Genomic DNA, 72,089 nt, shown 5'->3' with positions numbered 1-72,089 from the left:
CCGTGACCTTTCCTCCAGTAGTCAGAACACAACAGTGTAATGATTGAATATCAGACCAGAGCTTACATCCCAGAATTACATCACATATAACAGCAAGTACACTACAGACCTCGTGGTACCACCTACCAGGTGCTGGAGGAGAAACTAGCGGGGGGGAAGAAGAAAGAGCAGAGAAAAGTGTGGTGCAGGGAGAGAAAGGGCAGTTAATATAAACCCTGCAGGAAGTAAAAAGTCGTGGTAGTTGGGGGCCAAAAGGTGAGGGTTTTTATGGACTTTGTAAAGAGATGGGAAATGTAGGACTAGATGTGTTCCTGGGGCTGGGATAGAGACATGTAGCTAGAGAGGATAGATGGGGTTTTGTCGGGGAGGGTGCCAATCCAGTGATGTGTCTTTAGGTCATGAGAGGAAACTTGACATAGGAAAGGTTAAGTAGTGAGAAACTTTTCAGAGGGATAGAGAGCGCTGGAGAGATTAGGATAGGGAGGGATCCCGATAGTAATGTGGTGTCTTGCCTAGAAAGGGAGGTTGGTCGTGAATGGCTGTCCAGAACCCAATTGCTATAAATTGTCAACTGGAAAAACATCGATACCAAATAATGGTTGGGCGTTGTTCATTGATAACTAGCAACGATTCTAAGCACTTTGACTACCTGTACAGTCGCAGCCAGTGCACTTGTCGTCTTTGAGGGGTAAAAGACGTTGTCTGCATCCCTCGACGTAAACTGTCACTCCAAAGTGTTTTGCCTTGATAGAGAGGTCAGGGTAAGTGGGAGTAAAAACAGCAGGTCTGGGAAGTAAAATTGGTTAGTCAGAACAAGAGATGCTCAGGACCAGGGAATGAAGTAGGTTTAAATGCTTATACTATACAAACAGTAGGAGCATTAGAAATAAAATAGACTTGCTGAGAGGTTGTATGTACAGAGAATGTAGACGTCATGTAATCACAAAACTTGGATGAACCTGGCTAGCAAATTTTTATCAGAGTACCACATAGAAAGGTGCAATACAGGACAGGAGGTAGGAAGGGAGGGTGCACTCTTCATCAAGGGATACGACTAAAATGTTGTGTGGCAAATTCATGTGGAGCTAGACTGACCTGCATATGAGGTAGAAATCGGAAGGAGAGAAAAAACTAGTGTGGTTGATTACAGGCCCCCCAAGTCTTTGGGAAAAAGCAGCTCAGCCAATATGGTGCAGGAAATAGGTAAGACAGCGAGAAATATAACAACCTGTGCATTATGGGGGATTTCAACTTCAGAAATATTGACTGGGACAACATTTGGTGACTATGTGAATCTGAAGACTTCCTGAATGCAGTACAGGACAATTTTTTGAAACAGCCTTTAATTGCAGAATAACCTACTAGAGGTGGGCAATATAAACTAGACCTGATGTTAACAAACTGAAAATATTATCAGAATATCACAGTAGGGAAAAGAACTGAATTGACAGCAGTCACTGGAAAATCAGGTTCACCCAAAATTGGGAAACAACTTGGCAGCAATAATATGAATTCAAGTCCCCCAACTTTTTGGTTACAGCGGTTGTCAGGGTTAAAAGGTACTAGGTGAGGTCACCTGGGAACAGTCACATCTGATCCCAGAGAGGAAGGGGTGAGGTCATAGATGACACAACAAGTGGTCAGCAGCTATAATATGTATTCACTGGTATACTACATAAGCAGAACAAAATATACCATACAGAAAAATTAGGGTCAAATAAGAATGAGCCAAGGTGGATAGCAAAGAAAACTAAAGCATGACATAGGAATGAAAAGAAGAATATATGGAGAAATTAAAGGGAGGGAGAGCAGCTCAGAAATAGGTATAATAGACTATCTAGAATCATTAAAAGAAAAAAAATATGAGGAAAGCAAAAAGAGACACTATTAAATCAAAATAGCAAGAGAAATCAAGAGCGAATCCCAGAAATTTTTAGGTATATAGGACAAGTCAAAAAAAAGGACAAAGTTGGGCCTTTAAAGTCAGGGGAGAGAAGTGATAATGTAGTGAAAGAAATAAGCAAACATTTGAACAGCTACTTCTTTTCAGTTTTCACAGAAAGAATTAAAATTTCCAGAGGTGGAACTTTGATAACTTGCAGGGAAAGGAAAGAAGAATTAAGAATATCACTATCAGAAAGAGGATGTTAAGGATAAATAGCACCAGAGAGACCAAGAAATCCCCCAGGGACGGATGAAATTTTCACAAGTCTTGAAAAGAAATTAGCTGGGAACAGATTCATGACCCCTCGTAAATACATGCAAAAATCATTGAACATGAGTTGTGCCAGACTTTGTGGAAACAGCAAATGTAGTACCCATGATAAAAAGGGGAGACCCCAAACATCAGCGCGTCAAATTACCACGACCGATCAGTTTGACGTCAGTGGTGGGAAATTTCTTGAGATCGGTGCCATAGCAGATAGCATCCATCGCATTTAGAGAAAACAAAATTAATCTAAGACTATCAACTGGGTTTACAAAGAAAATCTTAAATCTGCTGACGTATTTTAGGAAAGTCTTTCGAGGTAGTAGATGTGACAGAAATTACGATGTTATTTACTTAGAGTTCAACAAAAGGCTTATTTGAGCAAGTGCCGCATCAGAGGCTACAAGAAAAATTAGACATCATGGTGTCGAGGGAAAGAAGTTTTAGAATTGGATAAAATCAGAACTCACCGATAGGGCTGAGGGTCAGCGTAGATGGTGTTCACCGTCTTGAGTGGGGGCCAGCAACCCGGTGGGGTTACAGGTCAATGCCGGCCTCTTACGTTTATAATCTACATAAACGATCTAGATGCTGGGATCAGCAGTGGCCTGTTTGGATTTGAGACGCACAAAAATAGAGCAGATTAATTTGGGACAGGATCCCAAATGCATTAAGGAGGATCTAAATAAATTGAGGTGGGGTCGAAAAAATGGCAGAAATAATTTAACACCAAACGAATGTGTATATTGGAAGAACAAATGCAATAAATGTATGCAGCCTTAACAACATCAACTACAGTGAAGCTTATGAAAAGAAGGGCTAGGGGACTTGCTAGCCCAGACCTGCAGCCTGAAAACGAATGGTAATATTCAAAATATAAAGACAAATATTGGGTTTTATATGTCTAAAGTGTAGTAATAAGTGCAGAGGGTCTTATTGCAGCTATATGCACTATAGTCAGGCGTACCTTGATTATGCAGTTCCAGTTCTGGTGACCTTATTATAGAATGGACTCAGACTACTTGAGTCAGTGCAGCGAAGAATGACGAAAATGGTTCGAGACTTAGAAACCTTCCATATCAGGATGGGTTCAAGAAACTAAACATTCTAGAAAGACCTTGAAGGGTGCGGGGAGATATGATAGAAGTATTTAAATGGGTGAAAAGGATGTCAGGGTTCTAGATGATTCTTATAATAGGATGGGATTTCAATAACAGTTCAGTTGTCTAAGTTTAGGTTTAGGGGGGAGATAGGAAGGAACTGGTTCACAAATAGGGTGGTGGACGAGTGGAACAAGCTTAGCAACTTTGTAGTAAGTGCTGGAACGCTGGAAAGTTTCAAAAGGAGGCGAGATAGATTCATGGATGATAGAGAGTGGTAGTAACTCTCGACAGGAGTTGCCATGCACAGGCCAACTGGCCTATTGCAGACTCCTTATTTTCTTATGTTCTTATGTACCAGGTGGACACACCCCAAGACCCTAGGGACGTGACCTCGTCCGCTAATTACTTGAATTAGCGGGTGACCTCACCTGACCAAGACACCTGGGCATGACCACACCTGAACACGCTCTCCAGATCTAACCAGTTTAGTGATAATTGGTTAGAGATCAAAAGCCGGCTGGGCCGACCCCATATAAAGGCCCTACAGTCCCGTCCACGGTCATTCTTATTCTGGTCGGGATTCGTACCTTGTCATTCTGGCAGTCTGGTTACTGTCATCTCTCTCCTGTCCGGGCAGTCAGTCTGTCCACTCGCACAGTCACGCTCGTCTTCTCCCCAGGTCGGGGGGGGGGGGGGGGAGTCTCCCCGACGTCACCAGCTAAGCAGAAGCCTCCCATGGGAGGCAGCCCAGCCAAGCACCCACTGGGCCTCCGGCAGGGTACACGTGAGTCTTATCAGAACTATCCCTAGGGTGAGTTACCTACTGTGGGAAGTGTATTCATTCAGGTGTGTCCGAGAGTCAGTGTCGAGTAACGTAACATAATGTGTAGTACCCCGATACAATAATGATATTAATGTGTCCATGTCACTGAGTGAATTAATAAATAGTTGTATCGAAGAGGTGTTTAACAAGTTGTCCCTTTAAGAACGTAATATATGTGTATTGACATACGAGATAAGATAAGCGTATTGACGCTGAGAAAATAACACCCAAGCTGCCACGCTACCAAACAGTTCCCTTCTTTACATTACTACTCTCTATACTTCCTACTTATATGTAATCCTCTTCTCTTGTGAGTTTGCCTCATTATAACAGACAGACACAGCTGGCAGACATGCAGGCACAGCAGGCAGATGCAGTGCAAACAGTCAGACAAAGGTCGGCAGGCAGATATAAGTAGGCATGCACACAGACGCAGATAGGTCGGCAAAATGTGGCAGGCAGACGGTCAAGTATGCATGCACATACAGGAAAGCAAGCAGATAAACGCAAGCAGGCAGGCAGGCATGCATATGATGGAAGGCAGGCAGACCAATGCAAGCATGCAGGCAGGCAGGTAAACGTAGGAAGACGTAGGCAAACAGGCAGACACGCATGTCACATACATGAAGATTTAGGCAGTCAGGAAGACGTAGGCAGACAGACGCATGTATGCAGGCAGACAGGCAAACATGGATGGAGACGCAGGCCGGCAGACAGGCAGATGGACGCAGACAGTTACGCAGACGCAAGCAGCATGCAGACTGACGCAGTTACAAGACGGCAGACAGGCAGGCAGAAATTCGCAGGCAGGCAGACATAGGCAGATGCAAGCAGGCTCAGGCAAATTCAGTCAGGCAAATGTAGTCAGGCAAGCAGATGCAGGCAGACAGACGTAAGCAAACTCGGGCAGCCAGAAGTAGGCAGACGCAGGGAAGTAGGCAGGCAGACAGGCAGAGACAGTTCAGGAGTCAGACAGGCGCAGGCAGACTCAGGCAGATGCAGGCAGGCAGACGTAGGCAGATGCAGCCAGGCAGGCTGATGCAGGCAGTCAGTCTGCCTAGCAGATGGTAGGCAGACAAATTCAGGCAGATGCAGGCAAGCACAGCAGGCAGGCAGCCACAACAGGTAGACGTAGACAGGTACAGCAAGCAGGTGTAGACAAGCACAACAGGCAGACGCAGGCAGGCACAGCAGGCAGGCAGGTGCAAGCAGGTAGATAGACAAAGACCGGCAGGCAGATGTAAGCAGATAGGCAGAGACTGGCAGGCAGGCAGCCAGTTATACAGGCAGATGCAGGCAAGCAAGCAAGAAGGCAGAAGAATGCAGGCAGACGCAGAGCGATAGACGTAGGCAGGAAGACAGGCACGCAGGTAGACAGACGCATACAGACGCCGGCAGAAGCAGGCAGGAAGATAGGCAAGCAGAAAGTCAGATGAATGCAGACAGACAGAAAGGGGCAGGCAGTCAGAGAGACAAGCAAGCAAGAAGGCAGAAAAATGCAGGCAGACGTAGGCAGTCAGGAAGGCTGGAAAGCAGACGCAGCCAGCAGGAGGCAGGCAGGAAGACAGGCAAGCAAGAATGCAGGCAGACGCAAGCAGATAGGCAGTCGCAGGGAGACAGGTAGACGCAAGTAGGCATGTATGCAGGCAGGCAGGTAGTCGAAGGCAGGCATATAGACAGACAGACAAATGCAGGCAGGTAGGCAGACGCAAGAGGAGTCAGGCAGACAAGCAGGCAGACACAAGACGGCAGGGAGACGCAGGCAGGCAAGCAGGGGTAGGCAGGCGCAGGTAGGCAGGCAAACACAGGCAGACTGTCAGCTAGCCAAAGGAAGGCAAGCAGATGTAGGACAGACAAACTAGTAGATGCAAGCACAAAGACACTGGCAGACGCAGGCAAGCAGACGTAACAGGCAGACTCAGGCAGGCAGACAGGCAGACGCAGGCAGGCGGGCAGGCAGACAGAGAAGGGCTTCCATGCAGGCAGGCAGACGAAAGCAGGCAAGCATATGTAAGCAGGGAGGCATGTAAGCAAAAGGAGGCAGGCTGGCAAGCAGACAGAAACGCACACACAGATAGGCAGGCAAACGCAAGAAAGGTAGCCAAGTATACCGGCAGACACAGATAGACAGAGAGGAAAATGCAAGCAAGCAGAGAGGCAGATGCAGGCAGGCAGGCAGGCAGGCTCAGGCATGTAGCCAGGCCGGCAAGCAGGCAGGCTGGTAAACAAGCATGCAAGAAGACAGTCAGGCAGGCAGGCAGACGTAGGCAGGCAGGCAGACGTAGGCAGTTAGGCACGCGCAGGCAGACGTAGGCAGTTAGGCACTCGCAGGCAGGCAGACGTAGGCAATTAGGCACGCGCAGGCAGATGTAGGCAGACAAGCAGAGGGAGGGAGGGAGGGAGGTGAATGCAAGCAAGCAAGTAGGCAGACGGAGGCAGATGCAGAGGGATGCAGTCAGGCAGTTAGTCAAACGCAGGCAGGGGCAGGAGGCAGTCAGGCAGGCAGACAGACAGGCAGACAGAGCAGACAGGCAGGGCAAGCAGACAGGCAGACAGACAGGCAGACAGAGCAGATAGGCAGGGCAAGCAGACAGGCAAGCAGCCAGGCAGGTATATGTTGGAAGGAAGACACGCAGACGCAGAGAGGAGAGCAAACGCAGCAGTCAGACAGGTAAGCTAGCAGATGCAGACAGGCAAGCAGGTTGACGCAAACAGACAGACAGGCAGGCAGGAAAACAGGGAAGCTAGCAGATGCAGGCAGGCAGACGCAGGATGACGTAGGCAGGCAGATGCAGGAATACGTTGGCAAGCAGGAAGGCAAGTATGAAGGCGATTACTGACTGCATTGCGTCTCTTCGGGCAGTAGATAGTTCACCATCCCTGGACTGATGTACTTACTGTAGTGTGGGTGACGTGAACACCAAATGGATAAATTACACCAACACCACCACGGAAGCTCACCACCACTTCTTCCCCGAGAAGTCCGTCAGATCACACCCAGCTGACTTGCCCTGGATCACACCTCGGATCAGAGAACTTATGCAACAGAGAGACATCGCCTTTATATTTCAATGACCACAACCGCTACAGGTCCCTTCGCAACCAAGTCTTCCGCGAAATAAGCACTGCAAAGAAGTCTCACTACCCAACCAAGTTGCAACACCTGAAGCAGACCAACAACAGTCAGTGGTATGGTAAGCGTAAAGAACTCTATGGACTAAACAATAAGACACACCCCCTCCCCTTCCTTAGCCATCTCACTTATGTTGGCGCAGCTGAGCAATCAAACAACCATTTCGCAACTTTTATGCCAGACGCTCCCCCGGCTTGACACAACCAGTCTCCCTGTTTACCTACCATCCCCCTTCCCCACTGACTTAGTAGAAGAATTTGAAGAAGCAAAACGTCAGGACAAATTGAAGTTAAAGCGCTCCACTACCCACTTTGACATACCAATGAAACTCTACAAGGAGTTCTCCCCGGAACTAGCTAAATCCCTCTGCTCCATCATCAATGCCTCCCTCAGTCAAGCAAGATGCCCAGCTGACTGGAAGGCTGCATATGTGTCACCAGTGCCCAAGTCAACCAGTCCACAATCCTTAAATGAGCTACGACCCATTGCAATCACCCCAATACCCAGCTTAATCTGTGAAAGTTTCGTGTTTGACTGGGCTTATGCTGATACTGCAGGCGCCATAGATCGTCAGCAATTTGGTAATATGAAAACTTCCTCCATCACTCACTGTCTTGTCAGCTTTCTCGACTACATATACCACCATCTGGAAAAACGAGTGTGGCCGTCGCCTTCATTGAATTCAACGAAGCCTTTGACCAAGTCGACCCCAATTTAATCATCAACAAAGCTATCGACCTCGGGTTTCGATACCGTGGCTCACAGACTTCCTTAGTGACCGATGCCAAGCCGTACGCTTCCGAGGGGCTGTCTCCACTTTTCAGTCACTCACCTGTGGCGTCCCCCAAGGCACCAAGATGGGACCGCTCTGCTTCCTTATGCTTATCAATGACGCCTTAAGAGAAACCCCCGGCTCACTGGAAGTATGTCGACGACTCCACCATTGGGATCAGTGTCAACAACTCTGGTCCCAACTATACCGCCCACCAGGATTTATTAAACAGTCTCCAAAATTGGGCCACCATCAACCATACCAAGACCATGGTTATGCACATCAACCTCTCCTCCGACGTTGTCCCACTCCCTTCCATTACTTTAGGCCCCAACACACTACAGGTTGTAGACTCCACTAAGCTCCTCGGCGTCACCATAGACAACAAACTAAATTGGAAAACACACTTCAGTGAAGTTGTCAAATCCTCCAGTTTCCGTCTCCACATCCTCCGCCGACTCATGTCCCTCGGAGTTCCTGCGCCCAAGCTCCTCAGTGTTTACTCAACATTCATACTTCCCAAGCTCACCTATGCCTCCCCTACCTGGTCTTCCTCCCTAAATGCCACACAACGTAAACACCTAGAAAAAGTGCAAAAGAGGGCATGCAAGATTTTTCTCTCCCCTTCCTACTCCACATATCAAGAAGCGCTCGACACACTAACCCTCTCGGCTCTCTCTGACCATCACAACGACCTCATCTGCAAATTTGGTGAGAAACTTTTGCACCATCCTCGACACCGGCTTCTACTACCACCAGAGATCCCTCGTCCGAGAATTGCTGTTCGACACCACAACCGCATCCAGCCCATACGAGCACGTACTGATCGGTATAAGAACAGCCCAATCCCAACCAAAGTAAAAATTATCAATAACTTGTAATCAACCAGTGTATTCACTCCCAGTAAATCTTACCTTTTTGTACTGTCACTCTGTTGAAATGCCGTGGTATGACCTTCTCCCCACCTTGTCATTATATATCATATTTATATCACTTATGTAATTTGTATATTATTTGTCAATCAAGAGACCCATTCCCCAATTATGCAACTGTATATTCTCAGCCGTCCGGCTGCCATGCTCTTTCAATAAACCGTTAATTATTATTATTATTATAAGAAAATGTAGGTATAAAGGCAGACAGACGCCTGCAGGCGGGCGGGCGGGCGGGCGGGCGGGCAGGTTGGCAGGCAGGCAGACGCATGCAAGCAGGCAGATGCAGGAAAGTAGATGCAGGCTGGCAGATGCATGCATGCATGCATCTGCCAGCCTGCCTGCCTACCCGCTCGCCTGCAGGCGTCTGTCAGCCTTTATACCTACATTTTCTTCTAATAATAATAATAATTAACGGTTTATTGAAAGAGCATGGCATACTTTTGATATGATCCGCCCTAGAATGATTACACTGCCGCCCTTGCCAGCCTCAACCAGACACCCACACAGTGACCCAACACTACCAGTACGCATAGTAAGAGGAGTTAAATATATACGCGGATAGTGGTCGGCATGCAGTGTGGAGTGAGGTCGGCCTGTATCGTGGAGTGTGGAGTGAGTGAGGTCGGCCTGTATCGTGGAGTGAGTGAGGTCGGCCTGTATCGTGGAGTGAGTGAGGTCGGCCTGTATCGTGGAGTGTGGAGTGAGTGAGGTCGGCCTGTATCGTGGAGTGAGTGAGGTCGGCCTGTATCGTGGAGTGAGTGAGGTCGGCCTGTATCGTGGAGTGTGGCGTGAGTGAGGTCGGCCTGTATCGTAGAATGTGGAGTAAGTGAGGTGTTGTGATCGTGGCAGCGGTGGGGATCGTCGACACAGATGTTCTCAGAATTATCAGGAAATATCAAAACAGGATTGAAGAAGATTATTTAACAAGATAATATTACGGTGAAGTAGTCCTCACAGTATTGCCTCTGGGGCGCAGGTACCTCCCACCCCCTCCCCCAAACCCCATCTCCTGACTTCGACCACCCGAACTTATCCACCAATACATCTCCATCGTTACAAGACTTTGCCACTTGTACGTAAACATCACCACACGGGGTAAAGGAACTCTTTGAGGCAACTGTACTGTATATAGTGTCATTCTTGAGGGCTGATCTCGTCACAATATATACTGTGTGTGTGTCTGTGTGAGTGTTGATCCAGAAAGTTATAGTCAAACACGGCTACACAGTATAAACCTCCCACTCTTCATCCTGGGTCTTGTCCTCTATACGTCAGACTCATCACTCCAGTAAACGTCTCAAGCGCCACCTTCAGGGACCACAAGGTGTACTACCCATACACTAACTCCCCCCAGTCCTCCTTTTACACCTCTTCTCTCTCCCTTAACACCCTTTCTGTATACCCGTCCCTCAGATCACCAAGTGCACACACCTCACCGACCCTCCCTCAACTCATCGTGTCAGCTATCTTTTGTCTCATTAAATTCCCCAGGCTTTTCCTTTCCTTCAGCTGTCAGTCATAAGGGGAGTTTCCATGAATATTCTTTATCTCTTTCTCACACGTCTGTTGCCTAAACACTCTACACTCACGTCTTTCACCATTATATAATAGCAACTAAAACTCTTACTGCTCGCGGCCATGTGCTGGACTTTCCAAGACTTTCATTCCACCCAAAGCGCTGCCAGGCTCTGAAATATACTGCACCTCGCTGTTCTTAATAAATCTTAGGTGAGATTAATAAGCCTTGATGATGGTAAAGTCTTGGCGATATATTATACTCGTAATACAATAAAGGTGATTTTTTTTATTAGTACAAATTTCTGATAGATAAAAAATAAACAATCTTTAAACGTTTAATTTTCACTTTCTTCTACTTATATCTCGTTTATTCTCCTCTATCCCTTATTTATCCCATTCCTCCTCTTCTCCTCTATCTATCTTCTATCTCATCCTACGTCCACCTACAAAAACATTATTGTTGTGACAAAATAAATACTATTTGTCTTATCACTTTCATAGTTTCATACATCTACAAACTTCACAACATAACTGTGTTTTTATAAGCAGGTAAAAGTTGTCTGCGGTGTCATTATTTTAGCTATGTCTCACCCTTGTTATTAGCTGTAATTTATGGCATCTCGGTAATATTTATCAGTCACTTTAACTAACAAAAATACATTGAGGTAATAGAAAGAGTCCTGTTTAATGAAGGATTGGAATTACCTTAACCGTGTTCACTGTGATTAGGCAATTACTGCTGCCCTGATCAGGTCAAAGGTCGAATGAAAGGGTCACTTCTCGAGGTCACATGTAGGTAACCAATCACAGGCAGTCACCTGTGGGAGGAACAAACCTACAATTACATTTAAAGAAAGTCTGAGAGCCGTTGATTGGAACTGCGCAGGTCAAGTCCACTCAAAATACAGCAAACAACAAAATTAATAATATACAATTCTTATTTTCAGGACACACACACACACACGGAGGAAAATTTACACTAAAGTCACCTAACAATATCAGCATGTTAGTGTTTTGGGAGACGACGTTCTCCAGGGGGGTGGGGGGGCCGAGGGAGACAGCGGTTCCATTCTGCCTTGGCGAGTTTGGCGTGTGGCTTCCTGCTCATTGTGGTACAGGTGATTCAGGACCTTCGTTTATTGTCTCTCGTTGTTTACTGCGTCGTGTACAACCCTCACACCACTTTATATATTTGTCATTATGAACATTTATATTATTGTGTGTGTGAGGGTGTGAGGGGCGTGTGTGTGTGTGGGATGTGGGGTGTGGGGGAGGGCGTGTGTGGATGGGGAGTTTGTGTGCATGTGTTTGAGGGGTCGTATGTGTGTGTGTTTGTGTGTATGTCAAACATCCTAGTATTAACCAAACACTACAGCATTAATCAAACATTAAATAATAATAATAATAATAATAATAATAATAATAATAATAATAATAATCTACAATTCAATAAAATTTACATAAAAATGGATTTAGAAGTGCAAAATCCTTCACCATAAACTTTTAATCTCTTTATTCTGAGTTGTTTACACTCCTCCCTCACTTACCCCCGCCTCATACCCCGTTCATCACCCTTCCTCCCTCCCCCTAGTTACCACATATCCCCCTTCCCATCATCACCCTTCCTCCTTGCCCCTTATTTACCAGCTATACTCCCCTCCCCCTCCCCTCAAACTCATCTCCCACCTCTCTCCTCATCACCCCTCCTCCCCCTACTTACCACCTATCCCCTCCCCACTCCCCAAAATCTCATCCCCACTCCCCACCGACTCCACCGTGGCGTGTACCGACAGCTTCCCGGCGCCAGTCTTAGGTCAGTACCATAACAACAACGTCAGCACGAGCAGTCAACAGTGCGTGGCGTTTCCTCCATCTCAAAATACTGTGGGGAGTTGATATAAGTTACGCCAAACGAACAATTCGCCAATCTTCCTTCACCGGGCTGACTGTGAACAAACGTCAGGACTGTCAGGTAGTAAAACCCCCCTCCTCCTCCTCCCCCTCCTCCTCCCTCTCACAGTTCATAAATTGTTATCGTTTATCTCAAGTCTTAACACACTTTATCAGATTACACACGAATATTCAATGTTTATCTTTATATTCACTCATCTGATCTATCTTTCTTTATGCTTCATCAACGTCGCTTTTCCACACATTTCATTTATTAATTTTCTTCGTCATTCTCTCAACTAACCTCTATCCCTCTATCCATGATGTTTGGCTGTGCTCGCTTAGTCTTCTTGACGGATGAATGGATGGATGGACAGACGGACGACTAACACTATCGTCTTCTATCGTTCAAACAAAACAATAAAATACAGAATCCTCCATACCCAGTAAAGTTAGATACTAGTTAAGCTTTAAAGATGCAGAAAGTCTTATCAGTAAACAGAAACATCTAAAGAGGTGTTTCCATAATCTTATCAAGAGTATTATAACAATGAACAATTTAAGACACTCATATAGCGATACATACAAAGTACAAACTAATAAATAATATTCATCTGTTATAAAACTCTCAAAACCTATTATTCTCAGGTATAGGAAAGTCTTTACCAGTGTGTTTATAATGCTTGGTCCGCTCTCGTTCATCATGCCTTAAACTCTACTGGAGAAAGTGTTATGCATTTCTGAATACCGAAAGTAAGATAATTCTCTCTCTCTCTCTCTCTCTCTCTCTCTCTCTCTCTCTCTCTCCACAACACAGTTTACGAGCAGGTGATTGGGTCAAAACAATGGGCTTCTTTCAAACTCATTAACATCAGGTATAAAAGGTAATGTAGGTGACCTCAATACAATGATCTTCACGATACAATGCTGACTATAATGTACTGAGGAGGGAAATTATACCTCTGGAGCGAGTTATTGGTAATATATATAATTCATGAAGCGCGCATTATACCCTCAGTTATTACTAATTCATTCTCCTGCCGTAAACTAACGCCAGTGCAGGCAAAGGACTGGCGAATGCTCTTTTGTTGTAGTTTCCATATACGTGTAATTGTGGGGTAAAAGGTGCTGGTGATTGCTCCTAGTGGTATTGTGTTAATGGTAGGTTAGGTTAGGTTAGGTTAGGTTAGGTTACGTTAGGTTTGGTTAGGTTGGAGGACACGAACGTCAGCAGCTAAGTGGCCAGCTTTTCCTGAAGGTGACTAACGTGTGACACAGTGCATCATCCACTGCCTCAGGTGACTCTCTGATTCATTGTCTTCACGAGCAGGTAAGATCATTCCTATGTGTAACTAAGTTTAAACTACACTTATTACCTATACTGAACCTTGATACATCGTATTTTTATTCCTCCAAATTAACTTGTCAAGGTGTTATGAGGTGTTCAAGTATACCTATTCTGCTCTACGGAATATAGGAAGTGAAGCTTTCCTTTCCTGGTCTCTAATACTCCCGTCATATGTCTTTGTCAACAATACCAGGAATAAAATTTGGATGGTTTATATTAATCCCATACACATTTTCAGCGTTTTGGGTCAAGTTTATCATCATCCTGGCATCTATTCCCTCTGTAAATATGAAGAAACCAGAATACGTAAACATCACTTCAGGTCGAACTGAAACCTGTATGGGAAGGTTAAGATGTCGTTAAAATTCCCTAATATTAATCTCTCTTACTTATCCTTCGTCACTCAGAGGAAAGGAGAGAGTTGTACAAGAGGAGAAAATAAGACGAAAGAGCCGACACAATACGTAAACATACACACAAACTTGGGTTACTCACTCGCTTTATACAGTAATTTCTTAAAGGGTTTATATTACACACACACACACACACACAATGTTCCATATCTCTTCAATGTGTAGACGACCCAGAGTCTTTAAGTTCAGTTTATGTTTACATTATCATTTACGACACAATTCCACAACACAAGATCCTCCATAATCATACCGTGATGTTTTAAGACTACACTCAGTCACTCTCTCCCTTTCTCGGTCTCCTCCCTTTGTTGTTCATAAATTTTCCTGATCAATCTCACCCATCATGTCTCATTCACTTAAATCTCGAATGACTATTAAACCTAATTTATTCTTCTAACATCTTTATCTTCCTGATATTAAAAAATTTCTAAGTTTCTATGATATTTCGTCTACTGCCCAGCTCTACTCCCTTCAGTCTTACCCAGTCACTATGAACAGTTGGGCTTCACTGCTATATGTAAGAGGTGGATCAATCACTCCTTCATGTAGTTTCTTCACATACGTTGTACTATTTCTACTGTGTGATATTTTTATGACTCCTAATATAAACATTCTTTAATTTATTTTATTACTAACTTCACTTTTATCATTTTTATTTTCCTTGAATTTTAGTCCAAATATTTTAATTAATTCATACCTTCCAGTTCCTTTCCACCCATAGTGACAATAACTCCCAGACTGTTCTTCACTGTCAAATACGATGACTTTTGTTCTTTATAACATTCATCATCGTCCTCTCCAGTTCTTCCTCGGTCATGGCTTAAAGCACAACATCGTCCAAACACAACAGAAGCGACAACGACCCTAAAACCTCCCTCTCTTCTTTTTCTATCTATAATTACTAAACTATAACTCAATATATCCCCCCCTAAATAACACAGCGGACATGGTGCCTTATTAAAGTTCATCCACTCGTTTTTATTTCTCCTTTTTGTCTTTATACACAGTGATGCTAAAAGCCTTCCTTGAGTCCCCTGATATTCTCATGCAATTCTATCAGATGTAATCTTTTTCCACATCCAATCGTGTTCCTTCCCCGACGTTCAATCATCGCCCTTCAACCACGCTATCTATATCTTTCTGACTTATCCCTCTTCTCAAATGCTTTATCGCTTTATCGCCTGCTTCACATTCCTCCTTTATTATGTCTCTTCTCTCCGAATCTCTAGTTCTCTTGTGTTTATGTCTACTTTTTGTGGATGTTTTATCGTCATCAAATCTATGTAATGTTCTCTTCATTTCTTTATCTTTTTCTAAATTATTTATCCTTCCTCTTCAACATCTTCTATTCCTCATGCAATCTTCCTCCTCTTCAAGCACATCATTCTCTCCTAAACATCTTTATCACTCCTGGAATAATTTTAACTTATTTTCTCTAAAGTTCTTATTTATCAACTTGTTAAAATCCTTCTCTACTTCTTTATATTACTTAATCTTTCTAACTAATTTTATCTTTTCACTCAAAATCGTAATATAATCTTCCTCCTTTGTCTTGCACTTCACTACGTATGCAGAGAAACTTAACCTCTCTTTCCCTATTCTATTCTTTTGTTCGACTCATTTTTCGGGTTTCATTCTACTGTCCAGTTTCTCTCATAGTCCGAGCCTAATACCTTATTCCTATGTTTCAACACACCTCTTTGACAGCTTCCAATAGTCCAATAGTCCACAGTTACTACTATTAGTCATCTTAGTCAGCGGGCATCCTCTCCCTCTTTTTCTTCAGTCATTCTCGGTCGCTTTACACCCTGTCATCTTCAGCCTCCCTGTGGGCGGCTCCCTGCAACCTTCACTATTTCTCCCTTCATACCAACCCAATTTTCTTCACGCCTCGATACTTACCAGGGCAATCATTAGCGACTTTTGTTATTTTTTAATCTGTACTAATGACACTTTCAAGTTCTTCCGGAAATGTGTGTATCTGATTTTACCCTTCGAATGACTTTCATATTTTCCTCCACATATGCGGCCTGATCTCCCTTCCTCCGTCCTCACCACCCAGCACTCACGGCACTTGTCATTCGCTTCACTGTTATTCTCTCAACTCATCAGAAAATAATAACAAAACCCTAAAGACTTTTTTTTTAACACAGCAGGACATTCATCACCCTCCTCATCACGACGTGTAGTATAGGATAATGCTTCACATGCTCCTAAACATTCTAAAAAAGAGATTCGTCATTCGTCTTCACCACGTCTTAGGTTCTATCACTATAAAGTCATTCGTCCCCCAGAACACAAGCCAAGGACAGTCTTCACTTTCAATAGGTGATGCAACTTTACAATGCTTCAAGTTAAGTTTATAATGTACGGATATACAGTAATAGGGAAATGTCTTAGTTCAGTATAATCGTAAATTTCATAACACTAGTTTGCTCCCGTACCAGAGGCTATAACATTGTTCACCATCGCGGCAAGGGTCGGGTTGTAATTCTTCGGGGGGTTTTTGACGAGGGAGGAGGAAGAGGTAGGGAGGAGGAGGAGGTGGTAGGGAGGAAGAGGAGGAGGAGGAGGAGGAGACGACCAAGAGGAGGAGGACGACTACAAAGAGGAGGAGGACGAGGAAGAGGAAGGAGGAGGAAGAGGAAGGAGGAGGAAGAGAAGTGAGAGCGTGGGGCTGCATCACGTATTTACATACAGAACGGCTACGTCAAACATAAAAGGAAAGGAATGAAAGAGCAAAATAAATCGATGCTTGTAGGGGGTTGATTGTCGAAGGTGATGGAGAGGCTATGTGTTCCACCGAATATAATTAAAAAAAAAATAACTTGAATCAGTAATCAAGCCTGTGAACAACTCCAAAAGATTTTCTCCTTATTTTATTGATCAGTAAAACCCGGAAACATTGAGTCCAACACTTATTGTATATAAAGAGAAGAAAACGGGAAATAATCTTCATAAACACGTAAATAATGAAGGATATAATATTAACACTATTACACAACATTAAGATATCACATACTTACACATATTGGAATAACAATATGTACTCCACAATGCCCTCTCCACCCACTATACCCAGAAATATTATCGTATTGACTCTATTCCACGATCCTTAACTATGGAACCTTAGGATAATTACTTTTTTTTAAATGTCTATTGTCTAAGAAAGTTATCGCTACTAATAATACGACAGTGACTTAGAATATTAAGTTTTCTAAGACTTGAGTTGATTTCTATACAAACTTCAGTAGTAGAGATAATGAACCAATTAGTGTGAAGGTGTAACAAGCGACTCCCTACTCCAACACCTGTGCGCTGGGTCAATATACTAACTATTGACCCAGTCACACACCTGACCTTTTATCTCAACCTAACCTAACCTAACCTAACCTAATCCCATATTAGTTTGGTCATAAAGAATGGATTTATTATTAATTGAAATTATAGAGGAGAAATAACACTAAAATTAATTGTCTATAAGGTGTCCCAGATAAATGTTCCTGTCTCCCGCCCTCCCTGCCTGCTCCCTGAGACACAATGAGTTGGAGAGAGAGGGAGGGAGGGAGGGGCGGTACAAGGATGCTGGACGAGTGCTGCTGCCGACGAACATATAATACTCACACAATTAACCTCTGTTGATTAAGAAAAAGACGTAAAACAGAGACATACAGTACCACCTATACTGAACTCATACAGGCGTTTACACCACTCATAACATTCCTTCAGTGATTCGTTTAGTCTGATTTTTCCTATTGTATATTAAAGTTTCTTAAAGGGAAGATGATGGATCTGGTGAGAACATGTTTGGTGGCATTTAATTAGACGTTAAAGAGGCTGGAAAATACACATTTTTTTTTTACATTATTTTAAGATTATGAATACCACCACCACCACCACCACACACCCCTCAGGAGACAGCTTGAACGAACAAAAGCCTCCCCAAGTGTTGCTGTCAGATGATATATGAAGATTTTCTACCTTGTGAATAAACAGCATTACTCGCGGCTATTAATTTTTTTCCTGTAAAGTTTATTTATAAAGCTCGTGGTGGGTGGCACAGTGCTTAAATAAGGATAACTGTGCCAGCACGTAAGTACCTCCTCGCGTCTCACAGCCACAAAGATTTTCTGAGGACTGTGTAGCTTACAAACACAACTCTAATTTTTTATTGAAACAAATTGAGACGCGTTATAACATGAAATGAGTTTCACAAATATGGTCAAACAAATTATATATCAATGCAAAAACCTAAGGACAAATACACGCCCTAGCAAAAATTAAAATATTCTACGATGTTTAGACTTTAAAATGTGTTGCATTTTTACCCCAATCATGTGCTTATAGATGCAATTATTTTGTAGGTTTGTCTATTTGCATATCCTCTTGCACAGGAATATATGAAATATTCAGGAAAGTTAAAGTCCGTTTATGTATGCACCAGTTGAGGCTCCCGGCTTCACCCATCATCAAAACAGTGGACCGACCCGTGGGTGAGGGGTCGTGCTCGGCCCTTATGAAGGATCTGTAAGACGCTTGGGGTAGTGCACGACCATTCCCTAGGACACACGCACCTCCCTACCAAATTTAGGCTCACTATCTTCAAAATTTGGAAACGCATGAGGAACACACACACACACACACACACACACAAAATGTCTGACCACAGGAAATGATAATTGTCTAGTACAGTGCAGAGGCTGACGTGTATACAGACTGAGGGGGCTAACAGAGGAGGGAAGGGAGAAGGGGGAGGTAACAGTAGGAGGGGGAAGGAGGGGGTAAGAGTAAAGGGAGGGGGAAGAAGGGAAGGTTAGACACTATCCCACACTAATTAAACCCACATTGCACCTGTTGAGGAGAAGGTAGTAAGACAAGGAAGAAAAAGTAGAGAGACAAAAACGGAACAGAAGAAAGACTAACAAACAAGAAGAAGAAGGACGAGGCAACAGGAAGAAGCAACAGGAATAAAACAAATCAGAAGAAAATAAAGAAGGAACTCTGAATAATTATAGTAATGCCACACACACACACACACACACACACACACACACACACACACACACACACACACACACACACACACACACACACACACACTTGATATTTTCTGGTTTATTCAGAATAACACCTGATTCAACCACAAGTGTTTTTAAGTCACCAGTAAGGATAACATTATACGCTAACTCCTTAATCCTTCACCCCAGCTCCCTTACCTCCCTCACCCCAGCCCCTTAACTCCCTCAACCTCACCCCAGCCCCCTTAACTCCTCACCCTTCACCCCAGCCCCTTAACTCCCTCATCCCTCACCCCAGCCTTCCATAACTCCTTCATCCCTCACCTCAGTCTCTAACTCTCCCTCACCCCAGCCCCCTTAACTCCCTCATCCCTCACCTCAGTCTCCCTAACTCCCTCATCCACCTTAGTTTCTGCCCCCTCATTCCTTTTACTCACCCCTCCTGCCACATGCTTTAGTACAGTGTTACATGCATCCTCACCTGTTACATGCACCCCTGTTACACCTGTTACATGCACCCTCACCTGTTACATGCACCCTCACCTGTTACATGCACACCTGTTACTCACCTGTTACATGCCCTCACCTGTTACATGCCCTCACCTGTTACATGCACCCTCACCTGGTACATACACCCTCACCTGTTACATGCATCCTCACCTGTTACATGCACCCTCACCTGGTACATACACCCTCACCTGTTACATGCATGCATCCTCACCTGTTACATGCATCCCTCACCTGTTACATGCACCCACCTGTTACATGTTACACCCTCACCTGTTACATGCACCCCTCACCTGTTACATGCACCCCTCACCTGGTACGTGCACCCCTCACCTGTTACACGCACCCCCTCACCTGGTACACCCACTCTCTCCCCACCACTCATCCACATACAGTACCTCTCGACTCCCTCCCCCACATAATCAGGTGAGCAGCCGCTTAATTCTCACCCCTCCACCCCCAGCTCTCGTCTGTACCTGTTCACCTGTGGTCGTTACCAAGATACTCGTAGAAGACCTTGGTCGTTTCTAAGCAACCACTACTTAATACGTTACCACATTCAGCGATCATTTGTGAAAAGTTACTGTATGATGTATGTATGTGTGGTTGCTTGTGTACTGGTCAGATCTTCAAGTGGCACGGAAGCGTTTGGTTCTCGAAAAACAATTTATAATAAGAAGAAAAGTTTGCAATGCTATTCGTGTTACACAAGTCGGTGTCGTTAGTCAACGCAGGTGATAACATTCACAGGTGTTTCCACGCCAGGCCAACGGCGCAACACCTGTGAGAGGGAGGGTGGGTGGGGTGGCATAGGGGTGGAGTAGGGTGTGGTGGCATAGGGGTGGAGTAGGGTAGATGGTGGGTGGGGTAGGGTAGGGGTGAGGTAGGAGGGATGGGAACGTGGATGTAGGGAAAACTTCCACGTGTTGTTACAGGTGGCCACCATTTCACTGTCCCAAATATCTTCGCCTCTTTTTGTTTTAATTCAACTACTGCAACTAACAACAGGTTCCAAAAGGTCTTGTAAACTCTTATATAAATGACCGGACTACTACAAGAAGTGAATCACCGTAGAGCTGCGTGAGAAGGTTGTAGACCGAGTAATGACGTGGAGGTCGGACGCTCCGCCGCTCTGGTGAGTGGTGACGCCCACGGCCGCGTTGTTTACGTTTGGGCGACCCTAGCGACACAGGCGGCGGTGTGGGGAAGTGACGGAGAACTGTAGTGTCGCCTTGGTAGTGCCCGTCTATCCACTGTCTAGTTCCTGTCTCCCACTTACTACCACTAGATTGAAGCTGTTCCTCTCTCTCATTCCCCAGGACACTGTTGATAATTCGTCAGTGCACCAGAGCTGTGCGGGGTGAGGGTATCAGTGCACGGTAGTGAGAGATAAGGTAACAGGGGGAGGTCCCGGCCCTTATACCGGTGTAGTGCCACGTGTGTCACCGAGGGGTGAGGAAGCTTCGAAGACAACCTCTGAGTGTTGTGTGCTGAGCGAGGAAAGATGTCAGGGGAGAAGAAACAGAAGGAGGAAGGAGAGAAGACGACGAAGGAGAGGAAAGAGAGTGGGAAGAAAGGAGAACATAAGAAAACTGGAGGTAGGGATATATAGTAGTAGTGGTGATGCCTGTTCTCTGTGTGTAGAAATATCATAAAAGTTTACTATACCTGTTTAGTGTATTTAATTTTAATTTAGGAGAGAAGAGAAATTTTGAGGCTCTATTTAACTAACATTATTGTATGTCAAGGAGCACCACGCTCCTTGAATACAGCGCTCGCCTCCTGTAACAGGGGTCGGCGGTTCGATTCCCGGGCACTCCCAGTGTACCCAGCTGTAAAGGGGTACCTAAATGTACAACTTGGGGGAGTGAAGGTCGTCGAGTGCATTACCGGCCATGCTGCCTCCTTGTGTACTGAAGGTTTTGCATAGTATACAGTGTGCTGTATCCACACTGTGCCTAACGGGCCGTCATGCCAATAGGACCTACTTTTCAGTTTTTACCAAACGCTCGTAAACAATGTAGCGAATTGTTTTAATCAATCAAGGTAGCTATAGATCGTATTAGGACTAAGGGAGGGATCCCTATCATATGCCGCGTCCTGCCTAGAAGGAGAGTTGGCAGTGAATGGTTGTCAAAGGCAGTTGGTGTCAACGACCGTCTTGACAGATATTGCAAGTCAATATCAGTCCCATTCATTGACAACTGGGACAACTTCTACGGCAGAAGGGACCTTTATGCTAGGGATGGGGTGCACCTGTCTAGGGATGGAGGAGCAACCCTGGCTGGGGCTCTAGAGGGGGCAGTTCAAAAGATATCGAAGTCTTTAAACTGCTAGGAGAACATATGAGCACGGGGGTGGAGGAGAATGCAGTGGGAGCGGGTAAACAAAGTGAAAGATTACAGGGAAATAGTGTTAGGAATGATGACAAAACTAAATTAGACAGGGAGTTTAAAACTAAATGAGGTAAGGGGAGGGCTCAGAACACGACTAACTTAAATGTACACTACGCGAACAGTAGAAGTATGAGAAACAAAATGGATGATATTAGGGCCTTGGTATGTACCGAAAAAATCGATATAATAGCATTCACTGAAACATGGATCTACCTAGACTCACGTGAGTTACCGGTCGAATACCAAATTGCGGGTTACAAACTGTTCCATACCGATAGGCAGACCAGGAAAGGAGGCGGAGTAGCAATCTATGTTAGGGATAATCTGAAGTGTGAAATAAATAAGGAAATAAAAACTGAGCGGAATACAAAAACAATTTGGATAGAATTAATCGACGGTAGGGAAAAATTAGTCACAGGAGTAATATATAGACCTCCCAATCTTGATAGAGTCAATGAGCGACTTATCTGGGATGAAATGCGCAGGGCTTCCATACACAACAAAGTCTGTTTAGTAGACGACTTTAACCTTGGCCAAATAGATTGGACTGACCTTACAGGTAACTCAGAATCAGAGGATTTTCTCGAGACGATCCAGGACTGTTTTCTAAGTCAACATATAACCGAACCCACACGGGGTAATTATATACTCGATTTAGTTCTGACAAACAGAGAAAACCTCATTTGCAATGTCGAGGTAGTGAACGAACTTGCAAACAGCGATCACAAGGAAATTAAATTCCAGTTAGATTTTCAGGGCAGACGTAAGGAAAATTCCACTGAAGTACCAGATTTCAGAAGGACAAACTTTGACAGTTTAAAGAGGCAGCTGAGAGAGGGGGTATCCGCTTGGCCGTGAACCTGACAGATGACACCGACCTGATAACGAGATCTGAGATTGCCGAGTTCCACGACAATTTAAATAATGAGTTACTTAATGCACAAAGGCAGAACATACCATACAAAAAACTCAGATCAAACAACAATGACCCTAAGTGGATAAATAATTATTTAAAGAACATCATTGGCCAAAGGAAGGCTACAGGTAGAAGGATAAATCGTGGCGAAATTTACCTCCGGGATTATTATAGGGTATTGGCGAGTAGGGCTAAAACCGAGATAAGGAAAGCCAAGAGGAATAATGAGGTAAGGATAGCAAGGGAGGCGAAGACAAACCCCAAAAGATTCTACCAAATGTATCAAACTAAAACACGAGAAAAGATTGAACCAATACGGTCAGATACCGGCGAGCTCACTGATAACAACAGAGAAATGAGCAATAATTTGAATAAATATTTTTCAACAGTTTTCACCACCGAAAATTTAAACATGATACCTGGGGCACCGACTCTATTCAGAGATAGTGAAGAAAACAAATTAAGCGATATAGTAGTGACTAGTAACGATGTTAGTAAGCAAATAGACAAACTAAAGCCTAATAAGTCACCTGGTCCCGATGAGATATTTGCCAGAGTATTAAAGGAATGTAAGGAAGAGCTTAGTATGCCCTTAGCAAAGTTGTTTAACATGTCCTTAAAAACAGGTGCAGTACCAGAATCCTGGAGGATAGCGAATGTAATACCGATTTTCAAGAAGGGGGACAGATCACTATCCTCTAACTCCCGCCCAATCAGTCTAACATCAATAGTAGGCAAATTACTGGAAGCAATCATTTCAAACTCTATTCGAAATCACCTGGAGAAGCACCAATTGATCAATGATTCCCAGCATGGCTTCACAAGTGGACGTTCTTGCCTAACTAATCTATAAATATTCTTTTCATCAGTTTTCGAATCGGTGGACAAGGGGCACAATTATGATGTGGTATATCTCGACTTTAGCAAAGCCTTCGACAGAGTCCCCCACGAAAGACTAATTAGAAAGGTAGAAGCACATGGCATCAAAGGTAATATCCTTAAATGGATTAGGGCGTGGTTACAGGACAGGAAACAGCGAGTGAGCATTAATGGCACTAAGTCCCATTGGAGCAACGTCACAAGTGGAGTTCCCCAAGGCTCAGTACTTGGACCATTATTATTTATTATATACATAAACGACATAGATAGCGGCATAGACAGCAACATAAGCAAATTTGCTGATGACACTAAAATAGGACGTGTTATTAAATCTGACGAGGACTCCGCAAAACTACAGGAAGATCTAAACAAATTTTTCGAATGGTCTGAAAAATGGCAGATGAAATTCAACGTAGACAAATGTAAAGTACTCAGTATAGATGTAAACAGGGAAACCAGATACCAGATGAACAACGATGCCATAGAGAAATCCGACTGCGAGAGAGATTTAGGAGTAATGATAAGTAGGAACCTTAAGCCAAGTAAATAATGTGTTTTTGCTCCTAACAAGGCTAATAAAGTACTTGGGTTCATACAAAGGAGTGTTAGTTACAAGACTAGCGAGGTCATCCTAAAACTGTATCTTGCTCTTGTGAGACCACACCTGGATTACGCAGTTCAGTTCTGGTCACCGTATTACAGAATGGATATAGAATCCTTGGAAAGAATTCAGAAAAGAATGACAAGACTAATCCAGGGCATTAGGAACCTTGAGTATAGAGACAGGTTAAAGCATCTTAATTTGCACTCCCTCGAGAGACGTAGAGCGAGGGGCGACCTGATAGAGGTGTATAAGTGGAAGGCAGGGCTAAACAAAGGGGACATTACAAAGGTACTCAAACTATCCAACCAGGAGAGAACTCGTAACAATGGTTTTAAATTAGACAAATTTAGATTTAGGCGCGAAATAGGTAAACACTGGTTTGGAAACAGAGTAGTGGATGAATAGAACAAGTTACCAAATATTATCATTAACCCGAATACACTGAATAGCTTCAAACATAGGTTGGATGCTTATATGAGCAATAGGGGTTGGGTGTAAACGGGACTGCCCAGTATTGGCCAATAGGCCCATTGCAGTTTCCTCCATTCTTATGTTCTTAATTTATTCCTAAAAAATTATAAAAAGAGAATTAAATGTTTTCATTCCATTGATCTCCAGAGTCTCCCACACTTGTCCTTCCTCCACCTCTGCCATTTCTCGAGAACATTATTTTTTTCTTTTATTCAATCCTTTTTTCCACTACGGCAAATATTAGTAGTCCTCTTAAAATCGTCTTGATGTTATTTTATAGAATTGTGGGTCTTTATTCCCGTGCTCTCTAAATAAAACGCCATTGTGAAAAAATAAGTAGTACCACTTAAAAATACTTCATTGTTACTGACGCGTCAAGTTAGGGTGTTAATGTTGGGCCGGGGAGCAACACCTCGGACACGTCCACCTTGTGTTGTGCTGCCAGAGACAACACTCCAACCCTCCCACTTTGTGTTACTGGGGAAATACCTTTAACTTGTACAAATAATCGAGGTTTGTGATCATACACTGCCAGAGTGGCCAGGTGTAAACATTGATGCCGTGTTGGTGAAGAAGGCCCCTGGTAGATGTGTTATGTCGTTCATTAAGACATAAGAACATAAGAATGGAGGAAACTGCAACGGGCCTATTGGCCCATACTGGGCAGCCCCATTTACACCCAACCCCTATTGCTCATATATCCATCCAACCTATGTTTGAAGCTATCTAGCGTATTCGAGTTAATGATGATATTTGGTAACTTGTTCCACTCATCCACTACTCTATTTCCAAACCAATGTTTACCTATTTCGCGCCTAAATCTAAATTTGTCTAATTTAAAACCATTGTTACGAGTTCGCTCCTGGTTGGATAGTTTGAGCACCTTTGTAATGTCCCCTTTGTTTAGCCCTGACTTCCATTTATACACCTCGATCATATCGTCCCTAACTCTACGTCTCTCGAGGGAGTGCAAATTAAGATGCTTTAACCTGTCTCTGTACTCAAGGTTCCTAATGCCCGGGATTAGTCTTGTCTTTCTCCTCTGAATTCTTTCCAAGGAATCTATATCCATTCTGAAATAAGGTGACAAGAATTGAACTGCGTAATCCAAGTGTGGTCTCACAAGCGCAAGATATAGTTTTAAAATGACCTCGCTAGTCTTGTAACTAACACTCCTTTGTATGAATCCAAGTACTTTATTAGCTTTGTCTCGAGCAAATACACATTGTTTACTTGGCTTAAGGTTCCTACTTATCATTACTCCTAAATCTCTCTCGCAGTCGGATTTCTCAATAACATCGTTGTTCATCTGGTATCTGGTTTCCCTGTTTACATCTCTTATACTGAGTACTTTACATTTGTCCACATTGAATTTCATCTGCCATTTTTCAGACCATTCGAAATTTTTTTTTAAATCTTCCTGTAGTTTTGCGGAGTCATCGTCAGATTTAATTACACGTCCTATTTTAGTGTCATCAGCAAATTTACTTATGTTGCTGTCTTCGCCGATATCTATATCGTTTATGTATATAATAAATAATAATGGTCCAAGTACTGAGCCTTGCGGAACTCCACTAGTGACGTTGCTTCAATGGGATTTAGTGCCGTTAATGCTTACTCGCTGTTTTCTGTCCTGTAACCACGCCCTAATCCATTTTAGAATATCACCTTTATTGCCATGAGCCTCCACTTTTCTTATTAGTCTTTCGTGGGGGACTCTGTCGAAGGCTTTGCTAAAGTCGAGATATACCACATCATAATTGTGCCCCTCGTCCACTGATTCGAAAACTGATGAAAAGAATGTTAATATTTTAGTTAGACATGAACGCCCACTTGTGAAGCCATGTTGGGAATCATTGATCAACTTGTGCTTCTCCAGGTGATTTCGAAAAAAGTTTGAAGTGATTGCTTCCAGTAATTTGCCTACAATTGATGTTAGACTGATTGGACGGTAGTTGGAGGATAGTGATCTATCTCCCTTCTTGAAAATCGGTATTACATTCGCTATTCTCCAGGATTCTGGTACAACAGTGCGTTAATGTTCGAAATAAGGCAAACAGAGTATTGGGTTTTATATCTAGAAGTGTAAATAATAAGAGTGCAGAGGTCTTATTGCAACTATATCTTGTGCTAATCAGGCCGCACCTCGATTATGCGGTTCAGTTCTGGTGCCCTTATTATAGAATGGATGTCAATTCACTAGAGTCGGTGCAGCGAAGAATGACGAAAATGATTCCGGGACTTAGAAACCTTCCATATCAGGATAGGTTAAAGAAACTAAACTTGCATTCCCTAGAAAGACGAAGAGTGCGGGGAGATATGATAGAAGTATTTAAGTGGGTGAAAGGAATCAATAAAGGTGATATAGATAAAGTTCTTATAATATCCGAGCAGGATAGGACTCGGAACAACGGATTCAAGTTGGATAAGTTTAGGTTTACGAGGGAGATAGGAAGGAACTGGTTTACAAATAGGGTGGTGGACGAGTGGAACAAGCTTAGCAACCTTGTAGTAAGTGCTGGAACGCTGGAAAGTTTCAAAGGGAGGCTGGATAGATTCATGGATGATAGAGAGTGGTAGTAATTCTCGACAGGAGCTGCCATGCACAGGCCAACCGGCCTATTGCAGACTCCTTATTTTCTTATGTTCTTATGTAACACCTGCTATTAAGGACATGTTAAACAACTTTAATAAGGGCATACTAAGCTCTTCCTTACATTCCTTTAATAATCTGGCAAGTATCTCATTGGGACCTGGTGACCTATTAGGCATGATCATTCATCACAGCAAGACCACATGTGAAACGACTCATTACCTAAAATACTTACAAATTAATAAGGATTCCGTTAGTAATGATAAATGTCCCTCTATAGCTCCACCTCTTTAAGTTTGGGTTGACATATTTACTGATATGCATATTTTAATACGAAGAATATAAACACTTTCAAGTAACAAGGAAAAATGAGTCTTAAGGACATTCATGGAAACTGACTTGATGATCTTACAGTAGTGTTGGTAAGGTAAGGTGAGGTGAGGTGAGGTGAGGTAAGGTGAGGTGAGGTGAGGTAAGGTTGGGTTAAGATCCCGCCAAAATATACCAAGACAGGAGCAGTAAACAAACAGAAGGCCAGGTGGACTAGGAATACGTTCTGTCGTGTTTAACTTATCAAGCTAAATGGTGTCGAAATTATTACCCCTGATAGTTTTGGCGGTAATTACGGGGGAAAAAATTAACACACGAGTCATTAAGATTTCACAAGTTAGTCAGACTGATTAAAGTCATAAAAATGATGGTTTATCCTCTTAATAAATGATGACTTAATCCCTTCAGTATGATGTTTTAATTCCCTGTTAGATGTTTAAACCCCCTTAGTACGATGTTTTAACCCTCTGAGTACGATTTTTACAGATTTTTTTTACATATTACATTTTGCCCCTTAAGGGGGTTATTTTATTGGGCACCCCCTTACATTTCTTATCCACTTGACTACGACATCTTAACCCGTTGAGTGCGATGTTTTAACCCTCTTGAGAACGATTTATTATCCAACTGAATACATCTTAATCCCTTGAATACGATGTTTTAACCCCTTGAATACGATGTTTTAACCCCATGAATACGATGTTTTAACCCCTTGAATACGATGTTTTAACCCTTTAAATACTGTCATCAATTTCCTTTAGTACGATGATGTTGTATAGGAACACATCACCACCTTCAATGGATTAACAAGAACTCTTATAAATTAGTACTTAGTTTACGTGAGTCCTCATTGATCTAACTAACAGGTGTGATGGATGATGAACAGGTGCTGAGATCATCACTAGCTAGTCTTACACAGGTTTCTCCCCTCCTCACCTTGAAGGAAAGACACTGTTGATCCGAAGACACACACCTGTTGTACCCCCCCCCTCTATGTTCACTGTTTACCTGATGTATATAGATTTAAGAAACAGTGTGTGTGTGTGTGTGTGTGTGTGTGTCCATCAGTTTATTTGTACGCTTGTTAGTGTATGAGTTTGTTTGTTTCTACTTATCATACGTCTATTTTATCTGTGTGTTAGTTTGTCAGATTTATTGGTCTGTTATGTGTCAGTTTATCACATGTATCTTAATCTGTAAGTCTGTCTGTTAGTCACTGTCTAATACGTGTGTCTGTTGATAAGTGGACCTGGCCACATCCTTACCGCCTTACACCGTCCTCACCTGATATGCCCCAAGGAACAACACTGATTTCTCCGTGTGCAGTACGTGTACAGAATACTCATACTGTAATTATAGCAAAGTGTAAGAGTAATTGCCACGATATCAAGGGTCGTTAACTTTCCGTCTTATTAATAATATTTGTATTAACAGGTATAATTAGGGATGTGATCGGTGATTGTTATTCGCGTCCTATCGTAAGGGTTACTGATACCGATCCGAGGCTCTCCTAGTCCACCCAGCTGCGAATGTGTGCCTTACTTTATAGCTGGGGAAAGTTAAAGTGTTTGAGTGTAGTCTGTCACCTTATTCCTCCTAGCGAACCACCCAGTTTATCATAATCACTCAGTGGATTTATTTTTACTTATTAACACATTATAACATAGATCGTTCTGGGACTGATTGGTGGAGGTGGGACAGATATATTACACGTGGAAGATAATGTAATATTTTGCAAACTAATATGTGAATTTATGTATGATTCATTGAGCCTATGAGCAGTGTGGTGTGAGAGGTTACGTGGCAGAGTCAGGTCACTGGTTCACTCACCACTCAGCCCATCTTGTCCAAACTTCTCCTCACTCTCTAAAACAAATGTATTATCAATCTAAATCTATCGACAGTATGTGGTAGTTTAGTGTGTGTGTGTGTGTGTGTGTGTGTGTGTTGAAATACTATAACAGGTATACACAACCCCATTCATTAACCTGGTGATATCATGAAGGTCATTTGGTGTTCGTTTACTTTTAATAAAACAGACTCGTGACGTCAACACTATCTACAACAGGTGCTCATGACGTCATCAGTCTGTGTTACATAGCAGGTGTTAGTGTACAGAAGCAGGTGTGTGGTGCCACGTTCTCTGACATATGTTTTTACTCCTAACCAACCTTTACCTTTCATTCCCATTTCTCCGTCTCTTCTATTCCCCTTCTCTCCCTTTCCCTCATCTCCCCCATTTTCTCTCCTCTTGCTTCATCTCTCACTCCTCTCTCTCCCTCACCCCACCCTCCTCTCTCACTCACACCACCCTCCTCTCTCACTCACTCCACCCACTCCCTCACCCCACCCACTCCCTCCCTCCGTCACTACAGTCACTCACTCTCTCACTCTTACGTAACGCCACGAGAGATGCGAGTCTGGCAATGTCGTCTCAGATTATACGTTACATAAGACTATAATTGCTTTTACTTCTGCATACTTATCAATATTATCTACATCTCTTAATATTTTTTTCACTTCCTTATCGTCTTAAGTTTTCAATTATCAACTATAAAAAAGTTGGGTCGGTTTTTTTTTCACCGTTTGTCATGAAAGAAAAGATGGCGATAGTGAGCACATCAGCTGAGTGTGTAGGTCAAAGACGCGAATTAGATTTGATAAGTTTTGATTGCATATCAAGGTCAAAGTACTTCAGTGAGTTTTTTTTTTAAGATTATTAATGAATATTGGGAGACAGACAGACAGACACAGACAAAAACAAAGAGAGACCGAGACAGAGAAAAACAGACAATTATGCAGTGGTAATTTTAATAGGCGGTGTAATCAGTAACAATAATCAGGAAAACTAAAGTAGGAGGAATATGTTTGACATAATAAACATTTTGATTAAGTAGAACATTAAATAAAAAAAATAAAGAAAAAAAGGGAAGTAAGGAAAAGTAGCACAAGGGATCGATCCAAGATTCTATTATAACAAGAGACGAGTGTCCTACCTTCTCCGCCAACAGCCTTTGTTAACATGGTTTATGGCCAGGACTGGTTTTGCCAGGTTGTTGAGGCCAGTCACCACACTGGTAAATGTCACATTAGGTATTTAGTACAGACTGTAACCTAGAGATTATACTACTGCTGAATTATAAGGTGTATGTCTTTATTATGATTTACAAAATACAAAAATTGATACAGTATTTATTAATTATCATTTATAGCAGTAGTAAGTTTTCTCCTTATAGGCTTTTAAACTGAGGATTTTCTTATATTAAATTTCGTGTGAATAAAATTCTTGTTTATAATGAAGAAAAATCACTAACGGGTTATAAGACAAACGTAACACAGTGACTCATGTATTACGAGACAAAATATTTATTATAGAACATCTTCACGTTAGTTCTTATATACGAGACATTTCACAAGAGGTAGGTAATTATCTTGGCTTGTTTTCACGGGATTAACACATTAAGTCAAGGTACAGTCCCCCTTCACTAGTGCGTTTACAAGGGCTCGTCATATAAACATTCCACAAATCATTATCATTGAGATATTTGTTTTAATATTGTTTTACTTTGATTCCATAGTATGTTTACAATTGTGAGTTTCCTTCTGTCGAATATAAACAAACACAACGCTGCCACACTGCACAAAACCTGACGAGCCCCTGTAAACGCACTAGTGACGGGTACTGTACAATGTACATCCGACAAATTGAAATCTGGGTTATTTTAGTATTTCAGACAAGTGAATTAAACAAATCCAGCTTTACATATTTACATACATTTACGCTAACAATCTGAGATAACAAGTGAATAAGTAGATAGACCTTAAAAAAAACAGTATTTAAGGGATTTGTATAATGTGGTCTTTAGCAAACTTCTTAAAAGAGCGTGAGGTAAGGAGGAGTAGCACACGTCAAGGTTCCAAAACTTAAGCTGGGAAAAATATTATTCTAGGGTGTCTATTTTGCATATCTCATTAAGGGGTTTTGAAGGGGGGTCAGGGAAGAACATTTTGGTAGTTAAGGTACGTGGAGCCAGATTCTGATATATAAAAAAATAACATTTGATGAAATTTTAGGTGAACGTCTTCTGTGGTAGACAAGTGTGAGGCGTTATTATAGTTATTTCACACCAACTATCAGTAGATATTCGTCGGTCCAGCCCAAAAATAAAACAACAACAATGAACTGGTGTTGTTGATAGCGTGGCAGTGGATGGAAGTGGTTAATGAAGCCATTATTGTCCCTAAGTAGAAGTAAATCATTGGTTAGAAGCCATTCGTAAGTGAAGATAACTGAGGATTGGTAGAGGAGACGTTAGTGTATGGCTTTAGATGGGACACACACACACACCTGACTGAAAACCTATAGGTGGAAGACACGAACGGAGAAGTATGTATGACTCGTGATAACAAGAGGGTGAAGAAAGAGAGAATGAGAGGGAGGGGAATGGGAGGGAGAGGGAAGGGAGGGAGGGAGGAATAGGAGAGTACCAATTGAGGTTTGTGTGGGGATATACTGTACAACACTGATATATTAACAACTACCTGAGGGTGTGACTACTTGATGACTACAGAGTGACGTACAATGACCCTGGTATAAAACAGAGGTCCTACACTGGTCACTCAGCTGCTGGTATATTGACAGACCGGATATAAGGTCGACCAACTGTGAATTTACATTGAAAGCAGCGTTCCTTGACCGTATGACACGACAGTTTCCCAAATACAAGTAATCGTTCCACTGTTGAGACGATAGTGCAGTAAAAACAAGATAAAAAAAAAGGGTGACGTTGTGTGTAATAAAGTTTATAAAACTTTCCCTGGCAGCCCATCACAACGCACTCTTCAAGTCATACAGGGCAAATTTTTAGAGAGACGTGACGAGGCTATTGTAAAGATGCATCGTCATTGTTGTCTTTGGAAACTCTTGTAAATCACGTAGATACACCGATTTATTTTTTCCCCTTACCGTACGTAGTTATTTAAAGTGCCGGTGATTACATATATATTAGAAAATAAGTAATAGTAAATATATAAATTACTAAAACGGTTTGAAGATGATGTAGACGTGAGTGAGAATGGTTCAGTAAACACGACCTACAACAGCTGGGTGATGGTTGATTATAAAGAACACTAAGTAGAGCTGCCAGCCACTGTGTGAAGAATTTGTTGGTAAGTCTTTACGTGACTGGAATTTTGGAATCGATCTTGCTTTTTTAATACGTGTGGGTGTGTGTAATTTAATATGTTGGTGTATGTATTGTGTGTGAATGTATGTATATGAATATTATATGTGTGTATCTTGGTAGATGTCTCCTTCACATTCATCTTTCCCTGTAACTCTCTCCCATTCTCGCATCTTTCCTTAATTCCCCCTTTGCACACACACACACACACGCACGCACACACACACACACACACACACACACACACACACACACACACACACTACTACTACTACTACTACTACTACTACTATTACTTTGCTGTCACTCGGAATCGAGTATGACGATCGTCCAGCTATGATACAATGATATGAGTTATTAGGGATGTCACCTAGGTTAGTGAGTTTTGAGGGTCGTCCACATTCGTTGCACAAGCGGAGGGCTCCATCCACTGCGGGAGGGGCGGTGGCAGTGTCTTTCCGGAGTTGACGCTTGTCTGCCTCGGTTTGCAGTCGGGCTAACTCGAAAGTATTGACACCTTCTCGTGTGGTGCTCCTCCAAGCGTTACGATGTGGAGTAATCGTCTTCCAGGTGACTGTAAAGTAGCTGCTTTGGCAGTCTACTGTCGTCCATGCGGGTAACATGGCCAGTCCAACGTAGTTGTTCATGGGTAATGGTAGCCTCGATGCTCCTATAGTTGGTGTCAGCGAGAAAAATGGCGTTTGTTCTCTTGTCTTCCTAGCGAACTCGGAGGATGGAACGTAGACTACGTTGGTAAAAGTTTTCAAGTGTCTTCAGGTGCCTCCTGTATGTGACCCATGTCTCACTGCCATATAGTAGAGTGGGCAGGACCACTGCTCGATATAGGTGAAACTTTGAGGATAATTTCAGCTCCCTACAGCTGAAGACACAATTTCGGAGTCCGCCCAAGGCTTGAGATGCACATCTGATCCGATGCTGAATCGTTTCATCGATGTCTGCGGTGGTGGACAGGTGGGAGCCGAGATACCGAAAGTGGGCAACCTTAGAGAGGGTAGTACCGTTAAGCTGGATGGATGCTGGAGGTGTGTCTGAACCAGGGGCAGGTTGAAAGAGAATCTGAGTCTTACGTACATTCACCTCAAGGCCAAAGTGTGCATACGCGTCTGCGTAGATGTTCAGGATCTCCTGTAGGCCGTGTTCAGTAAGAGCAACAAGGGTGAGGTCGTCTGCTTACTGAAGTTCAGTAATGGAAGCTGCCGACAGTTTTGTTATTGTCTGGAGTCGTCTTATGTTGAAAAGACCCCCCTTCACCCAGTACTCGATGTTCACCCTGCTGGTTAAATTGGCACTGGCACGAGTAAGGAAGGCAGCCAAAAAAATGGAAAAGAAAGTTGGTGCCAATACACACCCTTGTTTAACCACACACACACACACACACACACACACTCCTCCTCCTCTTTCTCGTCTACCTCCTCCTCTTCCTCCTCCTACTCTTCCTCCTCCTACTCTTCCACCTCCTTTTCCACCTCCTCCTACCTACCTAAGTACCCCAGCAGTAGCCTCCCCCCAGCGACCACTACACTCACACACGGTGTTTTCTCACGGTGTATCAAGTGTCATCTCTGTTATATATGGTATGATATTTAAGACACCTGAACCTCCTTACAGAGAACAGATATATAATTAAAAATATATAATTATATCAGTAAATATATCTGGAAAATCCTCGAGTGATTTAGTGGATAAAAATTGCGTTAGTTTATCGATACAACAAACAGGTCGACTCTAGATGTATATAGTTAATGATGATATGTTAATGGTATAAAAATACTTTGTACTTAACTTGTTTAAGAGAGAGAGAGAGAGAGAGAGAGAGAGAGAGAGAGTAGAGTAACTGTAATTATTTAAAAGAGGAACGATTGTATTGGCTGAAACACAAGGACGGCGGCGCCACGGACAAGCCTACGTACCGGGTCAAACAGATCACTCCCAAACCTCCCTCCTGGAGCGTGTTTTTTTTTTTTCATGGGTTTTGTAGTCAAACGGTTTTTACCGGCGGGTCATCAGCCAAGGTCGGTGGTGACTGAAACTTAGGTTAGGTTAGGTTAGGGAGATTAGTATAATATTCTAACGAAAGCGTATGTATGTATGTATGTAAAGTGGGGGTCTGTCATCATTATTATTGTGTTGCAAATTCTCCTCCCTAGAAATACGTCATTTGGATATTGTGTCTGTGGTAATAGGAGGGGTCGCTGTGTAGATGTTGGTCAATTATTTAATATTGTCGCTTGAACCACTCCTTATCTCTGGGGGAATAACACTGACATCGTGCTCTCTCTCTCTCTCTCTCTCTCTCTCTCTCTCATGTATATTTAACTCCTTCACATGTTAATTATTTGTTTACCTCCAAATTATCGCATTATCTTTATTTTCTTACATTTATCTTTCCACTCCCATATCCCCACAATAAACTCCGCTGTCTTTATTACTCTTGCGAAAACTAAAGAAAATAAAACAAATACAAAAAATAAACTCGTGAATTCACTATTTTCACTTTATATCCTCTTCTGTTTTAATGTTTATATAATGCGTTTATTTTTTTTTTTTATTCCCCACCTTCGTCAGGTACTAGAGGAGGGACGCCCTGGTTCTCATGGATATCGCTGGTGGCACTGGTGGGGGCGACAGTGGCTCTGGTGGTCACTGTTCACAGGCTCAACACCCAGCTGGCCGCAGAGAGGAGCATTCATCGACAACAGGTGGAGAAGCTGTGAGTACATTCATTGGTTCCGTATAAGACAGTACTAGATGTACCTAACCTAACCAAATGATAATCTTTAACCTAACTTAATCATAATCAAACAAAAACCAAACCAAACCAAACCAAAGCTAACCATAAACCTGATCTTAGAAATTTTGTCGTGTCAAAATACCCAAACATTCCTTTCATCCCTCTTCTATTCTCCCCAATTCTCTCTCTGTGTCCTTTGTTCTCCCTTCTTCATCATCAACTTCTCCTCTTATTTTATCTACTTGTTTATTTATTCCTCTTCAATCATCTTTATTTTGTTTTATCACTTTTTCATTTTTCTTTCAATTTTTACGTTTTTTTTTCACTGGGTCAAATTTCTGGTCAACAACCCACCTCCGGTGACAGGTCAAGCCTCCTACAGGTCCCCAGCCGTTACCAACACCTCGTCCCTCCCTGTCCAGATATCCCTCCTCCTAGTGACAGGTCTGGCACTTGGCATTATTAGGGACCTGCCACGCTTTGTCATAAACAGATGAAATGTACCGGGAATTCCCCCCCAACACCCTCATCATTCTGTCACTTTATGTAACTTGCTGACAAAACCTATGACCCTTCAGGCTTCCACGCCCTTAATGCATGAGTCATAAAGGTAAGCATGAACTTAGCATGCTTCCCTGTTGGGCGCTGTAAACGCTTCTGCGCTTCACCTTGCATAAGATGTAAGGGGGTGCCCAATAAACTAGCCTCCTCCGGGGCAATCTGGTCAAGCCTAAGCACCCGTCTCCTCCTCCTCCTCCTCCTCCTCCTCCTCCTCGTCCGTGTTTTTCTTCTTGTGTAAGTAACCTCGTCCTTGTTTGCTATGTGTGAGTGTCGATGTGTGTTTCTTCTGCCCAGAAGACTGTATGTATGTATGTATGTATGTATGTATGTATGTATGTATGTATGTATGTAATGTATGTATGTATGCATGTATGTATGTATGTATGTATGTATGTATGTATGTATGTATGTATGTATGTATGTATGACCAGGAACACAGCAATATATTGGAAGGAGTTAGACCAGCGAAGTGATACAATTTCTTTCCTCTCCCATTTTACCAGACAGACAGACAGACAGACAGACATACATATAGATAGATAGATATAGATAATACAGAGAGACGAAGAAGGGCAGACGAAGGGAATGAGTCGCCACCTGTGTAAATATTTGGGTGAGTTAGTGGTCTGCACACCTGGGCCACACGTCCTCAACCAAGCAGCCTTCACACCTGTGCCTCATTAATTAATCGATAACACTCCGCCCTGACTCTTCCTTCCCTTTTTACTCTTCTTCTTCCTTCTCTTCCTCCTCTTCTTCAAATTCCTATTTCTCTTTCTTCTCTTTTTTCTTCATTTCTTCTCCTCTTCCACAAACTCCTCTTTCTTCCCCTCCTCTTCCTATTCCTTACTTCTTCTTCTCCTCCTCTTCCCCTTCTCCCCCTTTTTTTTTTACTTTCCTTGACCGCAGTTTCTCTTCCTCTTCTCCACTGAACACCTTCTTTCAACTGACTCAACCTAACCTACATGTGTGTGTGTGTGTGTGTGTGTGTGTGTGTGTGTGTGTGTGAATCCCTCATTAGTGTTTACGGTTATTACAGGACGATAACGATGGTACCATATGATTTATTTCTTACACTGCTATTGACTGATATACATACACCCTGGCACTCCTGATTATAGCCAGGTAAACCAATACACCTGTGTTAATCTTATCCAACTTAAAAGGTGTAAATTTGGGGTTATTTTTTGATAGTGATGAAAAACTGAAATATAAAAAAAAGAGGGAATTTTACTCTTAACCTAACCTAACCTAACCTAACCTAACCTAACCTAGCCTAACCTAAACTTTCATTATTTTTCATATTACTGTCTAGTGCAAAAACAAATAATAAAGAATGATGAATATACAATAGACCAAAGATGATGAAATATTTACATAGATATATTAAAACACCAAGAACGTGACCAGTCAGTTAGATATTCCAGAAATCATGTTTAAAATTCCTATAAACTACGGCTGACTTTAGTGTTTTGTTATACACAGTTGTTGACGCTATGGCAAGGTTGAAGGTGTTATTGCCACTATGAGTATCAGACGCCAATCTAGTTACTGTTTAGTCTCAGTAAATTAACACGCGCCATTTTCGTCACGTCTACAATATTTGCCGTTGACTCATCATCTAACAGGTGATTACATTACTTCAGTTCACAGTTCAGAGAAATTTTAACGAAGGAAATTTTAAGAATGTGGGATTGAGGTGTTGAACTTAAGGGTCCACTCACCTCTCCGAGTCATGTTCGGTGGCTAATTTAACCAATAATAAACGTAATAACAGGCAATAATCAGCTTACTGACCATTTTATCTTCCGCGTCCACCCAAACGGAGCTTGTTATGACACGTTCGTGACCTTTAAAGCAATACTTAAAAGCCAATTAGGCCGATGAAGTATGGGAAATAAATCACGGCAGCTATCAGGCAGCATCTCTGGCCAGACGGCGAAATTACTACTGAGGTGAGTGTGAACTTTGCCACCTGGGGCTCTAGTTCGCCGCCCCGCCGCCATGTTATTACTGGCGCTGTCATCAACCTGCTTATTCTCCCTTCTTTACCACACTGAGTTATGGATCGTATATTCACATTCCAATAATACTTTGGGCAGCCATTTAGATGACGTTTTAAGGAAATGTGTGTTTAGAAATTTTTCACTCCGTCAACTTAATGATTATTGGTACCTACTATAATTATATTAAGACAGCGTGGAAGGTGTATTTCATATACTTTAATGCCTGGTTAAGCTAAGTAACGATAACCCCGGAACTCATTTATCAATCACTTCTGAACTTAACGAAGATTAGTTGGCGAAGATTAAGTGAAACAAGCGAAGTGGGCTGTTAAGAGATGGTCGAAAAACGAGGATAGCAGTGAAGTGAGATTTTTTTTTTTTTGCTTCAGAAAGTGAGTTACGTTAATTTGAACAAGAGTCTCAACCAGGAGTGAATTTACCTTACGTTTTTATTCCTCCCACTCCACCTATGAAAAAATTTACATATTTAACATTAACCATTTCCTTTACTACATGTGTTATTAGTTACATATAGTACAGGAGTCATAGAGGGTATATATCAAGGGGTTAATCTCAAGGAACATTAACCAGTGTTCAGGATTCTTCTCATAAAATTGTCAAAGATGTTATTCACACACACACACACACACACACACACACACACACACACACACACACACACACACACACACACACACACACACACACACACACACACACACACACATCCGTCACACAACAGTCACTCAACACACATTAGTCCACTCAGTCACTCACCACACATCAGTCACTCAACACACATCAGTCACTCACCACACATTAGTCACTCACCACCCCTCAGTCACCACCATCAGCAGGAACCTAACCTAACCTAACCTCTCGCTTCACCACAGAGAGACGGACGCGTCGGTCGCCAGAACAGAAGCCACAGTGGCCGCCAGCGAGAAGCTTGACGCTCTCACCAAGCTCACCAAGGTCGAGACCCAGCTCACCAAGGCTCAGGTAAGGTCACTAAGGTCGAGTATTAGCTCACCAAGGCTCAGGTAAGGTCACTAAGGTCGAGTATTAGTTCACCAAGGCTCAGGTAAGGTCACTAAGGTCGAGTATTAGCTCACCAAGGCTCAGGTAAGGTCACTAAGGTCGAGTATTAGCTCACCAAGGCTCAGGTAAGGTCACTAAGGTCGAGTATTAACTCACCAAGGCTCAGGTAAGGTCACTAAGGTCGAGTATTAGCTCACCAAGGCTCAGGTAAGGTCACTAAGGCCAAGAATGAGCTCATTAAGGTTCAGATATGATCACTAAGGTCAAGCATTGTCTTATCAACACTCAGGTAAAGTCATCAAGTCTCAAGTAATATTTCCAAGGCTCAGGTAAGGTCTCCAAGGTTTAGGTAAGGTCACTAAGGTCAAGTTAAGTAAGCTCAAAAGGTATCTCACTGTGGTCTACTCATAGGAGATAAGACAAGGTCACTGAGAGTAAGATAAGGTCATGAGGGTAAGATAAGGTCATGGAGGGTAAGATAAGGTCATGGAGGGTAAGGTAAGGTCATGGAGGGTAAGATAAGGTCATGGAGGGTAAGATAAGGTCATGAAGGGTAAGATAAGGTCATGGAGGGTAAGATAAGGTCATGAAGGGTAAGATAAGGTCATGGAGGGTAAGGTAAGGTCATGGAGGGTAAGGTAAGGTCATGGAGAATACGGTAAGGTCATGAAGGGTAAGATAAGGTCATGGAGGGTAAGATATGGTCATGAAGGATAAGGTAAGTTCATGGAGGGTAAGATAAGGTCATGAAGGATAAGGTAAGGTCATGGAGAATACGGTAAGGTCATGGAGGGTAAGATAAGCTCATATAAGCTAAAGTAAGGTCACGGAAGACATAGTTAGGACAGAGAGAAAGCCAGGGACTCCAAGAGGAAATTCCTATTCAGAGTCTTGATTCACAAAGGTTCATAAGACGACTTTTTTTTCTCGTAACTAATGTGTAAGAATGTACAGTCCCCTTCATTAGTGCGTTTACAGGGGTTTGTCATATAAATATTCCATGAATCATTGCATTGAGATTTTTGTTTCATTGTTTTACTTTGATTCGATAGTATGTTTACTATTGTGAGTTTCCTTCTGTAGAATGTAAATAAACACCCGACGAGCCCCTGTAAACGCACTAGTGAAGGGGACTGTACCTAACTTGTTGACTTGTAAACTGAAGTACAAAAATAACATCCAAGAAATAACATTGCAATTACACACACACAGCCTCTACGTTAACTTGATACCTTCACTTACCACCATTCAGGAAAACGTGGGAATGTGTTTTTTTTTCCTTCACTTGAGTCTATGCTTAATTTGTGGCCTTAATTGAATGTATTTAAGGAAGAGTCACCGTAATTTTCATATTTCTTTGTGTGTGTGTGTGTGTGTGTGTGTGTGTGTGTGTGTGTGTGTGTGTGTGTGTGTGTCCGTCTGTGACTGTGTCTGTGTGTATCTGTTTTAGCAAAGTCAATCAAAACGGGACATTTTTCCACGTTCAGTTACAAGGAATAATCAAAGTATCTCATATAACGATACGCCAAAAAATGTCGAGGAAACTATCACTAAAAACTTTCCTTAACACACAAAAATAAGTCATGATTTCTTTAGCCATAGAAAGAGGATCTTGGTCTCCTCTGGGCTGTACAAATAATGATAATCACAGCAAATTCTTAAACATATTTGCATTCATGATATTGTTTGACGATATTGGCACTATTTTTTTATACAATCATATTTATACACCATGGGTATAATGTATAATGTATAATGTATTAAAACTGAAGAAATTCTATCAATAAGAATGTATTGATCTTACGTAACTAAATGTAATTACTAATACATATTATTTTTTTTCTCAACAGGGGAGTAGATCTTTTCAATATACCCAATGTACCTGTAGAAATTAAAACCAGGTGTACAGTGTTTAGCCTCTTGAGTACAATGCCCTAACCCCTTGAGTACGATAACTTAACACCTTCAGTACAATACCTTAACCCCTTGAGTACGACAACTTAACCCCATGAATACAATGAGTTAAAGACCCTGGCTGTTTACAAGTATTTTAATACATACTACAATATATAACACATTACCTCACTATACCTCACTCACAAGGTTGAAGAAGTATTACTGGATAAGGTCTACTTGACAGGGTGTTGTCTTGTGTAGAGAGAAAGTATCGATTAACGGAGCTTGAACACCCCTGAGAGTTGAAGTTCACTGAATACATTAAAATCATGACTATATATACCTTTTGGTTTTTTTTCTTCTCACTTTTGTTTTTCTTCACTTTTGTTTTTCTCACTTTTGTTTTTCTCTCACTTTTGTTTTCCTTGCACTTTCATTTTTCTTCTCACTTTAATTTTTCTTCACTCATTTTCTTCTTACTTTCATCTCTCCTTTTATTTTCTTGTCACTTTTGTTTTCCAGTTACTTTCATTTTCCCCTCTTTAATTTTCTTCTCACTCTTTCACTTTTGTTTCCCCTCTCACTTTCAATTTCACCTTACTTTCATAACTTTCCTTAACTTTTAAATCGGTTCCTCTATTTACTTTCCACTTAGTAAAATACTCTTAAGACAACAATAGAATCGACTGGTCAATATGTAACTTGTCGAAACAAAAGTCAGAGTTGTTAAGTAAATAAAAGGTCAACCCAATTACCTGAGGAAGAATATAGACACCTGATGTGGCTCTCTCTCTCTCTCTCTCTCTCTCTCTCTCTCTCTCTCTCTCTCTCTCTCCATGACAAAAGCAAATTATTTGATAGCGTCAGAAGTGCATTAACCCAGGGAGCCGTATTCGCCGTGGACAAAGGAAGGACTTCAATGCTTCTTATATACATTCAGAGACAGTGTTTGATCATGCGATATACCGGGGGAGGGAGGGAATAAGTGTTTACATACACGGTAGGAGGAAGGAATTAGGTCAGTTGTGTTGTGGTTCTTCTCATTTCAATTGTATGTTAATGATTTTTGGTTTCCTTAGCCAGAAACACAACACTATAAGGGAGAGAAGGGGTGTGTGTGTGTGTGTGTGTGTGAGAGAGATAAAGATTCTGTGCAACATATCTATGACATTTTTCACACACACACACACACACACACACACACACACACACACACACACACACACACACACACACACTAAACATCTGCTCATTGTAGAATCACAACCAACACAGATCTTGTCACCTATTAACCCGCTCCTCCGTCACTGCCATCACAGGAGGAGATCACAGCGGCGAACGAGGCCCAGGCGACGTCGAAGGAGGCGCTGACGAGGGCTAAGAAAGCGACTTCCATACAAGAGGCCAAGATAAAAGAGCAGCAGGTACTGTAGGGTGTTGGGGGGAGCCTCTGTCACGGTGGCGTTTATGTCATTAACAAAATAACAGTCTCCATCTGATGGCGCGTCTGTCTCTCGGGGGAATTACGATACGAACCTTACTAGTGATCATGGTCGTCATTGTTAGTTACATAATTATAAATTCCCTATAACATCCTACCTAATACCTCTCTCATAATAAGAACACCCAAACTCAAAAAATAAGTCATCAAGTTGTTGTTGTTGTTGTACTCGCAGGAGGCAGTGACCAGGCTGGAGGGTGAGGTGGCCAGCGTCAAGGTTCAGCTGGGGACCGCCAACACACACTCCCAGGAACTCACCAACCAGCTTCAACAACTCCAGGTAATTTTGAGTTTAGGTATTCGGTAACAACGGGACAAAGAGAGATACATGAATTTCATACTGATAATAGTATAAGAAATAGTATATGTAACTTTTTGATAATGTATGTGCAATATATGATCATACCATCTTGTTTACACATAAAATATAAGTATATCTTCATTCCACTCACTTGAAAATCGATCATCAAATGTCACAGTATCCCAGAGTTGTTATATTTCATCCCACCAGACTCTACTAAGTAACACATAATTTTTTTTTTTACTAAACTTTATGGTCTGTCACACCAATAGGTCAGTGATACAAGACAAACACCTCCTCTCATGTTTTCTGAATCTATTCGAAATTTTAACAGTAAGGCATTTTTTTGATGATTCTCTTACATGTAGCATTAAATCACATGTGTGCTCATCAGGCTATACACAGTGGGCGTGATAATCTCTGAGGGATCACAACATTGTAAGGAATAAAAAAAAAATAACATGGATAGCACAAATAAGATAACATTAGTGAATTCCATTTCTTCGTCTGGCAGTAACGTGTGTAATGCACGTACTGTAATCAGGTCCATCTGAAGTATATATTCACCCATATATCAACATGAATATTTTTCCAATATTATTTTCAACACAAAACTTATACCTTTATACCTATGCAAGAAAGACATCAACTTAAAAAAATAATTTAATCAATGGTTATGACGACAGACGGTAGTAGAGGCCCACAAGTCAACGCTCGCTAAGTCTGAGGAGGACTATGGAAGACTCACTGAGAAATACACGGGGCTGAGTAAGAAGCATCAGGAAACAGAGGTAAGGAGGCTCCTCAAGATGTGGCTCGTGTTTAGAGAGAAAAAATAGTGTTATTATTCCTAGTAAATGAGAAAACGAAGTGTTCTTGTTCTTCGTAGCTGTCAGGAATCGAGTTGTTCTTTGCATGTCGTAACTTGAAGAGAATGTGATGATGTTTTTAATTTTGTTCTTCAATTTCTTAATGGTTCTCTAGAGGGATTTTTCAAGTGTGTTCTACTCTGTTATTTCTATGTGTGGGTTCTTAATATCCAGAGAACAGGCGTCTTATACTGAGGTCCATTCATTTGTTTCTCTTGCTGTAGTGTGTTGCTGTAGTGGACGTAGAACACAGGTACAATTATAAGCTATATGTGTTGGGTCTTTTTCCAGTGTTGTAGAAGTTATGTAGAATTTGTGTGCTCATGACTTTCCCTTCCTTATCTTGTCTGTAGTTTTGTATATCTTGCCTTAGTATCTTGTCTTAGTTACGTCTCTGCTCTATAGCCAATGTAGAACGTGATTTGTGTTATGTAGCTAGACGTAGTTTCAGGTCTAGTGACTCAGAGAAACGTAGTAACAGTGTTTTTGTATTTTAAACTATGTAGTGTCTTTTATCCTGAAGCAAAAAAGAGGATTATATCACCATTTGAAAATAATAGTCTAAGAGTTTTAAGAACGATATAAATTATATTACTAATACTATTAATAATAAAAAATAATAATAAATAATAATAATAATACTCTCAATAATCATAACAACATCCACTAACAAAACATCATTAAACACCACATTAGTAAGCCATCATTCTCAAGTACATCAGGAACTAACTCAACCTTCCTACCCTCTATAGCAACAAGCGGAAGAAATAAAGATCCAATTCTCCAAGAACCTCGAGCATTTTAAGGCACTTCAGGAGGCCCACAACAACTTCAAGACGAGGAGCGAGCAAGCTGAGGTATGGTAAAGGGATCTAGTCTACCTAACATATATAGTAACACAGACTAACATTTATACTAAGGAGAGAAAAATAAAGATGTGAGAGGGGAGCCAGTAAAGGGGATTGCTAAACATAATTCTAGTTAGGACCAAATGTTTAAGAGCACACCTGTAGGTCAGTGAGGGCAGGATATAATTATTCATCTGTTATACTACTTCTTCCAGGATGTCATGATAAATGTATTCAGAACTGTACTCTAGATGTGTTTGTATTTTGTTTGACTGTTAACGTATTAGGAACTAGTTGAGTTGCCCCGCTTCGCCAGGCTACCCGCACCTCCCTACCAAATTTCAACTCTTTATATCTTCAAAAACTTACAATTGTGGATATGCTTAAAGAACGAACACACACACACACACACACTCACACACTGTATCTTAAATAATTATAAAATGATGCAACAATTTGAGATAGGAAAATTTGGTTCAGGAATAGAATACACCTATTCTACACCAGTGCTCGTGTTCCTCAATCTCAGCCCCCTTGGATACATTGATCATCTCACCGTCACCCCCTTAGACCCATCATTCAGTACATTAAATTTGACGCCGGTAGGACCAAAGTTGTTGGAGCAGCAGCAAGTTCACTCACGAGAGGACAGACAGGGAGGACGGACATATCACAAGAAATCCTCAACTGTACGATACTATATATACATTATTTTAGGGACCAGGAAGTCAGAGGTCACAAGTACTAGTAAGGTGCAACAATATATCTGGTATTTTCTGCAAGAGTCAGCTGAGTGCCATCAACATGTAGTCTTATGAGCGAGTCCATCTGTAGCCATACCAGACATAGTTATAGACTTCCTAGCCAGAGACAGCAACATAGTGTATCGTGGTTCTTAATCAGTAGTAGTAGTGTTATGTCTTTAGAACGTGTCAAGACTATTTTAAGATAGAGTCATTTCGGGACACACCCTGCAGGAGATACTGCAGCAGCAGGAGCAGCAGCTGGCGTCACAGGCAGAACAGCTGGCGGCGCAGGAGCAGCAGAACAAGGAGAAGACGGAGGAACTCCTCGCCTACAAAGAGAAGGACGAGAAGGCAGCAGCTGAACTCGAGGACTTAAAGGTGGAGGAAGGGTTGACCAGTCCTGCATGATGGGTCAGAGACGGTGGCCTTAATTGCATGTTGCTTGTAGAAAATACATTTTCGGCGATGAAAACTACGTTTCAATTTTGAAAACTAACATTTCAATTTTGTTCACTACATTTTGGACTGGGCACTTCATTTCGTTCTTAACAAACTCATAATTACTGATGAGCTGTTCGTATCCGGTGTTGGGAGTTGATAACTGCATGACGCTATGATAGTACACGAGGGTCCCACCATGATGTGTGAGGAGACTGGCCACACCCTACACCATAAATGAACATAAGAGCGGACAGCAAAAGAAAATCTTTACTTTGATCACTGTTGGCTCTTCACCTTCCCTGTGGACTTTGATATCTCGGTGACTGGAGGTGAACACGACAAAGATGTTGTATTTAGCACCACTCACGTTCTTCCTGCAGGGGCCACCGTAGTGTACCTGCAGCACGAGGGACCAGAGCGCTTCACTTGTCACCTGAGTTTGTGTGTTATTGGTGTTGGTCTTACTAACTCTTGTCCTGCTCTCACTACTCTTACCTTCTACCTGTTAACACCTAATAAATAACAGGACTAAAACCTTAATCAGTACCTGTCCATTAAATAACCCATTAAATGTATATAATTAACCTGGTAAAAACCACCTTCACCTAAGTTCCTGAATAACCATTAATACTAAACATTCTATTCTAACATAAATTACCCACATGATTGAAATATAAATAATCCTCAAACTCACGTTGGATTTAAAGCCATTTACTGAACCCTTAAACGTAAAATTTATGTTTAAAATATACCCCCACACACGTTATTACTGTATCATACATGTTATCACTTAATCTGCACTTGTTATCACCTTATCTACACCTGTTATCATTTTCATATATTGTGCATGATATTACCTAACCTGTACTTAGTTATCACCTGACCTACACTTGTTATCACCTAACCTACACATGTTATCACCTTAACATTCGTCACGTGTTGGTCTACAGGCCAAGGTGTTGCATGAGAAGTCCAAAGTGGCCAGACAGGAAGAACAACTGATGGAGGCACAGCAGCAGATTAACTCCAAGGAACAGGTCAACGAGGAGCTGAAGGTGCGTAGGAAGGAGAGAGAGAGAGAGAGAGAGAGAGAGAGAGAGAGAGAGAGAGAGAGAGAGAGAGAGAGATTGTTTATTAATTATCTTTTATACTTCTATTTACTTATTTTTACACGATCTATATAAGTTATCCATGTATTTGTTTCATCACATCAATACTACTAAGAACTCACATCATTTTCCAAGTCACATTGTGGTTGAGTTAATGACCCCCCCCCACCCCTTTTCCTCCCTCACACAGGCGGCGTTGCAGAAGGCGGAGGTGGAGGCGGCGGCAACCAAGGGTCTCCTACAGAATACCCAGGAAAACCTCGATGATGCTAATCGTAAACTGCCCTTGATCCAGGTAAGGGGACGAGGAGAAAGGTGTCATGGTAGAGAGTTGTAAGTCAAACCTAACCTAACCCAACCTAATATAACCTAATCTAACTTAAATTAAACTAATCTAACCTAACCTAACCCAAACCTAACAAACTAATCTAACCTAAACTAACTTAACCAAAGCTGAACTATCCTAACTTAACCTAACTTAATTTAAACTAACCTAATCTATCCTGACCTATTCTACCTTAATCTAACCTAAGCTAATGTGACCTAATTCTCAGTAACCTAACCTAACCCAACTTAAGCTTAACTGACCTGACCTAACCTGACCTAACCCAGAGCACAGGTAAGGGAGAGGGTGGTTAGAAAATGAGGGTGATGTTGGGAAGGAGGGAAGGGAGAGTGGCACAGGAATGGGAAAAGGGAGGGAGGAAAGGGAGGGAGAAGACTGGGATGAGAGAACGAGGGAAGAAGAAGGACAGAAAGGAAGAAGGGTGAGCAGGAAAAGGCTAGGGAGAGAAGAGAGAGAGGTTATAACTAGTGAGAGAGAGAGAGAGAGAGGTTATAACTAGTGAGAGAGAGAGAGAGAGAGAAGAGGTTATAACTAGTGAGAGGGGAGGAGAGAGAGAGAGAGGTTATAACTAGGGAGAGAGAGAGAGAGAGGTTATAACTAGTGAGAGGGAGAGAGAGAGAGAGAGGAGTAACTAGTGAGAGAGAGAGAGAGAGAGGGAGAATTAGTAGAGAGGGGGAGAGAGAGAGGTTAGAAGAGGAGAGAGAGAGAGTTAGAGAGAGAGGTGGAGAGAGAGATTAATGAGAGGGAGAGAGAGAGAGAGAGAGAGAGTAGAGAGCTTAGTGAGAGAGAGAGAGAGAGAGAGAGAGAGAGAGAGAGAGAGAGAGAGGTTATAACTAGTGGAGAGGAGAGGTTAGCTAGTGAGAGGGGGAGAGAGAGAGAGAGAGGTTATAACTAGTGGAGAGAGGAGAGGAGAGAGAGAGGAGCTTTGAGGGAGAGAGGAGAGAGGAGGAGGAGAGAGAGGCTTAGGTGAGAGGGGAGAGAGAGAGAGGTTATAACTAGAGAGGGGAGAGAGAGAGAGAGAGAGGTTAGCGTAGTGAGGGAGAGGAGAGAGAGAGAGGTTATAAACGAGAGAGAGAGAGAGGAGGAGAGGTGAGAGGGAGAGAGAGAGAGAGGAGCGTAGTGAGAGAGAGAGAGAGAGAGAGGTTATAACTAGTGAGAGAGAGAGAGAGAGAGAGGTTATGGAGAGAGAGTGAGAGGTGGAGAGAGAGGAGAGGTTGAGAGAGGAGAGAGAGGAGGTTATAACTAGTGAGAGAGAGAGAGAGAGAGAGAGGTTATAACTTGGAGAGGGGAGAGAGAGAGAGGGTTATAATTAGTGAGAGGAGAAGAGAGTTATAACTGGAGAGAGAGAGAGAGAGAGAGAGAGAGAGAGAGAGGTTATTTAGTGAGAGGGAGAGAGAGAGAGAGAGTGGGAGAGAGAGAGAGAGAGAGAGGTTATAACTAGTGGAGAGAGAGAGAGAGGGGAGAGAGAGAGAGAGGTTATAACTAGTGAGAGAGAGGGAGAGAGAGGTTAGAACTAGTGAGAGAGAGAGAGAGAGAGAGAGGTTATAACTAGTGGAGAGAGAGAGAGAGAGAGGTTATAACTAGTGAGAGAGTGAGAGAGAGAGAGAGAGAGAGAGAGGTTATAACTAGTGAGAGAGAGGGAGAGAGAGAGAGAGGTTATAACTGGTAACGGATGACTCCTCTAATTTAAAAAAGAAAATCTCTCTCTCTCTCTCTCTCTCTCTCTCTCTCTCTCGCTCTCTCTGGTAACTTAAAACACAATAAATCTTGAACCTTACTGACTTACTCATTAAGAATTTATACATATTTACTCTCAGGTAAAATTACTCACCTGGTCTCACCTTAATGATCTTATGAATTAGCAGAAAGCCATTGAGATCTGGGCATTAAGTTCACAAGTCTATATTAAGAAAGGCTGAGTGTGGAAACCAGTTTTTTGTGGGTTGGTTGTTTATCGTATATCATTGTTTATGGTCTTGAGGTATAACCAGTTACCTGTCTAACACCTTATAAACGCTCAAGTTTATGTTTTCTTCCAAAATGTGTTTGTTCTAGACCATAATCTCAAGTTTCTGAACGCACACGACCACCATGTTTGTTTCTTGTTGTTGTTGTTGTTTTGGAATTGCACTTACCCGCCATGTTTGATTTTTGTAAACGCACACGGTTACCACGTCTGGTTTTTTTTTATGAACGCACATGACCACCACTGTTATTATTACAAGTCACCTATTAAAGATATATTGAGTACGGTGTCTTAACCATCGTACTCATAACAAAAGCCCTTAACCCTCACCCCTACTGAAGCACCACACACACACACACACAAAACTACCCTTAAGCACAAACTCTGAATCAGATACTCAGAGTAGCACCAATGTTTTATAATCACGGTAGTACTTGAGGATTCTACTCCCCTCTGACCTACACACACACACCTCCTTGGCCTGCACACACCTCTCTGACCTGCATACACCTGACTTCAATAAGCCCTTCACCACTCCCGCCTGGATGCACTGTTTATCACCACCCATCCACCCAGCCATCCCTCCATACCACCACCTTCTCCGACGTTTTCCCCAGAGTCGAGTGAAAGAACTCGAATACCAGGTGAAGACACAACGTCAGAAGGCCGAACGAGAGGCTTGGGACAGTAAAGAGAAGCTCAAGAAACTCCACAAGAGGGTGAGAGACAAGGAGGAACGGCTGATCGAATTGGAAAAGGAGAAGGACAACTCAGACGAACAGCTCGGCCAGTACCAGCAGGCGACGAAGAACAAGGAGGAACAACTTCAGAGGACCTACGCGGAGTTGATATCCCTGAAGGAGACACTATCTGAACGTGACGCCACTGTGTTGGATATGCAGGTGAGGGGAAGAGGAGTGTGAAGAGGGGGGAGAGGGAGAGGGAGAGGGTTAGGGGAGAAAGTGTGAGGGGGAGAGGGAGAGTTAGGGGAGAGAGGGAAGAAAGTGTAAGGGGGAGGAGAGTATTAAGGGAGAGAAAGGAAAGGGAACATAAGAGGGAGAAGGAGGGAAGGAACGAAGATGCAGTTAAGGGGAAGAGGAATATGAAGGGAGAGGGAGGAGCGAAAGAAAAGTGTAGGTGAGGCAATCATATGAAAAAAAAAGAGAGGGGGAGATAGAAAGCAAATAGAAATGGTAAGAAAGTGAGATGGAGAGAGACACAAACACTCAGACAAGAAATCAAAGGAAAAAAAACGACCTTGCAACTTACAATAGATGGAAGAAAAGACACAAACACTCAGACAAGAAATCAAAGGAAAAAAAACGACTTTGCAACTTACAATAATAAAAAACATACAGTTTACATAGCAATAAAAATATTCTTAAATAAAAAGCAATTTGTTGGGGGCATCTGAAGAAAATCACGAATAAAAAAAAAGGATAAAAATCGTTTGAAAATAATAGAAAAAAAGGTAAACAGACATAGAAAACGAAAAATAAGAGAAGAGGAACAAGAAGAGGAAAGATGAGAGAAGAGGCACAAGAAGAGGAAAGATAAGAGAACAGGAACAAGACAAAGAAGACCTATGTAATGAATAAGAAATCAAATGAAGGATGGAAGGAAGAAAGAGAAGGAAGAATAAAAAATAATAATAAGGAACCAAGGAAGAAGATGAAGAAGGAAAAGATGACAGAGTACAAGACAGACGAAGGAATAAGAGAATAGATAAGAGAGAGAATGAGAGAGATTGCTTAATAATAAAAAATACCAAGAGAGAAGATAAAATAAGAGAGAGCCAGAGACTTAGATAACTACAAGGCGAATGAAAAAGATAACACAAATATAGATGAAAGAAGACAACATAAAAAACTATAGATAAAGTAAGATAACAGGAAGCCTAAAGAAAGAAAGAAAATGATAGATTGAATGTAAGAAAAAAGTTACAGAATGAAAACGATTGAAAAAATAATAAGATAAAACAAAGAAAACGCAAAAAAATTAATAAATAAATAAATAAAAATAAAAAGCCCGAGGATTAAATAATAGAAAGCCATAGGTGAAAGGAGATAACAAATAGACATTGATGAAACAAGATAACGAAAGTACTGTCGTAATGGCTGATGCTTGGCTCAAAATACTTCCCTATACTTTCCTGGCGAATTTTTACAAAACTATTATTAATTAAACCATAAGAAAAATTTAACTAGATCTTTGTAGTGCTTGACATTTTATCGCCTAAAGATCAAACAGAACTTTAATAGATCCTAAAATGAAATGAAAATCAAGAAAAAACAACAAATCTAAATTATTTGACAATTTTCTTCTTTTTTTTCGGATAAGAAAAATAATAAATAAAAATCATAGAATTGGGTATAAATTCACTCAAAATGTACACCAAGGTGATTATATACACTATGAAGCATCACCACTAAGGGAAACATTGATACTATATACAAAAACAAGACGAACCCAAAACCTGCCCTTGCGGTACACCAGGATAAAAACATACCGATTACATTAACCTACAAATTATTGAGGTAAAGACAGGGTTTAGCTCATACTAGACCAAATTACAGACTCACCAAGGCGATCGGTCCATAAACGAAGGAATATCATGTGATTAGAAATGATGGAAAGGAAGAATTAACAAAAGAGAGGATGAGAGAGGAATAAAAACCACCTCTTCCTACTCTCATGGTTGACGGGTTCATATGTTTACAGGAGGATCAGTCATTCAGCGCAAGACTCGGAGCTGGTGGGTTTATTTTTTTCGTGTTTTTTTTTATTTATATGTTTTGCTCTGGGTATTATTATTATCGTTGTTATTATTAGTGTTATTATCATTATTAACACACACACACACACCCTCCAGGATAAACACACGGACACATCTCAATATTACCAAACCACATTTTCTCACACTTTCCCACGACCCAGGATCCGGATTCTCAAAGATTCCTACGTTAACTTTTTTCCTGGTAATAGACAACACATCTAGTTCCCGTCCAGTTTTCAGCAAGTTACTTCTTCTTCAGTTTAGCCGCCATCTTCGTGTTGTACGCCGAGTCAGGCAGTCACGCGTGTTAATAAATCAGCAATACTATAACTAACAATAAAGAACAATATGTATAATAATGAATAACAATAAGTAATAATAAATAGCAATGAATAATAAATGCAATAAAAAAATAATAGTGAATCTCTTTAAAACGTTATGTATTGAGATGTCATAAGTTATAATTCTTCATAAGGGATTAAAGTCTTCTTGGTGTCAGAACCGTATTATGTCTGTGCCGGAACTGGTTGGTGTTCTGTTATCCGGACACGAGTTAACACACACGCACACACACTAACGCACACACACACACTAACACACATACACACACACACAGAGGACGTGTAAATCACAGGGAGATAGAGTTGTGGAACTTTCGAGAGAGAAGGCGGAGGAAGGGTGAGAACGAAGACGGAAGAGGGAGAGATAGAGAAAGAGAGAGTATAGTGAAGGAGAAAGAAGATAAGGAAAGAAGTGAGTAAGAGTGATGTGAGAGGATAGGATGAGAAGGGAAAGGAAGAGGAAATGAGAGAGAAGAGAGAGAGAGAGGAATAGAAAGGAGGAGGAAGGGAAATAGGACAGAAAATGAAGAATAGAAGTAAGAAGCACGTAGAAAGAAGAGAGGAATGAAGGAATAGAAAGGCAAAAGAGAACAGAGGAGGGGATGGAGAAGAGACTGAGAGACGTACAGTAGAGAGAAGGGACACACACACACACACACACACACACACACACACACACACACACACACACACACACACATACACACACACACACATATTAAGGAATCGAAAAGTTGTGCAGGTGTAAAAATTCTATTACAGGTGTTATAAAGTGGACACTATGGAAGGTAGACGAAGGCATTACAGCACACCTCTAGGCTCAGCGAGTCCTATTACTTAATACTGACGAGGGCTATCTGATAATATCCTTAACCTGTTTGACATTTACTTCATTTTCACATCACCATACCGGATAAGAACCGAACATGTGATTTACTATTATACGTATGTATGCCGGTTACGTATTTCTTATGATGGACGTTACCGATCATTACTTACTTCGCTATATCGTGTCTGTCGGATACCACTGAATGTCTCCTTTACTGTATGATCTTGCATGATGGAGATATTAATAGACGTGTACTGTAACTATGTCATTATTAAGGAGTCCAGAGCGTGATGACACCTCCCAACACACCAATAGAACATATCAGGTCGTTAACGGGGCAGTAAAAGTGTGATTCTGACGACAACAATATTTTTTGCGAGTATTAAAACGGTAACAGAAAAGCCACTGAATGAAAAACTATTATTGTAGGATTTTGATAATTTCTACAACGGTAACTACGGAAATAACTGTTGTTCTTTAGCCCCGTTAACAGTCAGGAACAGACTATGTGGAATTGTGGTTTCAAATCTGTAGCCAAACAGTATCTCGACCCGCGATAATATCCTGCTTGTTACCAGGATTTGTCTTATTAATTACCATGATCATGTTGAACACTATACCTAATACAGACTGTGTTTGTATACCGGACACGTATACAGTATCATAACATGAGCACATCAGACACAACCACCTGTGTGTGTGTGTGAAGGTGCGGGCAAGAACGTGAGTGTGGATGAACCAACGGGCCGCCAGCCCCGCCCAGCGACCAACCTTGAGATAAGCCCAGCCAAAAGAAACACACGAAGGCCTTGAAAATTCACGTCACGTAACTCGCAAGTAAAACCGTCTCAACCTGACGAGATCTTCAGAATAGCGTTGGCCCCAGGTCACGACGGGTCACGACAGATCCTGCGAGGTCACGACGAATCCAACGAGGTCATGACGGATCCTGCGAGGTCATGACGGATACTGCGAGGTCATGACGGATGCTGCGAGGTCATGACGGATCCTGCGAGAGGTCACGACGAATCCAACGAGTTCAAGACGGATCCTGCTAGGTCACGACGAGTAATACGAGGTCATGACGAATCCTGCGAAGTCATGACGGACCCTTGGAAGTCATGGCGGACCCTACGAGGTCATGACGGATCGTGCGAGGTCAAAACAACTCATTCGAGGTCATGTTAGATCCCCGAGGTCATGACATACCCTGTTAGGTCACAACACACCTGCCATGTCACAACACACCTGTTAGGTCATAATGCACATGTCAGGTCACAATACAAATGTCAAATCACAACACACCCGCTAGGTCACAACACTGTTAGGTCATAACACACCTGTCAGGTCAAGGGTGAGCATGATGAATTTTGTGGAAAATCAGTGAACAGTTAACTTTCATACAAACCTGAACTCAAATTCCCAAAGATTTATACGTGATTTTATTTTTTCTTAACCTGAAGATGAGAGAATATCATCAAGCCAGCCATTACAGTCTCGGTGGAATTACGACACCATGTTGACGGCCATGGTGGTTGTGCCTCAGCTCAAGCAAAAGCCATTAGACGTGTTCTCACATCAGCAGTTAGAGATACCCTGAGCCTCCGATGAGTGAGAGCAGCTACTGAGACCCACCACTGAATAAGCTCAATTATCACGCAGTCATAAGTTTTCATTGACCTTCGAACAGAGGGGAAAAAAGATCATTCTCACGCTGGCGTCTTGGCGTTATCGTCGACTCGAACAGACACAAGAGATGGACCTGGTGATTACCATTGCGTAATGTGCCCAGAGGAACAGAAATCTCCGGTGATCACTCCCAGGGTCCGCCGTGCCACGTCTTGCGCCGCGCGTGTTAAAAGAAGAGTAAAAAATCTATTCTCTCACGCCTGAGTACCTGTTATTGTTGACAGTACACCGTGTTATTACCTGCACTGATTTATTTTGATATCTTCACTTGATATCGTCTTGCAATATATGTGTGCTGAGAACAGTATCTTCATATTGTAGTTTTTCTTATTGATTTCGAAGACAATGACTTTCGAATCGCCTTTAGTCTGAAACTCATGTTAGATATTCGTGAGATTCATTGAGAAACATCAATACACACATACGAGTTCTGGTTGTAATCTACACATACAATGATTTTCTGACGACGACAATTTACACGAAGGATTACGTTAATTAGGTTTTAGGCATAATGTGAAATTTTTTAAACTGAGTTCCTTAGTTCTGGCTGCTCGTTTGAGGCAGTGTGGATACAGTACACTACACATATTAAGCCTTATGGTGACATCAAAAAGTGCCCCTTAGGACATGATAATTTCCGTATAAGGACATTGTGTGTAAAATATTGGGTACTTTAGGCTTTCAGATAAAGGCATATCCACATAAACACATATTTTAGGTATTAATTTAGGTATAACGTACAAGTAAACCTTTATCGTTATGCTGACAATTTCATACAGATGGCGCCTTAGATCAGGGGGTTGATGTACGTCTTAAGATCCCACAGATTTCCACAAAAGAACAATTTCCCCAGAAGTAAAAATCCTTGAACACACACGTGACGGCCCACTGACCCACACTGACCACACACCTTTTCGGGGGGGAGATATGTGTTCATGCTCATATGTGTACTCATAATAATACTCATAATAACCACGTATCGTACTCATCCTCATACTTCCGACTCATACGTGAACTCATTATTTTCATACTTATAAGTCACATACTCATACCTAAAGCTGTATCCATCCAATACAGTCACACACACATACTTATTCGTACTCACAGCTGTACTCAATCGTCCTCATATCCGTACTCATCACGGCCGAACGCCTCACAATACCCGAGTCATTTTTTTTTTAGCTGAGGAGGGATGGAGGGGAAGGGCAGGACGGAGGGAGGAGGGGAAAAGGAGGGAGGGAGGGAGGCAGGGATGGGGTGAAGGAGGGAAGTGCAAGACGATACTGTGAGAGGGAGGAGGTACACCTTGACCCTGCCTGACCTCGGGCGTGATAGCTTTGACCTCTCGTCCCTCCTCCTTGGTCAGCAGGTCGTAAGGGGGGATGAGGAATTTAAGAGAGAGAAGTAAAAAAACACGATCAGGGTGGAAAACTGAGAGGCCGAATAACAGGACAGGCGAAGAGGGGATAGAGGGGGGATAGAGGGGGGGGGAAGGGGGATGGAGGAGGAAGGGGGGATGGAAGAGGGAGGTGGGGAGGAAGAATCGAGTGATGCAATGAAGATGGATGATAAAGAGGAAGATGTACACAAGTCGATTAACTGAACAGGACAGAGAGAGAGATGTGGACACCTTGAATAACAGGACAGAAGAACATGTATCGTATAACAGGACAGAGGATGGTGAACAATTCCACTAACAGGATGAATGATGAACAAAACTACTGTGCTAGTAGAACAGAGGAAGAACAAAACAGTACAACTACAAGAACACACACACATACAAATGTACAACCGCCACTCAAGACTGACGTACATGAATCAACTTGAAATTACACACTTAATTGTCTCACAGTTAGAAATTCTGGGGTAAGATCAGCCGAGAGAGAGAGAGAGAGTCATGGGGAAAATTACATTGAGATTTACATTCCCGTAAAAAGTGACATATCAGAGCACGTATTTCAGGGTTAAGTTCAAACGTTACAACCTCGGGAAGAACATTGACTGCGGCTGGAACAATTGAGAATGATCAGTGAGAGAGACAAAAATCTTTAAGAAATAGTTCTCAAATTTACATAGAAATGAGACTGAAAAGGAATATATATATATATGGAATGATTTAGATGAGAAATAATAAATAATGAAGGGATAAAGAGAGACAAAATGATGGATAAACATTGATAATAAAATCTTAACTAACAAGAAATAATAACAAAAAAATAAAAATCAATGTTAAAACCAAAAACAGACCACAGATTCAAAACAAACCTGACTTAATAGCGTTAGGTTAGGTTGAGGTATGGATAACTTAGACTGGTAACAATATATACGTCAACAGGTGGGGGGGGGGGGGAGAAGGAGTGAATAACAGTCTAGAATAACCAACCAAGAGGTGAGGCTGGGCAGATGATGACGTGAGAGTGGTGGGCAGCTGAGGTCGTGCCCAGGGTGCCCTCGGACTGACACACACACACTGGTCATGGCTCACGGATAAGAAAAGCGATTTGCGTCATAGTGGTGAGTTTAAGCTGAGATGGCCATGTGCATTATGGCTGGCGAGGGTAAGAGATGGCAGGTGTAGTGAGTAACGGGACGATAAATGGGTAAAGGGACGATAAATGGGTAAAGGTGACGATAAATGGGTGGACGATAAATGGGTAAAGGGAGAGTAAATGAGTAAATGGAAAGTGACTGGATAAATGGAGAGTGCATGGGAGTAGGAAACACAGATAAATATAGAAGGAAAAAATAAATAAAATAAATAAATTGGCTATAGAAAGAATTGGTGAATAAAGGAACGTAGATGGATAAAGGAAGGATATGTTAAAGAGTCGAGCCACGAAGAGGAATTAAAGAAGAAGAGAATCAGCAAGAGTAGATGAAGCAATACTCGTAGGTGTCAATGTCGAAGGTCGGTTTTATAGGGAGTGTTTAGTCACGATCACGGCCATATACCATAACCCACGTGAGGTATTACAGCGCCGTCTATGGGAGGAGAGAAGGGAAGGGGTGATGGGGGGAGGGGAGGAGAGGGGAGGGGAGGAGAGAGAGGAGGGGGAGGGGAGTAAAGCAGCAAATCCAGGGGAGACACGTTCCGCTTTAGCAGTTCAGAGTCTAGGTCGTTGTAGACTCAGGAGGAACTGTGGTGGCGTGACTTGGACCTGTGGTAGAGTGGCGGGTTGTGGGATGGGAGGGATGGGAGGGAGGGGAGGGGTAGGGGAAGGGAAGGGGGGAGTTTTTTATACTAAATTAAATAAATAGTTATAGGAAGCTCTTATACTGAACTAAATTAATATAGTTGCGTTTTCTTAATGATTCTTGACTTTGGGGGGATTTTGTTAATTAATATTTTATAAAAGGAACATTTGCTAGTATATACAGTAGATTAATCATGGGAGTATATTTATGTTAACGATTGCTAGTGATATCTGCGTTTTGTAACTAGTTAAGCTACGGGGGCATAAAATAGATGCAAAAAAATAATGCTCGTTGTGTTCGAGTTATCAGCTACTTGTGGAACAGTTAGCATCTCTTGTGTTAGCTGAAGATACCATAGCTTCTTGATCTGAACCATAGCTGAAGATATAATGGTATATTTCATTATGATTTAGCTCCTCTCACTAGACTACAGCTGTGAGTACATCAGTTCCTCTCACTGGACTATAGCTATGAGTGCATCAGTTCCTCTCACCGGAGTATAGCTTTGAGTGCGTTAGTTCCTCTCACTACTTGTGGAACAGTTAGCATCTCTTGTGTTAGCTGAAGATACCATAGCTTCTTGATCTGAACCATAGCTGAAGATATAATGGTATATTTCATTATGATTTAGCTCCTCTCACTAGACTACAGCTGTGAGTACATCAGTTCCTCTCACTGGACTATAGCTATGAGTGCATCAGTTCCTCTCACCGGAGTATAGCTTTGAGTGCGTTAGTTCCTCTCACTGGAGTATAGCTGTGAGTGCATCAGTTCCTCTCACCGGAGTATAGCTTTGAGTGCGTTAGTTCCTCTCACGAGAACACAGGTGAAGTAAATCCGATACGCTCACTGAACTCTGAGGTTACAGGGGAAGAGGTTCACTTTGGAGGAGGAAGAGAGGGGGGGGGGAAGATGGAGAGGGGATGGTGGGAGAGGTATGATAAGGAAAGGGATGGGAGAGGATGGAGAAGAGGGAGAGAAGGAGAGAGAGGGAACTGGCAGACGGGGTAATGGGAGCCAGACTAGGGATATTAGATACTGTAAATAATCCAGAGAATTGCCACATCTCACTAAACGTGCCAGCTACTGTACCAGGTATAAGTGCAGGCGACTGTACATGCGAGGGGAACAATTATCTGGCATAACGTCTCATAAACACGTCATTGAGGGTTAATGGCGCAGTTATGTTCTCATAATGGTGCAGATTTCAAGGTATTGTAGACACCTGTGTATAATTTAGATCTCTATTCTACTTGAGCTAAACCAAATCTTTCTTTATACAACATCGACAGAATCTATTGACTCAAGTTATTCATTTAAATATTTTTTCACTCACCAATGAAGAAATCTATTCTAATGGAAGTTATACACTGAATAAACCTGTCTTGTTGGTTCCTCTTTCACTAAATTAGAATGTTTGAAAAGTATACACCGAATTGATTTATTTACAGTGAATAAATTATCCTACTTGGAATGCACAGAGGGAATACATTCTTTACCCATTTACGAACAGTTCACCAGTCTCCAGTTTATAGAGTACAGTTATACAGTTATAATCCAACAAGAATTAGCTCACGGTTTTACAACTGACTAAATTCACCTGTTGAAATTTATACAAGAATGCAATCCTACTCAACAATGAATAAATTTATGCTTTTACGACATTTTTTTTTATTTTATTAACTGGCTGTGGGTCGAACTGATTCCTGCCAGGTGTAGTAGGTGAAGTAGGTGAGGCAGGTAAGTCAGGTGAGACAGGTAAGCCAGTTGAGGCAGGTAAACCAGGTGAGGCAGGTAAACCAGGTGAGGCAGGTGAGGCAGGTAAACCAGGTGAGGCAGGTAAACCAGGTGAGGTCAGGGTGAAACAGGTGATACACTAACAACCTCCAGGAGACATAAATCAACAAGGGAATAATTCATTGTGGGGGAAATAAACGTCTGAGCCTCAGTCATGCTCGTAGAGGTGGCCAGCTGACCTCCCTCTACCAGCCAGGGTGTAGAGCGAGTCCCAAAGATTAGGTTAGGTGTAGTAAGAGTCGCACAGGTTAGGTGTAATAAGAGTCGTACAGGTTAGGTTAGGTGTAGTAAGAGTCGTACAGGTTAAGGTTAGGTTGGGTGTAATAAAAGTCGTACAGGTTAAGGTTAGGTTGGGTGTAATAAAAGTCGTACAGGTTAAGGTTAGGTTAAGTGTAATAAGAGTCGTACAGGTTAGGTTAGGTGTAATAAGAGTCGTACAAGTTAAGGTTAGGTGTAATAAGAGTCGTACAGGTTAGGTTAGGTGTAATAAGAGTCGTACAGGTTAGGTTAGGTGTAATAAGAGTCGTACAGGTTATTAGGTTAGGTGTAATAAGAGTCGTACAGGGTTAGGTTAGGTGTAATAAGAGTCGTACAGGTTAGGTTAGGTGTAATAAGGGTCGTTACAGGTTAGGTTAGGTTAGGTGTAATAAGAGTCGTACAGATTAGGTTAGGTGTAATAAGAGTCGTACAGGTTAGGTTAGGTGTAATAAGAGTCGTACAGGTTAGGTTAGGTTAATAAGGGTCGTACAGATTAGGTTAGGTGTAATAAGAGTCGTACAGGTTAAGGTTAAGTTAAGTGTAATAAGAGTCGTACAGGTTAAGGTTAGGTTGGGTGTTGAAAGAGTCCCAAAAGTTCCCCATTCGGATGTTCGTCATGGCTGAAGATGTAGGAAAGAAATATATCGACAGACTCACAGGAGGAACAACCATGATGGAGAGATACGAGAGATAAGCACATATGTTTTTTACCTCCTTTCTCAATGTTCTCCAAAAGCTAAGTCGTCTGTCTGAAGGTGTTTGTAAGTCTGTTTCTGTCTGTTTGTCTTAATGTGTTTGTAAAAGCGTCTGTCTGTCTGTCTGTCTGTCTGTCTGTCTGTCTGAAGGTGTTTGTAAGTCTGTTTCTGTCTGTCTGTCTTAATGTGTTTGTAAAAGCGTCTGTCTGTCTGTCTGTCTGTCTGAAGGTGTTTGTAAGTCTGTGTCTGTCTGTCTTAATGTGTTTGTAAAAGCGTCTGTCTGTCTGTCTGTCTGTGTTTGTAAGTCTGTTTCTGTCTGTTTGTCTTAATGTGTTTGTAAAAGCGTCTGTCTGTCTGTCTGTCTGTCTGTCTGTCTGTCTTGTAACCCGACCTTAAAACCTTGACAAGCATCGTTAAAGGCCAAAAGTCATTATAGTTAAAAAAAAAAATCGAGATGTCTTCGTTGAATTTCTCGGCTGTGCTTCAATCTCTTATCGGAAGGACACACACACACACACACACACACACACACACACACACACACACACACACACACACACACAGATAGTGAATCTGTTATGGCGGGGACACCTGGGCGCAATTATGATTCATGTTAGCAAGATAAGATCAACCAACGGGACAGTCTGACAAAAACTGATCACAGGAGAAATGATGTTTTGTTATACCGAGATTATTATCCATGACATCAGTATCAGTCAGTATATTTACAGAAGTCAGTATTATGTAGTATTTAACAGCAGTATTAACCAGTATTATGTATTTAACAGCAGCACTAACCAGTATTATGTAATATTTAACAGTATTTTGTAGTATTTTACAGCAGCATTAGCCAGTATTATGTAGTATTTAACAGTAGTATTAACCAGTATTATGTAGTATTTAATTTAGTACATCAATTGAATTCCCACAACAGATTATTATCCTCCTGTAGAAAGAAATATCACCATTTAGGGAAATTTATCTACAGCGTATATTATATGTTCATCAAGTACACAATATATTATTATTTGACGTAGATGGACCGTATGATTAGCGTAGATCATGCGTAAATCATGCGTAGATTATGCGTAAATCATGCGTAAATCATGTGTATACAGCCGAGGTCACCCATGCTTCGATACTTCCTTGATGGCTAACACTGCAGCGACCCTGAGTCAGTCCCACAACACACTGCTCGTATCTCTAGATCCTCAGCCACTATACCATACTGTCAACACTCGTCATCGACATAGATTAGTATACAGAATCTTTTAACTCGGAATCATCAGTATAAACAACTTTCAGCATATATAAAGGTACAGTAATTACATGTACCCCTAGTTAGGCATAGATACAGGTTCAGTAATTACCCCGAGTTAGGTATAGATACAAGTATAGTAATTACCCCAAGTATAAGTACAGGTAGAGTAATTACCATTAGTAAGGCATAAATACAGGTACACTTAACAATATCTGGTATCTACATCTGGGTGTATTTCTAATAACACTACTTTTCATCACACAATGTCGGGACCAGAAAATGGTAAAAAAAAAAAAAAACTCATTAATTCAAAGAAAAACCTGAGAAAATGCATTAAAATTACAATCCCCTTCACCTAATGATCCTCAAGTGCTTACATGACAAATAGTACCGAGTGTCCAGGGAATTGTGTCTGCAACTGTACACCGTCATTGAATATACCGTAGCATTACTGACCATTGTTCTTACCGTAACAAATTAAACAAGATATAACCGTGTAACTGTTGGAAGCTAGCATAGGAGGTTAAGCGGCCTCAGTATGATGACTTAACCCCTTCAGAACGATGATTTAATCCCTTGAGTATGATGATTTAACCCCTTCAGGACGATGATTTAATCCCTTGAGTATGATGATTTAACCCCTTCAGAACGATGATTTAATCCCTTGAGTATGATGATTTAACCCCTTCAGGACGATGATTTAATCCCTTGAGTATGATGATTTAACCCCTTCAGAACGATGATTTAATCCCTTGAGTACGATGACTGAACCCTTTGAGTACGGTGTTATCATAGTCAATGGGTTAAATCATCGTACTCAAGGGTAAACATATTTGGTATCAGATACAAATTCATAAAGGTTCTCGTTAAAAATACTTTAAAAAAATATATATTGTACTTAAATCATTAATCTAAGTGAAAAAAAAATATATCGCCCAAAAATTGACTAAAATTTACACTTAAGATTCTACCTTATCTAGAAATATGTCCAGTTATTATCAATTACGAATAAAGTTAAAGATTCTTAGATGTTTCTGTTGACTAGTTCTCAATTAACGTGTGTAGTTAAGGTAACGTTATTTCGGTGTTATCTGTGGATGTTAATTTCGTGTTCTAGTTGAAGTTAACCAGTTAATTTAATTTTAATATTTTAACCTTATGAGGACAATTTATTATTTAGGTTGTGTAATGAGACAATGGTTGAGATCGAGATTGAAATTATTCTGGGGATAATTTCCTTTAGCAGTTCCATCACTTTAATCGTATTTTAAATTATAATTCAATTCATAAATCTAATACAGCAGCCAGCGTCAATTTATTCTTTCATTCCGTTAAGTTTTACACAGATTAACTGAAGCGTTTTCTCGTTTATGTGAGGCGTAATTATTGAGTGGTGTGGGCCCAGCGGTACAGGCCAGCGTGACTCCTCCACTATGTCCTTGACGCTCACACTGCCCACGGCCACTCAGTTACACCATCGCCCTGTTTACCCACAAAGAAAAAAAAAATATCGAAACTTTAATGATGTCCGAATTTTGTCTAAACATTTTACTCAGCGTCGTCGATGTATTTTACCACAAAGAAAACTCTAAATACTGTGTTCATTTTCTCCACATTTAAGTTCGGCTTTTTACCTCATACAAGTTATTTTAAGATTTTTCCTATACAATGTAAATAATGATATAAGAATATTGTTATTGTTATGTAGATAATGTGTACCACTTGTGTTGGTGAAGAAATTAATGAAAAACTTGTTTCTTTATGAAGGGATATATGAAATATGAATAATCTTAAAACAGTAAATACCACTATAGATATAGAAGTATGAGAATAATTACAGTACATTATTACTATTAGTTAAGATCATTGTACAGTATTATAGTACAGTCACTCAAAAAACTATCAATACAAAATTGTGTTGAGATAATATGGCACAACGGACGAAGGATTTTGACAACCCTCCCAAGACAAGAGGAGTCACAGTGTTCATTCTGAAATTCATCGATCACCCCAAGTACAGATAGTTTTTTTGAGTGACTGTACACATAGAAGGAACAGTACTGACTAGTTTACATCATCACAGGCAAAAGGTAATTTCTAAAAGGTAAAGTAGTTAAATATTTCTTGCCTTTACTTACGTAACAAAAGTCAGCTTGGGACACACAGATGAAAACTCAGGTGAGATAATTCCAGGTAATATGGTCCATGTTCAAAACAGTACCACGAACAGGACCACGAAACCTCATACTTATTAACCTAACCTAACCGAAATCTTCCTTGGATAGGTTAGATTAGGTTAATATCATTTGCTGCAAAAAAAAATACAATAACCACGTTTATGGTCTTGTTTGCGACACTCTTCCCACCTTGGCAGTCTTACGGAGCAGAAGAACCACCATGTCACTTACCACCCTCATTACACCACGTACACCTGTCACACCTGTTATCTCTCACAACCATCATATAGACCAGAAAAATAACACACCTCCCTGTTTTTTCCCTCCCACATGAATACAAAAAAAGAAACCAATTTACAGTGAATTACCGGATTAAAGGCTTTACCAAGACATTTTTTCCTCCAGTTACCTACAGTCACTCAACTCATTATGCCAGGGAAGAATCCGACACATTAAACCAATTACTGAGAATTTAAAGGATTAGAAAATGAAATGAAGAAAGAGATGCTGTTTTTTTTTTCCATGGGATGCAATTGGGTAAAACACGAGTGACCCTGGGTGTGTTTATCGTCTCCAACACCATGTCTAGTCATTCCCCAGTACTGAAGGGGGTGGTGGTGAGGGAGGGGTGGTGAGGGGGTGGTGAGGGGGGGTGGTGAGGGGAGGGGTGAGGGGGGAGGGTGAGGAGGGGAGAATGTGTAGGTGAAAGAGATGGGATGCAGGAGAAGTGAGGAGATGGATGGAGAGATGGGAAGGGAGAAGGAGAGTAATGATGGAGAGGCGAGAGAAATGAGGAAGAGGATATAGATGGAGAGAAAGATGGGGAGGAGGGGGATAGGGTGGAAATGGGGATAAAGATAAAAGGGGGGAGGAGGATGAAGAAATAGGATGAAAGACAAAGGGAGAAGAATGGAGAAGTAGGAAGAGGGAGAGAAAGGAAGGAGGGGGGAGATAGAGGGACAGGTGAAACAACACATATTAAAGACAGGAATAAACAAACACTTTCTGTCAGTGTATTTGTCTCCCGTCATTTATTGTCTGTTATGTTCTGTCCATTTCTTACATTGTCTTACTTTCTTCGGTTTAACACATTCTTATTTATTTCTTTATTATAACTGTTGTCTTTTTATTTGTCTTTATTATTATATTTGTTTTCTTTTTCCATTGTCTTGCCTCAATCTTTTTTATCTCGTCTTTTCTTTATTCCTTTTTCTTCTCCCTCTTCCTTTTCCCGACTATAAAATCACCTCTGTTCTTAATCTTCTTTGATTTTATTTCCTTTCATCTTATCATCCATTCTATCTTATTACATTATTCTAGATTGTCTTCTCTTGTCCTCTCCTATCCACCATTCTATTATCATGATCCAATTTACCCTCAGAGTTTTTTTTTTTCTCACAGATTCATTTCGTTTCTGTGGGTTTCTATCGGCAATAAATTATTCTCTCGTTTATTCCATCTTATTTTTATCGATTTTTTTTTTTTGTACATTCGTGATTTATAGGAATTAGATTATACGTTATATACGAAGGAACTACTGTCTAGCTATACTTAATTTTAAACTATATATGATTTTATTATTAACAAGACTGGTGAAAATAAAGTTAGTCTGATGCGTTTTGATAAGAGTCGAATATTATGTATTGATATTCGACCATCTAGTGATATTGTGTTTAAGAATATCGTGGTTCTTATTGGTTTAAAGTCTCTTGATATAGACAGTGTGATGTTCTTATTGGTTTAAAGTCTCTTGATATAGACAGTGCGATGTTCTTATTGGTTTAAAGTCTCTTGATATAGACAGTGCGATGTTCTTATTGGTTTAAAGTCTCTTGATATAGACAGTGCGATGATCTTATTGGCTTAAAGTCTCTTGATATAGACAGTGCGATGTGATTGGAACAGGAGAGGAAAGGGTGAATGAGACAGGAGAGGAAACGGTAAATGGGACAGATAGATGAAGTGATATGGTTTGAATTGACTTTTTTTATTCCAATTAGAATTTATACGAGGACAGTTGACCACATCAAGTTATAGTCATTTCAGTGAAGTTTCGACCATAGTTAGGCAGTTACCCATAATCCACTAGCATAGATGAGTCAATTCAATGCGTTAACACAGTTGAGATGTTATAACGCGCGAGTCTGTGTGAATGTGGGTCGTGGCCTCCTGCGCACCCCCCCCCCCCTCCACCACCTCTCCTGGAGCTTACTACACTAACACACACCTAGCTGTTTGAACTCATCGTGTTTACGCTCGTCAAGGTGTAAATGTTCTCTAGTTAACACATACACACACACACACACACACACACACACACACACACACACACGAAAGACAAATCGTTTTGGTCTTTTCCTTGAAGTAAAAATCTAATATCATTCTTTTACCTGCAGGAGAACTGGCAAACGGCGATGGGGAGAGTAGTCATGCTAGAAGAGGAACTACAGAAAGTAAGTAAATACAAACGAAATAACATGAGAGAGAGAGAGAGAGAGAGAGAGAGAGAGAGATTCAAATATTTATCAATGTCAATGAAACAGTATTTAATATAATCCATAAATATTTCTACTGCCAGGATAAGTGAGTATTTCTTGACCTCTATAACAGCCACGGTAGAGTAAACAATATGACCCGACTAGTGTTAAGTAGGAAGATTAAAGCAGTATCTCTCCTCCACACACACTCTCTCTTACACCTCCCTCATTTCTCTTGCAGGCTAAAGAACGATCAGCTCAAGGATCACCTCAAGGATCACCTCAAGGATCACCCCAAGGATCACCTCAAGGATCACCCCAAGGATCACCCCAAGGATCACCCCAAGGATCACCCCAAGGATCACCTCAAGGATCAACTAAGAAGGACGGCAAATAAAACTCACTTCTGAACTCTTCATACATATGGTGGACGTCTTGTAAACACCTAGACGTCAAGCTCACTGAAAGAACTCGGACCTCCGCTGTTATGCTCAATGTAAAACCAATTTTTTTTTTCGTGATTTCTCTTTTATGATCTACTCACGAGCGTCATAGAATAGTATAAAAAAAAACTCAATGACAACCAACTATCGTGTGATTATTTTACACGACATCATACAAAGAGGTGTTCTGGCTGTCACCGTATACCTGTTGCTTCCTACAGGTGTTAACAGAGCCCAGTGTTGTTGTCTTAATCACTCGTGTGTGGAGACGTACCTGTCAGTTATCAAGGCTCGGGTGTTGTAGTGTTGTATGTGTTGTAGTGTTGTATCGTAAGGACTGCTCTCTCCTGTACCTCCTATGTTTTGCTTTCATTAGTTAATTGTTATACTTGATTAATTAAGGGATTTTTTTTAAAGTAGTTTGTTGGAAATAGATGATTCTTTAATTAGGCCCATACTAGTTGTACAGTAAGATCCGGTATAGTTAAGAGATCTCCAGGTATGTATGTGTTAGTAATTTAGATCTTCTTAAGGGACCATCACTTCAGAATTGAGAATAAAGAAACTTGGGACCACATTCCCTTAATTAGAGGTCAATATATTCTTCTGTACGTGTGTGTGTGTGTGTGTGTGTGTGTGTGTGTGTGTGTGTGTGTGAGTGTTTTTTACAATTAAGAATGAAAGTGCTTGGCTTTTTCCTAATGATCACAAATGTGCCTTATTATATATATATATACAAAACCTAAAGAAAATATTAAGAGTTATGGAAACTGCACAATTAACCACCTTATTATATTTATATTAAACATCAAATCAGACAATCCTGAATTCAGTTTCAATACTCTACCCAAAATCAGATTCGCCTGAAGACCTGATTAACTTAGTCTCCTTATCACAAAATTAAAATAGATAATTATAAACAAGATTTCTCCAACAAAATCAATAAAGAAATGGCATAAAAAAATGAGAATTACAGATTTATAAACTTGAAAATATATATAGAACCATTAACTATGATGTAAATAATAACAGTAATGAATCCTTATGCAGTGAAACATTCCAGTAGTGTTAATGGCGCACAGGAGTATATTATAATGGTGTTAATAATGAGGTGTGAGTCATTGTATGAGCGTGTGAAAGCTTTATGCTGTAATGTATTGGTGTAGGAGAGCTTCATTCTGATTGGTTATATAGTCAAACATATCTACCAATCAGCTAGTAGGCCTATATATTAAGACAGAAGTTGTCGTTTATTGGCTCCCACATGTTGGATTCAGCCAATCAACGTGAGGGTAACTTTCTGTAACATCCTCTTGACCTCAAAGTTTATTTTAGCTCAAAGATTTATTTATTGTTGTTGTTTTCTTTCTGTATTTCGTATGTTAATAAATTCTTTGGAAATTATCATATATTTTCTTGTGTTCCTTGTGCTTTTATACAAACACACAAACACGCACTTGTATACACACATGGCGTAAGAAAGAGGAAATACACACACACACACACACACACACACACACACACACACACACACACACACACACACACACACACACAAAATCACAGATACAAACACACACCCAGGTTGACGTCTATGATGGCTGAGAGAGAAAGTGAGAGTGTGACTGAGAATTAGAGAGTGAGAAGAAAAGAGTGTGTGTGTTTACTTGAGAAAGACTGAAAGGAAGAGGGGCGGCGGGAGGGGGGGGGGGGCAAGAGAGAGACTGGGAGACAGAGATACTTAAGCCATCAGACTGAGAGATAGAGAACTTATCAAATAAAAATCGCTCTTACTCCCCACGCCACTCTCAATCTAAAACTCTCACACTCCACTCAAATACATACACTCATTTGTCACTACTCTCAAATGTCACTCATACACGTCACTCATACACGTCACACTTACACTCTACTCACACGTCACACTCAAGAGTCCACACTAACACACACACTACACGTACACACCACACACTCATTCTCTACAGTCACACACCACACACACATATTCACACTCCGCACGCATACACACTGCACTCCCGCGTGTTCATCTTACACGCCACTTTCACACGCACAGATACACGCCACCACGCCTGTATGAAGATTCCCACGCCCACAGTGTAGTGTACGTGAACGGACTAACTCGCCTAAACGCACTGTGGTGTCCGCCCAGCGTGGAACAAGAAGGTAACGTCTGGTCTTCTACTCCACCGCGTTTAATGGCTCTCGAGTTCATAAAACTCATTTGTGTATAACAGCATTAACCCCGGCGTCTCCATTAAATTCTTCATGGACTTACATATGGTGTGTAATAGTGCTTACATTTTCACTATCCATTTATGGCTGAGTGGATACATAGCTCGCCACCAGTCCTAATGGTCATTGGTTCGCTTCCCCATAGGCACCACCAGTCGACCCAGGTGTAATTAAGTGCCGTGATTTAGTTGATGGTTGAATGGAGTTCCGATCATATTGTGACCTTGGGTACCTGAGTCTAGTATTCTCTGTGTTCTATTTTCACACGCACACGCTCGTTCTTACGTTCCTCTCTGCTCGTGTCACGTTTCATCACGTTCACGTTCATAAAGTACATTTGCATACAGCTTGCATTTACCCAGACAGTCACGCACACGCTCTCTGTCTGTCTGTCTGTCTGTGTCTCTCCGCAATCGTAAGTGTTCTTTCATCATGACGAACCAGTTTTTTTCCTTCACTTCTTATCTACATAAAGACACGAGTTACAAGCAGTGATCTGTGTGTGTGTGTGTGTGTGTGTGTATGTGTGTGTGTGTGTGTGTGTGTGTGTGTGTGTGTGTGTGTGTGTGTGTGTGTGTGTGTGTGTGTGTGTGTGTGTGTGTGTGTGTGTGTGTGGCTCAAACCCCATAAGGTGACTGAGAAATGTGGAGAAAATGTGAGACACCAGAATATTTGTTAGATGATTAAACACTCTAATGCTACCTGGGTGGGTGGGTGGGAGGGGAGGATTTAGGTTAGGTTAGGTTAGATTAGGTTAAGCTAGATTAGGTTAAGTTAGGTTAGGTTAGCTTAGGTTAGGTTAGGTTAGGTTAGGTTAGTAAGGTTAGGTTAGCTATAGGGTGTTAAATCATCAGGTAATATCAGCTGGGGTGTCTAATATTCAGGTGACCCAGAACTATTTTAACTGTACTATGTTAACATTATGAGGAAACTGGGGCATAAACCACCCAATCCGAACACCAGTTGCTCAAGAGGTCATGTCAGGGTTCAAAGTTGGTACGGCACTGTGTGTGTGTGTGTGTGTGTGTGTGTGTGTGTGTGTGTGTGTGTGTGTGTGTGTGTGTGTGTGTGTGTGTGTAAAGAAGACGTTCACAATATTTTACATGTTCAAAGATTAATATCATGACCAATCAGAACCCATAAATCTCATTAAAGTAAACAACTGACTATGAACCTTGAACCCACGAACCCTCGATACCAAGAATCCACACCTATGAACCCCCCGATACTCCATATCCTCTAAGGTTCAATCTACCCCCTCCCTTGCCTACCCTACCTTCATTACGCTCTCTCTACAACCGTACGTCCATGCTCATACAACAGGTCGTCAGAATATATTGTCACAGTCTTCCCTACTAAGTCAACAAATCACCTCATTCTCTGTCATTCTCCGGCTGGCTGGGGTGGTTGTGGTGATTTACCCACCTGCTAATGACGGCTCCTGTGCCCGCCTTAACTAACTAGTAATTACTTCCCTCTGACTAAACGTAACGAGATCCCCCAGTACTTATACGTCAAGTCTCGAATGGTTGCTATGGTGAGATTAGAAAGTACTGCCAACTTGAGTACCTCCGCTACCAGTGATGAACAGGTACGAACACACCTGGCCAATTAAAAGTAATTTGACTATGACTTAACACTCCCAATTACCAGAACTTATTCACGAGCAACCAAGCCTCCAATACAGACTGAAAAGACCTCGCCCTTAACCGCTGTCATTCTTTGAGAACAAAAGCTTATTAAATACGACTGGAAAGCCTCGACGTACACACACACACACACACACACACACACACACACCGCGACCGCCCTTGAGCTTATGAGCCTATTGTCTATGGGCACACTTAAGACAGATTTATGACAGCCATCTTGGTACTCTTAATGGGTGAGACTCTCTGGTAAGTGTTCTCCATATGGCGCAGCTGAGGCAGGAGTCTGTAAGGGTGAAGCTCCCAGGGTGTGTGGAGGGAAGGTGAGCTTTATGGTGGAGGGAGGGAGGGAGGGAGATACAGTAGTTATGTCATCACAACTTTGTAGGTCACTCACGCCAGTTATCAGGGCGGAAATAGTGACGTCATCTAGAGGAGGCATGTCAAGGTCGTGATGTAAGGGAGGAGGAGGAGAAGAGAGAGAGGAAGGAAGAGGAAGAGAGAGAGGAAGGAAGAGGAAGAGAGAGAGGAAGGAAGAGGAAGAGAGAGAGGAAGGAAGAGGAAGAGAGAGAGGAAGGAGGAAGAAGAGGGAGAGAGGAAGGACGAGAAGAAGGAGGGGAGTTGGAGGAGGAGAAAGTGAAAAGCAAGAGGAGGGGTAAAGAGTGGAGAAGTAGAGGAGGAGGAGGAGAGAATGAAGAGGTGGAGGAAGAGGGAAAAGAGGAGGACCGCATGTAAACGTAAGAGGAAGAAGAGGAGAAGGAGAGGAATTATGAAAGGAGGGGAATCAGGATGAAAGGTAAAAATAGAAATAATAGTAGAGAGGAA

General features: G+C 41.7%; 1 protein-coding gene across 3 annotated transcripts; it reads left to right on the top strand.

Annotated features, from left to right (window-relative positions):
* Window positions 1-20,752: 20,752 nt before the first annotated feature.
* LOC121854995 (transcription factor SPT20 homolog) lies at window positions 20,753-68,766 on the top strand. Of its 3 annotated transcripts, XM_042349814.1 has the most exons (13): window positions 20,753-21,267; window positions 35,628-35,772; window positions 39,254-39,362; window positions 42,617-42,721; window positions 42,974-43,078; window positions 43,786-43,890; window positions 44,721-44,825; window positions 45,794-45,940; window positions 46,954-47,058; window positions 47,303-47,407; window positions 50,042-50,326; window positions 66,839-66,895; window positions 67,161-68,766. In XM_042349814.1, the coding sequence occupies exons 1-13, from the start codon at window positions 21,174-21,176 to the stop codon at window positions 67,314-67,316; spliced, it is 1,623 nt and encodes a 540-aa protein (XP_042205748.1). In that variant the 5' UTR covers window positions 20,753-21,173; the 3' UTR covers window positions 67,317-68,766. The 3 variants fall into 3 exon arrangements, with proteins under 3 accessions (XP_042205748.1, XP_042205749.1, XP_042205750.1); XM_042349815.1 differs by lacking the exon at window positions 45,794-45,940 and having other exon boundaries at window positions 20,764-21,267; XM_042349816.1 differs by lacking the exon at window positions 50,042-50,326 and having other exon boundaries at window positions 20,776-21,267.
* Window positions 68,767-72,089: the final 3,323 nt, after the last annotated feature.

The sequence above is a fragment of the Homarus americanus genome, unplaced genomic scaffold, assembly GCF_018991925.1.
Source record: "Homarus americanus isolate GMGI-L3 unplaced genomic scaffold, GMGI_Hamer_2.0 scaffold33275, whole genome shotgun sequence".
NCBI lineage: Eukaryota > Metazoa > Arthropoda > Malacostraca > Decapoda > Nephropidae > Homarus > Homarus americanus.
This window is presented reverse-complemented; position numbering and strand designations above follow the sequence as displayed.

Coding starts and splice junctions, on each gene's coding strand:
- LOC121854995 (XM_042349814.1), top strand. CDS start 21,174: ATGTCAGGGGAGAAGAAACAGAAGGAGGAAGGAGAGAAGACGACGAAG. Junction 39,363..42,616: donor CCCAGCTCACCAAGGCTCAG/GTAAGGTCACTA, acceptor CTGCCATCACAG/GAGGAGATCACAGCGGCGAA. Junction 42,722..42,973: donor CCAAGATAAAAGAGCAGCAG/GTACTGTAGGGT, acceptor TTGTACTCGCAG/GAGGCAGTGACCAGGCTGGA.